The 69,946-nt window shown below is 29.9% G+C and overlaps 3 protein-coding genes and 2 pseudogenes across 7 annotated transcripts; 4 read left to right on the forward strand and 1 right to left on the reverse strand.

Moving 5' to 3' along the window:
- Window positions 1-7,267: 7,267 nt before the first annotated feature.
- Window positions 7,268-10,863, forward strand: LOC111281526 (chloroplast sensor kinase, chloroplastic-like; annotated as a pseudogene).
- An 18,041-nt stretch (window positions 10,864-28,904) lies between these two features.
- Window positions 28,905-29,846, forward strand: LOC149518717 (uncharacterized). Its single transcript, XM_089760378.1, has 3 exons — window positions 28,905-29,228; window positions 29,297-29,317; window positions 29,400-29,846. Exons 1-3 carry the CDS (start codon window positions 28,905-28,907, stop codon window positions 29,844-29,846), a joined length of 792 nt encoding a protein of 263 aa, XP_089616504.1.
- Window positions 29,847-33,006: 3,160 nt separating this feature from the next.
- LOC111282282 (uncharacterized) lies at window positions 33,007-38,845 on the forward strand. Of its 5 annotated transcripts, none has more exons than XM_022870291.2 (14): window positions 33,007-33,561; window positions 34,598-34,819; window positions 34,923-35,060; window positions 35,967-36,071; window positions 36,765-36,848; window positions 37,097-37,212; window positions 37,351-37,452; window positions 37,561-37,674; window positions 37,769-37,825; window positions 37,920-37,986; window positions 38,082-38,135; window positions 38,232-38,306; window positions 38,420-38,455; window positions 38,565-38,845. In XM_022870291.2, exons 2-14 carry the CDS (start codon window positions 34,709-34,711, stop codon window positions 38,661-38,663), a joined length of 1,158 nt encoding a protein of 385 aa, XP_022726026.2. In that variant the 5' UTR covers window positions 33,007-33,561; window positions 34,598-34,708; the 3' UTR covers window positions 38,664-38,845. The 5 variants fall into 5 exon arrangements, with proteins under 5 accessions (XP_022726026.2, XP_022726028.2, XP_022726027.2 ...); XM_022870293.2 differs by having other exon boundaries at window positions 33,047-33,561; window positions 34,656-34,819; XM_022870292.2 differs by having other exon boundaries at window positions 33,110-33,561; window positions 34,651-34,819.
- A 4,749-nt stretch (window positions 38,846-43,594) lies between these two features.
- On the forward strand, window positions 43,595-44,885 carry LOC111283000 (putative E3 ubiquitin-protein ligase XERICO; annotated as a pseudogene).
- A 3,118-nt stretch (window positions 44,886-48,003) lies between these two features.
- LOC111282529 (uncharacterized) lies at window positions 48,004-50,621 on the reverse strand. The gene is made up of 2 exons (XM_022870640.2): window positions 50,300-50,621; window positions 48,004-49,551 (listed from the first exon to the last, which is right to left on the reverse strand). Exons 1-2 carry the CDS (start codon window positions 50,378-50,380, stop codon window positions 48,457-48,459), a joined length of 1,176 nt encoding a protein of 391 aa, XP_022726375.1. The 5' UTR covers window positions 50,381-50,621; the 3' UTR covers window positions 48,004-48,456.
- Window positions 50,622-69,946: the final 19,325 nt, after the last annotated feature.

Here is a 69,946-nt window from a genome sequence, read left to right on the forward strand (position 1 = left end):
GAATCAAGTGAAAATTTATCAAGTAAGTGTTAAAATTAATCAAATAAGTCCTATAATAATTTTATAAAATATAAAATTATCAAAAGTAAAGAAATCAAAGTAAAAAAAAAAAAAAGAAAACAAAAATTGAAAGAAAAGGGAAAATATAAAAATTTTTAGACAAATTGATTTAGGAAAATTTTGAGAATTCAACAATAATCGACAAGATAATACAACAAAAAGAAAGAAAACCAACAAAAACAATTAGAAATAATTTTTTGTTGAGAAATTCATTTTTAGAGGTTTCAAGTTTAGAACTTTTATGACATTATGTTTAGTTTTGCTTTGGATGATGATACAAAATGGTGGGATCGATGATTGATTTATGGATATTGATAGCTTTTGGGATAAATTTTTTTTATGATCGTTGAATTTTCCATTCACTAATTTATAGAAATCTTATTGAAATATGAGTTCGTTAAATGAAACTTGTAAAGAGATGTAAGAGGAAAATGAAGATGAGAGAGAGGAGAAAATAAAAAAATTTAAAAAAGATGATGTTTTAATTTTTATAATAGGTTGAAATGACGTTGTTTTAGAAGATAGGTCTGTTGTAACTCGTGCTTTGACCTATCATTGACTTGGTTATGCTTGATCTATTTGTATTAAAAAGTTTTTGTGTTTTTTTTTCTTAGTTTTATTTTATTTATTTTAGGTCAAATCTTGAATTCGATAATTAATTGATGTATAAAGACTAAATTTGAACATACATTAAGATAAAAAGATTAATTCTATTATTTAACCTAAATACAAGAATGAGCCATATAATTTAAAAAAAAATTAATGTGGAAAATGCTATTATTTTTATCACGTGTAATTGATACATCAACAAAGTCAACAAATATGTAAACAAAAATGCTACGATAAAAAAGTTAAATTGCATGTCATCAAATTAAAGGAAAAAAAATTTGAACCATTAATAATTGGATTAAATTTGACAATTTATTAAAATATAAAAACTTAATTTAAAATTTTGAACACATTAAAATAAAGATACTAATTTCATCGAACTATTGTACAATTTCACCGAAAGTTAAAAGAAATTAAAGTAGTTAATTAATGGTGTGGATTATATTTCAAACAAACATATTGAGATATGGTTTCTTGTCATCCACACTCCATCTGCTTCGGTGGTTCCACTTCTACTAGGCACAAATATGATGCTTCTCTTTGCAATAACTCCTCAACTCTCACTTTCCCTGCCAAACTCAAAGAATCGAGAAAAACGACCACGGCAACCACAAAATTAATCATGTCGAGCCCCGACTTCTAGCCTCTCCGCCTCGAACAACTTGACCTCTTTCATCGAATCGTTGACCCCGATACCATTATCTCAATTTACGTCAGGCCACTAGTAGTTACGTCGGGGATCGGCTTGAGTTACGTCGAGTGACGTCATATCCGGGAGTCAAAGCTGTTGATATTGTGATTTTAGTTGGAAATTTCACTGCATGCCGCGAAAGCCACAGTTTCAAGTCAACAAGTGGAGGTTGTGGGGGAGAATAGAGCGTTGGTATTTCTGATGGTGAAACAGCTGTTCATGGTTGGGTGATTGGTGGCAAATCTGCCGGAGATTGATAAGGTACCGCGTGGGAGTGAAGGTAGGGATTCGGTTTGGGAGGAGGCTTATACATTGTCTTCCACTTCTCTAGGTTTGGATGTGAAAAAATGGTGGGAAATTTAGATAATGAATTGTTAGTGCAAACACTGAAAATATGAAATTACTGTTTCTAGTAAATCTTAAATTTAAGGAAAGGCTTTAAGGTTGTTAACAGTGTCACTTTCCTTAAAGTTTTATTTGCTTTCATCATATTGTTTAATTAGTAAGTGTACAAAAGAATTACAAGCAATAAATCTTGAGAATACAATGAAACTCAATTATTAATTGCGTTTTGCACTGACGAAATTAATTCATCGAGCATTTATTGACATATCACAAGATCACTGAATTTCTATAAAAATTTTTTATAACAAAACTTTATAAAAGAAATCTGGAGTTTGAAGAAAGAGGAAAAGTTTTGAAAGTTGTTTCTATATGTTTTTTAAGAAAACCAAAGGAGCTTTTATAAATAAGTAAGTGTCTTTTTCTCCTACATACATAACTATCTATTTTTAATAGATAAAAACTATCTGTTTTGAATAGAGAAAAATTATCTATTTTTAAACAATTAAAATTGTTTATTTTGAATAGATTTATCTATCTATTTTGTATAAACTTAATTGTCTGTTTTTATTTTTCTGTTTGTTTTAGGCAAATTTAAATCAATCAAATACTAATAAGCTTTAAATAAAATAACTTTTTACAAACTTTAAATAAAATAATATTTTATTTATTGCATTGCATGTGCCAAGTGCCAAGTGCCATTAATTAAATATTAATATATATTAATGATTTAATTAATGCAAGACCAATCAAGTTTGAAAAACCAAGCCTATGATCCATTAGCCAATTAAGTCCAACTATAGTGGACTTTGACTTCTCTTAATTTAAATGACTGTCTTATCATTTCCTTTTCCAATGTGGGATTATTTCTCATATTTTATTTTAAAATCTCTAACAATCTCCCACCATTTTCAAAATAATCCAAATTTGAAAGTAAGTTAAAGTTAACCAAAATTACATGATAGATTATGCTTTGAACTAGTTATTCTATTTGGGTAACCAAACTTGTCTCACGTAATAATTTCAACACCCAATAAATGCTTCATATCCTGTAACACATTTATGGTCATGTGTCTACATCCTTTTTTCATGAATACTATTAAAGCCAAGCTCTTAAGCTTCTAGAAACGGCCACATTTCACACTCACATAGGTAACTCTTATTAAGAGTGTTTTGCAACTATTACACTATAACATATTTATGTTATAAGTCTAGTAAAAGTATATTACTCACCATTCCTTGACCATTACGGGTACATAGCACTTTATTTAGGATGGCATTAAAGATTACTATAATGCTAGTAGTCACATACAGATGATGTACTCAAGACTTAACATTATACCAAGCGTTGAGTTAAGTTTTCATCATGGGTGACTTTACTTTATGAGCTTAAACCCCATCCTTATTGAGTTTTTTTTTATCAATTCTTTAGCAAGACTTTTGGTTAAAAGATTTGTTAATGATTACCCATCTAAAATTAATTGTCAAACATAGCTATATCTTAATTCAATAACTTTCCATTATATACTTGGCTATATACTCTTGCTAGAGTTGCTTCACTATCACATTGGATATAAATTGAAGAAATTAGCTTAGGCCATAAAGGTACTTCATGTAATAAATTCCTTAGCCATTCAACCTCTTTAGATGTTATGGCTAAAGCAATAAACTCAGCTACCATGGTGGAATCTGTTATGCATGTTTGTTTCTTGAAACCCCAAAAAATGGCACCCCCATCAAGTACAAAGATCCACCCGCTTGTAGAATTATGATATTCTATATTAATAATCCAACTAGCATTAGAATATCTTTCTAAAACTAAAAGATATCTGCTATAACACAATTCATAATTGAATGTTCTCTTCAAATACCTAAGTACTCTTTTAACTGCTTGCCAATGTAAGTTACTTGGATTACTTGTGTACCTACTTAACTTTTTAACAATAAATGCTATGTTTAGCCTTTTACAAGCTACCACATACATTAGGCAACCAATTAATCTTGCATATTGCAATTGATCGATTGTTTTTCTAGTATTAGATACTAATTTTATTTGAGAATTCATGGGTATAGATATTACAATACAATAAAAAATATAAAAAATTTTAAGTATTTTTTCAATATGATGTGATTGTGACAAGGTTATGGCACTATGATTATGGATTATTCTAATTTGAAGAATAACATCTACTACACTCATATCTTTCATTGAAAAATGATTTGATAAAAATTTCTTTGTTTCTCTAATGGATTATTCTAATTTGAAGAATAACATCTACTACACTCATATCTTTCATTGAAAAATGATTTGATAAAAATTTCTTTGTTTCTTTAACTTGATCTAAATTAGTGCAAAAAATTAGCATATCATCCACATATAAGCAAATTATGACTCCTTTGCCATTTTCAAATTTGCTATATATGCACTTATTGGATTCATTAATTCTAAAATCATTAGCAAGGATGACTTCATCAAATTTTTAATGCCATTGTTTTAGCGCTTGCTTAAGTCCATACAAGGACTTTATAAGCTTACAAACCTTATGCTTTTGACCTAGAATAATAAATTATTTTGGTTGTTCCATATATACTTTCTTTTCTAATTCACCATTTAAAATGTCATATTTACATCCATTTGATTTATAATCAAATTATAAATAGAGGCAAGTGAAATTAGAAGTCTAATTGTAGCAATTCTAGCTACTAGGGCATAAGTATCAAAGTAATTTATCCTTCACTTTTGTGTTAAGCCCTTGGCTAACAATCATGCTTTAAATTTATCTATGGTTCCATCCACCTACTTTTTTTGTTTTTTGAAAATCCATTTACAACCTACTGGATTAGAACCTGGTAGAAGATCAACCAAAATTCAAGTGTTATTTCCCATTATTGAGTCCATTTCATAATTTATTGCTTCTCTCCAAAAAATAAAATCTTGAGGCTTCATTGCCTTTTCATATGTAATAGGATTAGACTTCACATTAAAACAATAAGGAATTTTATTGTTTATGCTTTCACCAGTCCCTTCCACAAGGAACATAAAGAAATTTGGACCAAAATCTTTTGCCTTTCTAACCTTTTTGTTCCAATGGATTTGAAATTTCTTTTCCACTTGTAAGATGAATTGTTTGTAGTGGTTATAGTTATCTCGAAATAAATTTAAATATGTTTTTACAAAAAATTACATCTCTTGATTTAATAATAGTGTTAACTGAAATTAAATCATTTGGTTCAATAAAAAATTACATCTCTTGATTTAATAATAGTCTTAACTGAAATTGAATCATTTGGTTCAATAACCATGAACCTATATGCTTTACTATTCTATGCATATCTTATAAATATGCATTCTATTTCTCTTTCAACCAACTTTTTCTTTTTGGGTTCTGAAATTTTAACTACAACTATACATCCCCAAACCTTTAAATAATAAAGATTTTCTTTTTTTTCTTTCTTTTATTGCTCATATGGGGTTATTTTTGTTTCTTTGTTAAGAATTCTATTTAGTATATGATAAGCTGTTAATAAAACTTTAACCTAAAATCCTTGTCCAAGATCAAAATATATTAACATTGCGTTTACCATTTTTATTGAAACATGTTCTTCCTTTTAACTACATCATTTTATTATGTTGTATAAGGAGCTATAACTTGGTAAATTATTTCAGTAGATTCAAAGTAACTTGGATTATAATATTTTATACCTTTATATGATCTTAAGCACTTGATAAAAGATTCACTCTGAAGTTCAACTTTAGATTTATATATTTTAAACTAATAAAGCATTTTATTTTTGGAATATAACAAATAAACATAATAATATCTAGTACAATCTTCTGTAAATATGATAAAATATTTCTTTCTAGATAATGTAAAAGTGTTATGCATATCACAAACATCCCTATGAATTAATTCAAATAACTTTGTATTTCTTTTTAACCTTAAGAAAAGAATTTTTGGTAATCTTAGTCAATATGCATGTGTTTCATTTATTAATGTCTTGAATAAATTCAAGAATTAATAGAAGTTTACTCATATCATGCAATTTTTTGTAATTTAAATGACCTAATCTATAATGCCATAAATATAAAAATTCAACCATGTAAGCAGAAATAACATTTTTATTCTTATTAATAATATTGAGTTTAAGCATGCCCTACCTAATCTATAATGCCATAAATATAAAAATTCAACCATGTAAGCAGAAATAATATTTTTATTCTTATTAATAATATTTGAGTTTAAGCATGCCCTCATACATATACCTTTCTCAACAAAAATTTCTTTTTTAGATAGAATAAACTTATCTATCTTAAATACCAGTTTGAAACCAAACTTGTTTAATAGACTTTCAGACACTAAGTTCTTCATAACTTTTGGTACATAATAAACATTATTCAAAACTAGAATTTTTTCAAAAGTAAATTCAAGGTCAACAGTTCTTTTGCATTTGATTGTTACTGTAAAAAAATTTTTCATGTAGAAGACACTATCATATTTACTTGGTATGAATGTTGTGAACATGTTTTTGTCCTTACACATATGTTTTGTTGCCTCAAAATCAACCCACCAAGATTTATCATGTTCAAGTATATTGATCTTGGAAATCATAGCAATAAATTTTTAAGGTATCAACTTTTGAGGAATCATTTTTCTTCTATAGCAATCGGCATTCTTTCTTGAAATGTTCTAACTTACCACAATGGCAACGTGAGGTTTTTTGTCCTTTTTGGTTCTTCTTGAATTTATGCCTATTAGTAATCTACTTGAGCTTGAACTTTTTTTTGGCAGGTTTTATGCTATATCCTCCCTCTACAACATGAATTTTGACATCACCAAAACTAAAATTTTGTTCTTACTTTTTGTATTCCCCTTTAATTCGAAGATGATTAGCCAAAGCTTCAAAAATAATTTCTTCTTTTTTATGTTTCAGACTTCTTTTAAAGTTCTTCCATGATGGACGAAGTTTGTCTATTATAAAGGACGTAATAATTGTTTCATCCATACTCATATTATACTATTTAAATTGATAAGCATTTTTTTAATTTCATGTAATTTTTCAATTACAGAATATCTATCAACCATATGATAATTATTGAAAGACTAACAAGAAATTTCTTGTTGCATTCTTAATCACATACTTGGTCTTTGATTTGTCTCATAACTCTTTTGCAATTGCTTTGTTTTGGTATGTATCAAACAAGCTGTCAGATAGACCATTCAGGAGATAGACTTTATACATATAATCTACATTATCCCATTTCTGCCTTTTTCTTATTGTAGTAACAGATTCTTTTATTTCATTTTCTTTTATCCTGAGAGTAGTTAAAATATATTCAAAATTTAAGGTTGAAAGTAGGAAATGCATTTTCTTCTACCATTGTCGAAAATTACCACTATTAAAATGATCTAATTTGACATAACTAGAAGCCAATTCCCTGAGCATTACTTCAGTAGCCATTGTTGAACCAAATAAAACCTTAAGATTGTTAGTGCAAACACTGAAAATCTAGAATTATTGCTTCTAGTAAATCTGAAATTTTGATGAAAGGCTTCAAGGTGTGTAATGGTGTTGCTTTCCTTAAAGTTTTATTTGCTTTTATCGTATTATTTAATTAGTAGGTATACAAAAGGGTTGCAAGCAATAAAGCTTGAGGGTATAATGAAGCCTAGTGATTGACTACGTTTTACACTAACAAATTTAGTCCACAGAGCATTCATCGGTGTATCATAAGATCACTGAACTTTTATAAAGGTTTTTTATAATAAAACTTTATAAAAGAAATCTGAAGTTTGAAGAAAGAGGGGGAGTTTCAAAAGTTGTTTTTATTTGTTTTTTCAAAAAATCAGATGAGCTTTTATAAATAGATAAGTGTCTCTTTCTTCTATAGATATAATTGTCTATTTTGAATAAATAAAAATTATCTATTTTTGAATAATTAAAACTGTTTATTTTGAATAAACTTATCTATCTATTTTATACAGACTTAACTATTTTTTTATTATTTTTCTATCTGTTTTGGATAGACTTTAATCAATTAGACACTTATAAGTTTTAAATACAATACATTTTTATAAACTTTAAATAGAATAATATTTTATTTACTACACATGCCAAAGTGCCAAGTGCCAAATGCCATTAATTAAATATTAATATATATTAATTATTTAATTAATGTAAGATCAATCAAGCATGAAAAATCAAACCCATGGTCCGTTAGCCATTTAAGTCCAACTATAATAGACTTTTACTCTTCTTAATTTAAATGATTGTCTTATTATTTCCTTTTCTAATGTGAGATTATTTCTTATATTTTTTTTGAAAATCTTTAACATGAATCATTGAGGAAAAATGACATCTTCACTGCTGACAAGAGATTGAATGCCATCAAAATATCTTGCACTTTAGCTATGGCTTATGTCATGGATCAAGTAAATTAGTTACATTTGCCTCTATCTTTTATCCTACTAAGTGATATGAATGCTCCATTGCTATATCAAGCATTAGAAAAGAAGAAAGAAGGTTTATTTTTAGTTTGTTCTACGTCATGGATCAAGTATTCAAGTTAAAGTATCAATTTTTATGATGCAAACTTTATTTTTGTTAAATCTATTGTGTTTCAAGTGTAGCAAAAAGGCGAGTAGCATAATAAGGGAAAAACTTACATAAAGTTTTATAAATGAAGTTCGTGAAGTTCTTTATTAGAAATGAGTAAATAAAAATAAAAATCAAAAATCAAAACTTATAGATTGAAAGATCTTATCACATAGATCAAACGTGCAAATTTTGAAAAAATTCAAAATTTTTTTAAATATATTTATTAAATAGACTTTTTAGTAAAAATATTGATAGGATTTTTATCGTTAAATAAGTATCGGTCAAATTTGAATTATAAACAATTTTTTTAACAATTTTTTTACATAATATTGATCTTCACATTTAATTCTACTAATTTATTGGTTCGAATTTTTTATTAAAATTTTTATTTACTCATTTATAATAAAGAATTTCACAAATTATACCTATGAAATTTTATGTAAGTTTTGTCCAAATCCTTAACCCAAATAACCTAGTTTAGTGGGGATTTGAATTCCATCACACCTTCAGCATGGTGTAGTTGAGCTTACCGCTTCACTAGTTGAATCCAAATACCAACTCTAGTGAGGTCCATTTAGTATAAATTTCTCTATAAAACTGTTATTTTCAATTGCAATTACAATAACTTTTATTATTATTTTCAATTTCACCGAAATCAATTTCACTTCCTATCTAAATGAATCCTTAGTCTTCTTTACCTGATAGTTGGCACTTGTCTTAAATGTTCAACCATAACTTCAATTTTATTTTGTTCTGTCTGAAATGGATTCTCTAATTTTATTCGTTTCAATTTACACAGAAGATTGCCATTTTCCGTATTTCTTCTGCAGAAAGAAATGTTACTGTAGCAATCATCATAGCAAAATAATGTCAGAATGGGTGCTCGCTCTTGTTGAGCAGGTCAGATGTGTTGCTTGCTGTAGAACATTTTGCTTTTGTTTTTATTTTTGTAAAGTTATTATGATTTCCCTTTAACTTTAAAATTTCTCACAGATTCGTGGTGCTCTTTCCAGTATACGAACTTTAAGTAAAATGCTATTGACTCACGTCAAAAAAAGTGAGGTTAGTCCTTAAACCCACGAGAAAACATTAGTCCTACCTTTTCAGTTTTAAGGGTTTCATTCTGCTAACTTTCCACTGTTATATTTAATTATGGAAAGCGTATTCTTGCAGATTTCTCATGACATTGTTGAAGACATATTGGTGCAAGGTGATCGTATGAGGGACACTCTTCAAGAACTCCAAGATACTGTTTACTTGACAAACGTAATTTGCTCTCAGAAGTGTATAGTTATGCACATAAAGACTGTCATTCCTTTTTTTTTTTTTTTTTATAATAGAGAATGTTTAGTTTGATTTGATACAATTCTTCTGTTTCAAGTATTTCTGTTCTCATTTAGTTTCATTCTTGGTATTAAAAGTTTCCTTTCTAGTCATCTTCACAGTCATAAACGTGGAACTACTCAGACTGCTCATGTATTTGAAATTTCCTAGCTTTAATGAGATTGTTTCTTTAATTATTTTCTTATGTTAACGTAATATAAGTATTATTTTATGACTTTCCTATCTGACTTTTTTTAGGCTAATATAGTGCGCTACAATGAAGAAACTTTGGAAAGGATGCAAAATTCAACCCATTCCCACCCTGAGTCACTAAGATATCAATTATCAGATGATTTATCCAGGGATAGGTCGACCAATAGGTTGGAAACCTCTGGTGTACTACTATCTCTAAGTACAACAGAAAAGGATTTAGAGATTCCAATCTCACCTCTAGCTCTTGCCACTCTTCAAGAACATGGGATCAGGTATGCAACATCCTTCCAGACTCTAATTGAGTTCCATCACCTCATAAAAAGAAAAGTGGAAAAGTGTTCAATTATATCTTTTTTTTCTTTTGGCCAAAGTTCCATAATATCAATCATGTTCCAATTGTAGACACCTCATTTACTGTTGGAATTTGGTTCCAAAACCCACGTAGAAAAATGAATGTTTGTGACACTAATTATTAGAGAGTATATAGCCTGAACTAGTACTGTGAGCCGAGGTTGTAGTCTGAAGCTGAATGTAGGCTAAACTGTTTATGTTTGGTCTAAATAGCCTCAGGAGTAATCCGAATAAATCACTTTGTTGTATTTCTGTCTTTTTCGTTTCAGTTTTACCTTTCATACCTTTATTCTGAATTCTCCCTTTTCAGGTGTTGGATACTGTGCTGCATGATTTAAAAGCAAAATGCAATCAAGCCCCAACCCCTTCTTGGACATGCAATATATTTCTACCGATGATTTTATCTAGTGGTATTATTGTAACTTTGATTATGCTTTTCCTTTTCTGTCAGTAAGACCTTGCAATGTTTCTGATGTGCTGACTGATTTAGTTGATGCTGTGAGACGTCTTGCTTATAAGCAGCAACGCATTATGGAATTAAGCGAACTTTCGCTGTCTTTGCAAGTGGCTATAGAAGGACCTACTTTGCCCCAGGCTCTGAGCAATTTGATAGAGGGTGCATTATTACGTACCCATGTTGGGGGAAGGTAGAAATTATTTCTACTAGTGCACCATGACAACCAGATATGCACTATATACTATTGATGGCAATTCTTTTCACTCTGTGCTAGCCTTTGTTTTCTTGTTCAAATTAGGGAGTATGGAATGCCTTTAATACAGATATTTGTTTGGGAATGCTAAGTGTCATCCCAGTTACAGTTCTCCGAGTGATGCAAAGTTCGTAAAATATTAGGCAATGGTAGACACAATAAGCCTTTCTATATTACACAATAAGCCTTTCTATATTATCTTAATGTGAGAAGCAGGGTTCTTACACAGTATGCCAGTTGATGTTCAGATTAATAAATTAAGGGGAAGGTTTTGTCCACAGTAGGGAAACTAAAAGCTTGAAACAGAAATAAATAAAATAAATAGGTTTTATGATCTTAAGCATCATATGGGGTCCTTTCTGAGATTTCTAGTTGCTAGTTAGGTTCGTAACTTGATCATCTACCATTATGCCTTGCAGATCTTAAAGAAATTAAGAGAAGATGCTATTCACTTGTAGATAGGCTTGAAGTGTGGGATGTTCATCCCACTGAACTTCTCGTAGTTTTTGCAAGAGATCTCTTATTCTCTGCTTTGAGTGGTTTGCAAATCACTCCTCCAAGATTTTCCATATTTCTTTGGGTGAAGAAAGTCCAACAATAAAAGGACGAACTTCAGATGATAATGTTGCTGTGATAATACTTTTGATAAGCTTATCTTCTTGCTATTTAGAGAAAGCAGGATTTAATTAATCTTTGTCATTAAAGATGTGATGGTGGCTGCAGGAACCTTTGAGTCATCAAGCATATGTTCTGCCATAGAAATTCCTTCTATCAGAGGAAGAACTTGGCTTTGCCAAGTTACATAATTCTTAGCAATCAATTTTCAGTGACTATAGCAGAAATTTGTGCTATGATTTGAATGGTAAGAAAAGTAAAGAAGATGCCATTGAGAGCTAAAAAAACACAAAGGAGTTCTCCTAAAGCTGTGATACCATAAAAAGGTTTAAAACACTTCTATGGATTTACACTCTCTCAATCTTATTGAGAGTGTTCTAGTAGCATATATTTATAATAATAATATATGTACAATAAGAAAAGAATAAATGATAAATAATACAGCCAAGATTATGGCTACTGATTACCCAATATATCAGTCAATACTACCGAAGTTATTGCACAGGATCCGTGATCGGATATAAATCCTTATTACTGGGCTTACTGTAGCACGCGAAATATAACTCTCATGTATTTCACGTGCTACAGTAAGCCCAGACATAATTAACTCTGTTGTTCTAGTCATATCACCCCGGAGCACCTATGCTGCTCTTGGAGCAGGTGGAACTCGTGTGGAACTCTGGCTTCCATCTTTTGCTGCATTATCTAACATAAACAACCTTACTCGAGGCAAAACAAGAAAATGGGATGCTATGTTCTTGATTGAACTCCTTTATGGTATGTCACAATGATGAGTAGGCTTATTTTGGAAGTCCCTGCTCCCATCAACACTTTTTTATTAGTATCACAAATTTGAGGGGAAATTTTATAGTTGTTGTGTTCCAGTGTAGGATATACATGAGGAAGTAATGAAAATTGTAAATATTAAGCATTTTGGCCTCTTCGAAGTCCCATAGAAAAATGAAATAAATTTCATTAATTTTATTGCAAATTATTATTTTGACAACAAATTAATGATTCCATGGCAATTAACGGCAGTTATTTCCGAAGTTGATATGCCTAAATAATTAGCTTTTGCTCAGCTGGATCAAAGCTCCCTGCATGCATGTATGTTGGCGAGCATAACAGATGAGGCAGACTACAATAATATTCAAACAACCCAAGGAAGTTGTCGAAATAGGCAGCAGATCCTGGAACATGCCACATTTCTCCAAAGATTTTGCTACGTACGTATATGAATCATAAAGAAAAAAATGTTTACTGACCTACGAAAACATCAATTTCTGTAAAAAAAAAAATGATGAAACAAAGTGGATGTTGACATGCTTGCATATTTCTTGCCAACAAAATATAATAAAATCCTAAAACAATGAAACAGAAATGAAGAAGGAAGATGGAAATTTTGCATAAATTAAATTTAAATAGATCCCAGAAAACCACGTTAAAACGCGTCTCATAATTATATGTTTCACTAAGTTATAAGCCATTGGACCATAGATCATAGAAGCTATTGCATGATTGCAACCAAGTCCCAGCCCTTCCATTTCTCCTTCACCTACAAGCTCAAGCCTCGAGTCAACCGCAGGTACCCTACCGACTGAGTTTTTATCTAATGAATTCGATTTCGTGAGAGTTATTATAAAATTTTGATGCAGATTTAATCATAATCATTATAAAATCTTGTTATAATCATGACGTAGGTTAATTATCATTATAAAATCTTATCTTATAATGAATATATAGATTTATTTTAAATATTTTAATTAATAAATCACATCAATATTTCATGATAATTTTCAAAATTTTTTTTTTTTTGCCAATAACCAAGAAAGGGTTAAGCAAACCATTCTTAAAATCAGGTCATATGACGTTAGGTTATTGAGTCATTGTGTTGCCACTTGTCCTACTTCTATGTTATTGGAGGATCATGACATAATGAAGAAAAAAATCAACTTTTGACAAAGTCAATTAATGTTTTTGCCAGTAAGAAAAATAATAACTTCACCAAACAAATTTGAAATTACTAGTAATTAATTACAGATTATCCAATCAAAACGCCAATTATAAAAAAAAAAAAAAAACAAAAGCAAAGAATGCATTCAAATTAATTGATCGTGGTCAGTGGAATGGAAGAATTCAATTAATTAATTACGTATTTTTATATCTTTATTTATAGTGAGATGAACATGGGAAAATGCTTCAAACTTGTAATAAATAAACAAATAAAAAAATTCCTTATTTATGATGGCCAATTTTAAGTTTTCTCTACTCTAACATTTGTATATAGAATAATAAATCCCCATGAACCGTCTCAATTATATTTTCCTTGAATGTTTTATAGTCAACTCAATATCACTGAATTATAATAATGCATGATTTCACAGGATTTTGAATTCAGACTTTAATAATAATTCAAAAACAGAAGAAAATATAGTCAACTCACTAAATTTGGTGCAAAAGTTAGACCCAAATCATTTGTTCGAGGGAAGAAATATATAGAGTAAAAATTCTCTCAATTTCCAAACTCAATCTTAACTAAAGCCAAAACTACGTTTAAAATAAATAGTTAATCTTCATGGCTGAAATGTAGTTAATTTATTCAAATTCAAGGCAATTAAATTCAATAAGGAGGGATCAACTTACATTAATGTAAAAATTTTTAATGTTACATATTTTTTTAATTTTTAATTTTAATAGATTCAAGATATTAAAATGATAAATAAAAAAATAATTTAATCTCATCCTTAAATTTATTGAATCATTAATTAAAAAATATGTAAAACTAAAAAATTTTAAATTAGTGTAAATGAATCCCTCTTCAAACTCACAATTATTAGGAAATTGAGCTGGAACTTGATAAAAAAAAATCTATCCTTCTTTATATATATACATATAACAAAAAAAAAAACCTATAAGTAAATTTAATTCTAAAAAACTCTTTTAGTTAGGATATTAAGGTTCACGCTATTTGAGTTGGGATCCATTTTTTTTTCTTTGTTTGAGAGTTGGATCTAGTTAAACATAATCAAAATGCCATTTTAATAAAGATTCTCTAAATTCAAGAAAAAATATTATATTAATTAATAGTTGTTAAAATCGTATGATACTTGATACGTATAATGTATTATACAATTTAATTACTATGAAGATAATATGCATTTATATGAAAAATCAATTTTATATTGAACCTTGTGACATCTTTATCAATACACAAGTGATTTGATGCATGATATAATACATATGATATAGTTTGATACACTTGTGTTAAAGTTGGATTAGGTTAAATTAAAATCTAATGAAGCTCAAATAGCTAAAAATGTAATTTTAATAGTTTTTTAACAAAAAAAATCTTATAAACATATTATCTACAGGTTTTAAACTTAAAAAATATGAAAATTTTATATTTTTAATTAGTAAATTAACATAAAAATACATGAAAATTTTTATTTAAAATACATACTATTAATGAGTTTATTAAAACTTTAAAAATAATATATTTTCTACTTAATTATACCTCATAATTATTTACTCCTATTAATATGTATAATATTTTTATTTTTTTATTTATTTTACATGTATATATTTTATTTATAATTAATTTTAAAATTATTTATTTCATACGATACTTGATTTGAAAAATAAGATTTGCTGCACGAAAGTTATATCATTTAACAATTATGCTTCGTACTTGGAACTGCTGTGGGCTTGGTAACCAACAGGCAGCTCATGATCTCTTGGAGTTAATAAGGAGAGAAGATCCCCATGTAGTGTTCGTCTATAAAACAGAACTGCACGAAAATAAATTGGACAAAATTAGAAAAACGTGTGGAAGGGTGCCTGTTTTGGTGTAAGCTCAGAAGGAAGGAATGGGGGCTTTACGATACTGTGGAAAGAAGACGTAACACTAAGACTTTTCAGCTTTTCAAAACATGACATAGACATGGAATATGTTAGGGATAGAGATGGAGATAAACACGTGTTACTAGGATCTGTGGGGAGGCGGATTAAAGTAGAAAGGAAGTAACATGGAATATACTACGTAAGTTGTCACAACGGTCAAATAAGCCTTGGTTGTGTTTCGGTGATTTCAATGAATTAATGCGGGGCAATAAGAAAAGTGGGATAAGCTTCGACTGGAGCACCAGATGGAAGCTTTCAAAAGAGCGGTTGATGAAAGTGGTTTAATGGAGTTGGGATATATAGGAAAGTGGTATACATGGGAGAGAGGTAGAACTACAACAACAATCATACGTGAAAGGCTTGTCAGAGCCCTTGCGAATGAAAAATGGTGCATGGACTTTCCTTTGACGTTGGTAAAACACCTAACGATGTCTGTGCCTGCTGTCCTTTAATGGCAGATACCGAAGGGTACAACATGGCCAAAACAAAAAGACGCAAAAAAGGGGAGGGCTTTTTTAAGGTTATGTGCATAAAAGATGAAGAATGTGAGAATAATCAATGAGAATTGGGGTTGGGCACACGTGCAGCCAATAACTACAAAGTTTAGTGAAGTGATAAGGGAATTAGTTGGATGGCACAAAAATGAACATGGGAGATGCAAAATCAAAATTGAAGAAATCCAAAAGGAGTTGAGAAATTATTAGGTGGGCCTTATAATAGATGATGATACTGAGCAGGAAAAGGCAACAAAGGTGAAGTTGAATCTTTTGTTGGAGCAGGAGGAAATATTTTGGATGCAAATACTGAGCGTAGACGTCACATTTTGTCCAAGATTTTTAAAAATTGAAACAGACCTTTGATTGTAAAATAGATCCGATTGTGAAGCTTTGAATCCAATAGAAAAATTTTTAATTTTAAGTTTAATTTAATTTTTCAGTTTAATGTTAGTTTTTGTTTTTTTTTTTTTTAGTCAAAAAAGTAAAAAAAAAAAAGTCAAAGTCTGATTAAAAAAAGAAATCAAAAAAATGGAAAAAAAAAAAGGAAATTTTGTTAAAAAGGAAAGCCACAGAATTTGATTTTGGGAATCATGCAAAATCAAATCCCAAAATTAATTCACAACAAAATTAAGCCAAATCAAATCACATTCAATAAAGATTGGGTTGATTTATTTTTCAGATTTAAAGGGATTAAATCTCTATAAAAAACCATAAGTAGAAACCATTTAGGGGGAAAGATTGAGTTTTGACTTTGGTAGTTTCTGGAATTATGAATTTCTAGATATTTTATTTTCAAGGTTTTTAGGGATCAATTTCGACTTTTTTTTTCTTGGTTTTTTGGAAGTCAGGAAGCTTTCTAGGAAGTTTGGGTTTTCTAGACCTATTTTTAAGTTGCTTGGGGTTTTGATTTGATTTTAGACTTGGCTTTTTAATTGATTCAGGGTAGTGATTTGAATTTTTAGGGAAATTCTAATTTTTTTGGGGCTTAGATTGAATATCTGGGTTTTTTTTAAAGAGATTTTTTTGGGTTTTTTTAAAAAAACTAGTTTTTTCTGGGTTGAGTATGAAGATTTCATTGAATTTTTGAAGTTTTTTATGGGGCTCACGGTAGCTAAAGGGTTTTTACGATGATCGCTTTTGTGGTTCATTTGATTTTTTGAAAACATTTGAACATTCTGATTATCGGTTGAATTTTTTGACATTGGAATCTAAGAATTAAGGTTGCCAGTTGAATTTGTAGTTTGAATAAATAGAAAGAGGTCAGATGAAAACTTTTTAAAGAAAGAGAGGGACTGAGGCAATTTGAGAAATGAACACAAAATTGGCCTTTTACATATGACTAATACGATGTCGTTTTGGAATAGCTAGAATCTGATTGACCCATGTGAACCCAGGTGCTGCTCCGCACTCCGACCCAACCCACAGTGCATTTTTTTCTTTTTTTTTGTTGATTTTATACTTTGATTTTTTAAAAAAAGTTTCTTATTTTATTTTTTTGTTTTGTTTTTTATATATATTATTTTTATTTTTATATTTTAATATATATTATGGTTGTTTGAATTAATGTGGTGAGAAAAGAAAAAGAAAAAAATAGTTTATTTTTGCATGAATTTACTTATTTTAGCATGAATTTAATATATTTGCATTTTTTTATATCTAATTGCATGTTTTCATATTTATTGTGATATCTATTAAATATATTTTGTATAATTGCATGATTATATTTAATCACATGATAATTAATATTATTGCATGATAGTTTATTATTATTACCTGATATATTATATTATTATTGCATGGTATTATTTGCATGATGATTTTTGTTTTATTTTAATTGATTTTTTTCTTTCAAATTAAAAAAAAGGTTTTTTAAAAAAAATGTTTTCAATCCTACCAAACTATTTGATAATTTAAATCTTGAATTAAGTCTTACCAAACTAATGAAAGATTTTTTAATTTTCTTGAAATAAATAAATTTTTAATCCTACCAAAATATTGAAAGATAATCTTTGACAAAAAATCTTACCAGTATAACACTCAAGCTCAAATCAAACAAATGGGGCAAGAAAATACAAGTTACATTGAGAAGTTAGATAACGCTCAAGAAGAAATCAAAAGGGAGTTAAGGAAAATCCTTAAAGCATCGAATAAGCTGAGCAAGGGAAAGACTATAAAAGAAAATGCTATACCTAAAGACTATACGTTTTAGGATATTGTTGGTCTTTTGTATCCTTCTAGTTATGGCCCACATTAGGTCCAATCCACTCAAAACACTTTATTACAACCATTCACATTCCCTGTAAGGTATACTTACATAAGAATGCCATCTGCATCAACTTAGGGGTAATTTCAAAGTTTTACTAATCTTATTTTCACTAAAAAGGCAGTGGAGCCAGTCTCGATCCCCAACTTAGATGACCTTAAAGAAAATAAGAAGCTAAAATTGAAGGCAATTGAAAGTATAGAGGACTTAAAGTCTGAATATAAGATGAACCTGCTAGATAAGAGACTAGGAGTCATTAAAGGTATAGATTTTTATGGCTCCATAGATGCAGTTAGACTCTTCTTAGTCTCAGATGTTGTAATCCCACCAAAGTTCAAGATCTTTGAGTTTGAGAAATATAATTGTACTAAGTGTCTGATCACACATGTCACTATATATTGTTGAAAAATGGATGCCTACATTAGTAATGAAAAGCATGGAGAAGAAAGTAACAGAGTCCTTTAAAAAATATGCCTAACGATGAAGGGATATGACTGCTTAAGTTCAACTTCTTCTAACTAAGAAGAAAATAATTGTCTTATTCGTAAGCATCTTGACAGGGAGAATGCCTAAAAAGAAAAAAGTCGAAGCTCAAGCTATGAGTTTTAAGAGGTAATAATTCAAAAGTTGTGTTCTATATCTACCATATGTTCATCCTGTTTACTACCTTGCAATTAATAATATTACACAACTCTCTTACCAGCCTCATTACCTAATCATGAATAACATCTACCCAAGCCCTTATCAGCCAACCTTTCAAGCATCTGCATATGGGCCTAGTCCTCTCACTACACCAGTTTCAAGGCTTAACAATCAAACGTGGTTTGAAAAGATTTAGAATAACCAAGAGACAGCTCGCATTGATCATATCCCCATAACCTATACTGAGGTATTTTTAAAATTAGTCAAGAATGACCTGGTATCCCCAATTTTTTTAAAAGCACTAAAGCTACCCTATCTCAAATGGAACAATGTTAATGTCACATGTTATTACCATAATGGGAACGTGGGTCACTTTGTAAAAACCAGCCATGTTTTCAAATATAAGATGTAAAGTTTGATTCGAGCAGATTCAGTGAGCTTCAACTAATCAATGGAACTAAATGTACACAAAGGTTATTTGTCTAATCACTTGGGGCATAATTTTGGGAAAGATACAAAAAAGTTGAATGAAATTGCTTGTCTTTTTAAGATTTCTTTCGAATAATGGACTTCTTTTACTATATTAAGATTTCATTTTATTTTTCATTGTTTTAATAAAAATGATAGATACGATGCATTTTTATGACATTTCTTCTTTTGTATGAATCACCATTATATGCTTTTACCTTTTCGCATCTTTTTTCTATACCCATTTTTTGATTCCAAATAATAAATGTTCAGACAGTCATGATAATAATTCAAAATTCAATTTTGAAAGCAATAGTCATGTTGATATGATTGATAAGCTGAGATTATTAATTTATAGGGATTGCTAGATAAAATAAAACAAATCTGGCCAAAAAAATTTTGCTCATTAAAGGATGAAACTGATGCAAATGTGATTTTTATTTTTGTTCAATAAATGTTTTTAATTGAGAGTATTTGTATTTGAGATGAGAAATAACCATATTTCTTTTACCTTTACATAAAAAGAATAAAATTAACCTTTGCTACCCCATTTAAGCTTGTTAAAATTTTCTTTCAAGAAACTTTAACTAAGGATCACCCCTACATTGGGTGCAAAGTTTGAGAAGCTTGAAAAGTGAAGATCCTTAGTGATTTTAGTGCAAAAGCCCTTTGGTGCTTAAATCTTTCTTGAAAAATAATGAAAAATGAAAAAAAAAAAAGAGAAAAAAAAAGAGAATGAATAAAAAGAAAAAATTGAAGGGGCAAAATATCATAATACTCTACATAGAAAGAAATGATATTTGGTATGATTACCATTCAAATACAATTTGGGCCTATTTTATTAGCTTGTTTCATAACCCCTCAGCCTAGCCTACGTTACGTCCTTTAAAAATCTATTTTGATTGAATGTGAATAATCAAATTGAAGAATCATGAATTTAAATAAGGCAAATTTACCATTAAATTGTTTGAGATTTTGATCAAAGTATTGCTAATGAATCAAAGAAAAAAGAAATTAGAAGAAAATATGAGAAAAAGATATGAAAAAAATGAAAAAATGAAAAAAGCAAAAAGTAAAATAACAAAGAAAAAAAAGAAAAAAGAAAGACTCAAACTGAAAACCTCAAAAGACGATTTAAGTAAAGATGAAGACATAGAAATACAGCTTCATTTGAGGATCTCAGGGATATGGATAACGTTTAGCTCAAAGATTAAGAATATCAATTAAATATGCTTTTGAGAAAGAATTCTGAGTTGGAGTTCAAAATTATCTAAGTTAGAGCTAAAAAATCATTATGAATTTTTAAATTTTTTACAAATCTTGGAGTTTTAAAATCATTCAATTCTTGCCATGAAGCTTTACAAATCTTTGAAATTTTGTGAACCCTTGAATTTTCAAATTGTGAATATTTGGAGTTTAAGTTTTTGATTTTTATAGAAACTGAATAAAATGGATATCTTTTATCTTTGTGCAATTCTTGTTTTACAGAAAATATGCAAAGATGGCCAATTGTAGATATCCCATTTTGTTTGAGATTTTTTTGGAATTAAAAATGGGCCTTCGATTGTAAATGGGCCCAATTTTAAAGCATTAGGCCTAATAAATTTTTTTTTTAATTTTATATTTAATTCATTTTTTGGTTTAATGTTAGCTTTTGTTTTTTTATGTCAAAAAAGTAAAAAAAAAAAAAGTCAAAGTCTTAATAAAAAAAGGGGGGAAATTAGAAAATTGGAAAAAAAATTTGTTAAAAAGGAAAGCCACATAATTTGATTTTGGGAATCATGCAAAATCAAATCCCAAAAATAATTCACAATAAAATTAAGCCAAATCAAATCACATTCAATACAGATTGGGTTGATTTATTTTCTAGATTTAAAGGGATTAAATTTTTATAAAGAACCATACGCAGAAACCATTTAAGGGGGAAAAATTGAATGTTGACTTTGGTAGTTTCTGGAATTGTGAATTTCTAGATTTTTTATTTTCAGGGTTGTCTGGCATCAGTTTTGATTATTTTTGCTTTTTTGGAAGTCAAGAAGCTTTCTAGGAGCTTTGGGTTTTCTAGACCTTTTTTTAAGTTGCTCTAGGTTTTGATTTGGTTTTAGATTTGGCTTTTTAATTGATTCAAGCTTGTTATTTGAATTTATAAGAAAATTCTTATTTTTCCTGGCTTAGATTAGGTATTTGGGTTTTTTTTAAGGAGATTTTTTTGGGTTTTTTGACAAAAAACTGGCTTTTTCTAGGTTGGGTATGAAGATTTCGTTGAATTTTTAAAGTTTTCAATGAGGCTCACAATGGTCGGAGGGTTCTTATAGTGGCTGCTTTTTAGGTTCATCTGATTTTCTAAAAAAATTTGAACATTAAAATTGTCGATTGAATTTTCCAAAGCTAAAATCTAAAAATTTAGGCTGCTAATTGAATTTCTCGTTTGAATAGTTAAAGAGAGGCTAGAGGAAAATTTTTTTAAAGAGAGAAAAGGGATAAGGCAATCTAAGAAAAGAACAAAAAATTTGCCTTTTATATAAGACAATACAGCGTTATTTTGGAATAGCTAGGATCCGGTTGACCTGTGCTCTGACCCGATCTATAGACCAGGTTTTTCTTTTTTTTAGTTGATTTTCTCCTTTGATTTTTGTAAATTTCTTTTTTTATTTTTTGTTTTTTTTATATACTATTTTTATCTTTATATTTTAATATTTATTATGGTTGTTTGAATTAATGTAGTGAGAAAAGAAAAAGAAAAGAATAGTTTATTTTTGCATGATTTTACTTATTTTAGCATGAATTTAATATATTTGCATTTTTTTATATCTAATTGCATATTTTCATATTTTTTGTGTGATCCATTAAATATATTCTGTATAATTGCATGATTATATTTAATTGCATAATAATTAATATTATTACATGATAGTTTATTATTATTACATGATATGTACTATTATTATTGCATGGTATTATTTGCATGATGAATGCTGTTTTATTTTAATTAATTTTTTTCTTTCAAATTAAAAAAAAATATTTTTCAATCCTATCAAACTATTAGAGGTTTTAAATATTAAATTAAATCTTACCAAATTATTGGAGGATTTAATGAATTTTCTTAAAAAAATAAAATTTCAATCCTACCAAAATATTGAAGGATATTTTTTAAAAGAAAATCTTACCAACATATTGAAAGATATTTTATGAAAATAAATTAATTTCACAAATAAAAGTTTTTTAAATGAATTAGACGATAGAATCTCTTCAGAGTGGGACACCAGTCTCCATGAATATTCTTGAGATGAGAAATGATATTAAATTACTATCAAACTATTAGAGTAATTTTAAGATCAATTTTCAATAATTAAATTATTTGATAAATTATTAAAATATTTTACAGTTTGGATAAATTGAAATCAAACTAATATCATCCTTTAGATGTGTGCTGTAAGGGAGTTATAAACTTTCTTACATGGGTTACTCTCAAACCTAAAATTTGATTTTGAAAACTAGAATCTACCTTTTAAAAATACCCAAATCAAGTTTAGGACTCTTTTAAAATAGGATAGATTTAGTTAGGTGGCCAATCACACCTAAACATAAAAATTGGTGGTGACTTTTTTAATCCATATCTAGCGATAAGTTAACAGATCTATACATGATGATAGTGAGAACAAGCTGGTTGACGAAGGTTGCAAACACCATTTTTTTATTATCATTATTATTATTATTATTTCTTTCTTTTTTCTTCTTCTTCTTTCCTTATCCGGTTCAGTTTGACAAGATCTAGTGCATTAAATGCACCATCACCAAAGACCAAAATGCCAGTCGCCACTACCATCAACAGTCATTTGACACACTGTCTAACTTGGCAGCGTGGATTTTGGGTTGAAAATATAGAATTTGAACCCCAAAAAATCTAAGATTTGAATACCAAAATGCTCTATAAATAGAGCTTGTTACCTGTACGAAAAGGGAAGAGGGATCGAAAAAAAAATTGCTAAAAAAATTTTTAGAAAAAAAAAAACTTTTTGTCAAAAAAGATACCTTGCAAAAAAATCCAGAAACACAGTCCCCAAGGTAGGGGAACCCAATGCCAGTACAAAAAAAAAAACAAAAAAAAAACAACACAAACACCAAAAAAAAAATTTTGGCCAAAACTTTCAGGCCAGATCTGTGTCGTTTGTGATACTTTCAGGTGAAACGAAGGCTGGATCTGTGTTTAAGGGATTGAAGAGAACATTTTAGGTGATTTTGCTTTTTTCGATCATTGATGATGACGGTCGACGATCGATGGTTGCAGTGATGGTGGTGATGATGGCAACCGATTGGCCACCTGCATTTTGGTTGAAGAAAAAAAGGTTTTTTTTTTTGTGAGAGAAGAGAGAATGGTTAAAATTTTTTTTTTTTGGGCTTTTACATAAATTGCCAATAGCCAAAATGACGTAATTTCAATAAACGCTTAAAACAACATCGTTTTGAGCCCTGAAAATCTGCGCGTCAACTTGTGACCCAACCCAGGGTTCGCGCACCTGACCTGGAGACCCGCTTCTCCTTCACCTTCTGATCGATCCAAATGAATTGACCTAGATCGAACTAAACTGTCCCGAACCACTAAACCAACTGCCCTAACCAGACTGAACCGTGATGCCGGACAAAACCACTCGTTGACCGGTCCAGTTTAGGTTAAAAAAAAAAATTTTTAATTTTTTTAAAGATTTATTATATATTATTTTTGTTATTTTAATTATTATTCTTAATATTTATGCATGTTAAAATGTTTACATTTACCTGAATAAATTTTTGTTATTTTATAAAAATAAATAATAAAATATATAATAAAAGTTTTTGATAATTTTGAATAAACTTTATAAAATAATTGGTAAAAAAATTTAATTAAATAAAAATAATACAAAAATAATAAAAATGTAAGAAAAGGAAAATTTTATCCGACGATGAGATTCAAAGGTACTCCGAGTAGTGATACCTACGAAATCTCTAGGTGAGAAGATTTTCTTTTAATATTACCAATGTATTGGAGTATTTGTAAAAGGATTTTCAATACAATAAAAAATTTCTTTTTATAAAGATAAAAAAATTAAAAATTTATTATTAAAAAATAGTAATATAAATAAGGAAAAAGAAAATTTTATCCAATGATGAGATTCTAAAAGTATTTCGAATAGTGATGCTTTACAAAATCCCTAGGTGAGAAAATTTTTTAAAAATATTATCAGTATATTAGAATATTTATAGAAAAACTTCAATATAATAAAAAAAATTTTTTCAAAAATTTAAATTAAAAATTTAAATTAATAAAATAATTAATAAAATTTCTAAACAAGAGAATAAAATATGTGCATCAATATGGTAACATTCTACATTGCATGCACGACATAGCTTTTTTACAAAAAGTAAATTTGAGCCTCCAATGATGAGATTCTAAGGTATTCTAAGAAACGATGCCTAAAAAATCTCTAAGTGAGAAAAAGTTTTTTTAATGTTATCAACGTACTAGAACATTTTAACAATTATTTTGATAAAAGGGTTCTAATTAATTTTTCTTGAATAAAATTTGAGCACTAAAAAATATATTAAAAAAATAATTTCTAATAAATGAAAAATCAAAGAAATTATTTAGAAAATTATTTTTCAAACACCGAAAATAAGACTGTTTTTATTGAAATCAATGGATAACACATAGTTAATTGGTACCGTTTTAAACAGGCATTGTGGGGGTGCTAATCCTTCTTCACACGTAATCGTCTCTCAAACCCAAACTATTACGTAGACCTTAAAATTATCCTTTTAATAAATTTTAATTAATTTTAAGATTTCATTAAAAGGATATGTTTTAATAGGTAGCCAATCGCACCTAGTCAAAAAAAAGATTGGTGGCGACTCCATTATTTTTTATTTTGTTTTCAAATTCGTTGGGCGAACACAAAACCGTTACGATAGCTTGGCAACTCCACTAGAGAAGCTATTTGTTTTCGAGAGTTAGGCCAAAATTAACTACGTGTTACCCTCAAATTTTGATTTAAACAGTCTTAATTGATTTCTTAGATTTTTATTTTTCACTTTTAACAAAAAAAAAGTCAAGAAAAAAAAACAAATCAAAGGCAAAAAGAAAAAAATTTCCCTCACATTTCTTTTACTATGCCTCTTATGCTGTATTTTTCTCTATATTTTACTCTTAATAAATTAAGATATACTTGTACACACAATGACACAATGCATCTTATGCATGAGCTTTATACCTAGGCTCTATCCCTTATAGGAAAAAGTAGAGTACATATGCCATCGTGAGGTGATAACCTTCGCAATGGCAAGCGAAATACTTTCATTCAAATTGAATCATTTTCATTCGTAGCCTGTAATGGGTGAAGATCGAGGTCCCTCACTAGTCCAGGGTGGATGACAGTGGGAAACAATTTAGGAACCTTTAGACATGTGTCAATCCAAACCCAGCATGTAATAAGCCTAGAAAACTAGCCTTAGGTAGAGCCCCATCCACCTTCTTATAAGAAATACCTAAGAATAAAAGTTATGTGTAATACAAAACTAAACTAAACTAAAAAAATCTCAAAACTAAAAAAAATTTTTTTTTCTCAAACCACATCCTCACACTAACTCAATTTTGTTTTGTTTTTTTTTTTTGCATTAATCATATCATATAGTTCTGTATCAATATATTTGCTCTATGACATATTTCTCCCAAGAAGTTTTCATGGATCCCATAGAACTACAGATTTGCTCATCCTCAGTTAGTGTCCTATGTGAGCCGTATAATGAAGTACACGTTTGGTAAAAAAAAGTCTAACAATAGAGTGAAGATTGTTTGCCTATCGATTATGTGTCTAGTTACCTGATAAAGTGCATTTAGATATCACACAGAATGATTTAGAAGACTTAACCACTATCTGGTGTCAGTTAAATGAAAAAAAAAAGCTTTTGTAAGAAGTACGGACAGATTGCATCTCTCATTTCAGTAATAATTGATAAATAATTTATCAAAGTAGCTATATAGTTTTAGGATCCATCCTATAGATGCTTCACTTTTAATTAGGAAGATTTGATGCCAACTAACGAAGAGTATTCGATTTTGCTTGGAATAAAACTATAATGTCCAGATAAAATGTTTACTCGAAAGTCAAAATCAAGTTATTGTAAAAAGTTGGCCAAGCTTATGGGGGTTAAAATGGAAACCATTGATTCATTCGCAAAGCCTAAAGGTGAACATCTCAACATCCGTTGGGACTTTATTCGAAACTTCATTTAGGGCATTTAAATGATGATCAAGGTATGGTTATATTTGCTTTAGCATTGTATGGCATGGTAATCTTTTCGAAGATTTTGAGTTACATTGAGATAACTGTGATAGACTTTTTTAAGCAAATTAAAACCCAAGCAATTAATCCCACTCTAGCAGTCTTATAGTTTTGATAATACGATCTTTTTTTACTTAAATTTAATTTCCTAAAATTTAATTTTTAAAAATATTTGTTGTGAAATTAACATTATTATTATTGTTTCTATATTCTATAAATTCTCCAACCCTTTGGTGGAATTTATAGAAAATCATTATTTAGAAAATATTTCAAAAAAATTGACCATTCATAAAATTTTTGAAATCTCATCATAAGATATTTTATTAATAAAATAAAAATATTTTAGGAACATCCCGACTCTTAGGTGAGTTCTTAAAATTTATTAAACAAAATTTAAAATTATCCCGACTCTTCAACGAAATCCTAAAAGTTTTAAACAAGTTTTAAGATCATCCCAACTTTCTAACGAGATCCTAAATAATTTTTTTTATAATTAAAAGAATTAATTAATTAATTTTTATTATGGTTATTTAAAATTTTGTATTATTTATTATTTAATTATTTTTATTAAAAAATTTAGATTATCTTGACTCACCAATGAAATCTAAATATTAATCTCTTGCTTGGATTGAAGAAAATCGAATTCTTTCAATTTTATTTTCTATATTTTTAAAAAATTTATTCAAAATATCAATTTTTTTATTTTTTATTATTGTTTTACATTGTTTAAATCAACCTTGTTCTAGTAAAAATAATTTTAAATTATCACAACTCTATGGTAAAATCTAAAAAAATTATTTTTACTTGCAATAATTAAAGAAAACTAAACTCTTTTAGCTTTTCCTAAAAATTACATTTAAAAATATTCATTTAAATAATTTATCATTTTTTATTTTATTTATCATTTTTCTTATTTTATTATTTTTTAGCAAAAATTATTTTTAAATTATCCCAACATTTTGGTAAATTTTAAATAATATTTTTGCTTGTAATAAAATTTTATTTTCTTTAAATAGTTATTATTATTAAATTTTTTTGCATATTATATTTTTTAGGTCTTTATTTTATTTATTTATTTCTAAAGAGTTATTGCTAGTAATAATATAAAATAACAATAATAACAATAACAATAATATCATAAAAAAATCATAAAAATCAACAAAAATAAAATTAAAATCAAAATAGAAAATAAAAAGAAAAAGAAAAGGGAAAACCTATGAAATGGTCGGGTTGGTGGCAGATCAGAGCGCGGATCCTGCACGGGTCGAGTGCAGGTCAAAAAGTTAAAAGGTTTATTTCAATTTTTTTTAAAATTTTTTTTTCTTTCTCCCGCTACCCTAGAGCTTCTCTGTCTAAACCCAAACCCTTTTCACTGGTAGCCGAAGTTATCCAATTTTTGGTCGGTTTTCACTATGCATTGATGGCCGAAAACTTAACTAGCACTAAAAAATTCAAAATTTCTCAGATTTTGGCGATAAACCCAAATTTCAGTTGTCAAAAACTTAATGGTTGCTGAAAAATTCAAACTTTTTTTAATTTTTGGAGACCAAAAATTTTTTTTTTTAAATTTTCAAAAAATTCCAAAGTAATCCCTTTTGTTTTCTAAACACTTTTTGAAACCCAAATTTTTCAAAAAGAATCCCAAACCTCCTAGATCTAAAATTTTATTCTCAAAATTTTTTTTTAAAAATTTTTTATTTGTTGCTGGTTTCTCAAAGACTACTGTGATTGCTTTTTTTTTTTTTTTTTTTTTTGCAGAACCCTAGTTTTTTTTCTTTTTTGTTCTTTCCTTTTTCTTTGGTAGAAATTAGCTTTATTTATAGAGCTTCCGGGTGAAAAATTTGGAGGCCTACCTGGTGACTTTTGGTTACCGAATTTCATGCTACTAAATTAGGCAGTGTCAGGAAGAAAATATCATTCTGGCAGCTTGATTTCAACTATCAGAGTTGAAACCAACATTTTTTTTTGACTTTTTTTTCTTTTTTAGATTAATAACAATAATAATAATAATAATAATAATAATAATAATAAACAAAATTACATCGGTTAAAATGGGTGTCTACAGCTCAAGAAAAAGATAAAGGGTGGAGCAACCGATTCCTGTCAAAGAGAGTTAAGGAAGTATTTATAAAGGTTGTTTTACAGGTAGTGCCCTCGTATGCAATGAATGATTTTGCTTTGCCAAAGTCCTTGTGCAAAGAAATTGCTAGCATATAGAGCTCATCTTGGTGGAGTAGTGGAAAGAAGGAGAAAGGAGTATATTGGTTCAAATGGAGCTAGATGTGTACGACAAAGAGTGCAGGTAGAATGGGGTTTCACCATATGGAAGCTTTCAATAAGGCACTTCTAAGCAAAGAAGGATGGAGATTGTTGAAAATAACGTCATCAATGACATACAGAGTCTTGAAAGGGATATATTTCACAAATGGGGACTTTTTGGAAGCAAAGCTGGGAAATAACCCATCCCTGATGTGGCATAGCATTTTGGGTGCTCTAGACCTGTTCAAACGTATTATTTGGTGGAGAGTGGGCACAGGTGAAGGAATAAGAACATGGAAGGACAAATGGGTGGAAGTCAAGGATGAGATAAAACCCATACGAATCGGAAAGGACTTGGATGAGAACATGCTTGTGAGTGCTCTGATCGATAGCGAAACCAAAAAATTGGAACAAAGACTTGGTGTATAGCTTGTTCACAGCGGAGGAGGCTGATGCCATCTGTGCTACCCTAATAGGATCACTAAATCAGCCTGATACATTGATATGACACCACAATAATAATAATGGAGTATACACGGTTAGAAGTGGATACAGACTCCTAATGGAAGACATGATGGCATGGAGGATGAGCAGTTCATAAATGGATGGGATGGGGCCCAATGCAAGAGACTGTGGAACAAAAATATACCAAATAAAGTGAAGGTCTATAGATGGAGAATGATCCACGAGATCCTACCAGTGAAATCAAAGCTAATGACAAGAAAGGCAATTAGAGAAGAAAGCTATCCAAGATGTGATGAACCGAGAGAGTCAATTATTTATGCTCTACATGGCTGTCCTGTAGCAAAAGAGGTTTTGCAACTCGCAGGGTTTGCATGGGAAAGAGGGGATGATAGTATCAACAACGCCTCAAGCTGGACAAAAACAGTGGGTGAGAAACTGGATGCAGAAACATTTGGCCGATTCATTACAACAATATGGGCTATATGGAATAGTAGAAATGAAGAAATGTATGGAGGAACCAAATGAGGCTCACAACAAACCTCTGGATTTGCAGTGTCATTTTTAGAAGAGTGAAAAGCAGCACAAGTGAAAAAAGGAACTCATGCAATAATGGATTTGAGGGCTGGAAGGCACCACCAGGTATGCAGGTAGAAGTGAATTTTGATGGGGCTTTCAACAAAAACATGCGAGTAGGAGGAGTGCGGTTCATAATAAGAGATCACGAAGGAGAAGTGCTAGGGGCTCTTGCTGTAAGAGTACATGATGTACAGAAAGCATGTATGGTAGAAAGCTGGGCAGCAGTCAAAGCTTTGGAGCTGGCTAGGGATATAGTGTTCTGAAAAATTATACTAAAGGGTGACGCACTGGAAATCATTAAAAAGATCGAAACTGCATGCATGGATCTTTCCCCTTGTAGCATAATCTTTGATGAAGCCCGAACGCTTGCAGGAAAAATACAGAGCTGCACGTTTAGGCACACAAGACGTGAGGGGAACGTGGCAGTGCACCAATTGGTAAAACATGGGGAACAAGTTGAGAGTGATTAAATCTGGGTAGAGGAGTGTCCCAGTTTCTTGACTGATATTGTTGAAAGGACTGTAATGGTTTTTCAATTTTAATATAATGAATGCTCTTTAAAACAAAAAAAACAAAAAACAATTATGCTTCGTTGTAGTAATGGAAAATATCAATTAAAAATAAAGAGAAACTTCATATGAAAGGGAAAGATACCTAATCTAAACGCACCTCTCTTCACTTTCATTAGGCTAAGGAAAAAAAAAAAAAAAAAGGAAATAGGACAACTGAATTACTTATGGTAATTTTAGTTTTTTTGGCGGCCAATCCCAAATTATGCCTGCTTAAATTTTGGCGGCCACTTGGAGCAAAACATGGGGATTTAGGCCGTTGGAGTTGAACGAGTCAGGGGACTTAGGCTCCGGCCTTTTTATTCAAGGATATGGCTAATGTAATGGCTAGCTAATTCAAAGGTGGAGAATTTGGTCATTGTCTTCTTCTCTTCTTTGATTGGACGCTGAATTGAACTTTCCTTGTTTTATAAAAGTAAATTGACAAAGAACACGCAAGGATTTTCTCGAGGAGAAAATTATAACTATAATTTTCATACAAAATTTAATAGATTTTATATAATTTTAAATTATGATGATTAATTATATTATAATAATTATAAGTGATATGTTCTCAATATTATTGCTGAAACTAGTTTTTGCGTTCAAAAATTACTTTTAACCCAATCTCAATATTAAAAAATAAAAAATACGATTATTTTTGGATTAAAAATCCGGTTTATAAACTCAGCCAAAGAATTAAGTGCTTTTATTATAAGAAAGTATATTTGAAATAAAAAATTATTATATTATTCTTATGTTTTTAATATTTTATATAATTTTTAAATATTTCAATTACTCACAATATTTTTTTATAATAATATCAAATATTTAAAATTTTTAATCACAATTTTTTAATATACTTATAAATGTAATTTTTTTTCATCTATAATAGCAGTGCTTTAAAAAAGAAAAAAGGAAGTCGTTAAAATTGAAAAGACTCAAAGTCCTTGGAGTTATCATTTTATAAAAAAACAAAGCAAAGAAAGCTACACTTAAAAAGATGTATAACTTTCTGTGGCCAAAAATGTTTCCTTTGTCTCTAGCTCCTAAACAACGACCAAACGCCTTTGATTCGGATCACAGCATATTTCCGTTCCTAAGTTTTTTTTTTTTAGTATTTTTAATAATTTTAAATATGATATGATAAAAAAATTTAAAAATAATATAACTTAAAATATTAATATAAATTAAATATAAACCAAGTAAAATTTAATAAATATTTTTTGTATTTGATTTATTAACACAAATTATAATATAATAATTATTTATATTTAATACATATTTAGCATAAAAAAAATTCAATATCAATAAACAAATTGTCAAATTTATTTTTTAACACCCAAAAATTAAAAAAAGGAAAGGCGAAACAAAATTAATGTTTTTAAGATGACTACCTTTTACTTATGAACTTACCAATTATCCATTGAAAAATAAATAAATTTAATAATTTGTGTATGATGTCGTGTTTATTTTGTATAAAATATTTAAATTATTATGTTATAATTTGTATTAATACGTTAAATATAAAATATAATTTTTTATTTTTATCAATTTTAGTTATGATTTTTTAAAAAATTTTAAATTGTATTATTTTTATATTTTTTGTATCATTTTCATATATTATATTATCGTATCTTGTTTAAAATTATTAAATCTAAAAAAATATATTTTATGATTTTTTAAAACTGAAATTAACATTCCTGTTGCAGTTAAAAAAATTCGATTAAAAGGAAGTGTGTTTGGAAAGTATCGTGAAAATTTATTGTATAAAACTATAGTTTAAAATATTAGAGTATTTGTAATTGTTGTGAAAAATTATTGTATGAGAATAAAATAATTAAAATAGACATGATGTGAAGAAATAATGAATAAGTCATTTTTAATGTTATTTGAGTAAATTAATATTAAGATGTATGAAAGCGTGAAGTATTTTAAAATTTAATCTTGATAAAAATAAATTTACTTCAGCATAAAAATTTATTTCCAAAAATGAGTAGTTATACATATATTATTTATCAATAAATAATTGATTTAATTGATTATGGTTTATTTTTTTCGATTAAAAAATTTTAGATTCGAATCTTATTGTTGATCACTTATTGAAATTATTTCGAATATATGACTTGCAGTTATTTATCATAAGTCATTAGGTACTATATATCTTATTTTTATACAAAAAATTAAATAATTTATCTATTTTTATATTTTCTTTAAAAAGAATACATACATTATACAAATATAACTTGTTTAGCGTTGCGGTGGCTGTCAGAAGAAGCAGTTTGGCAACCAACCGCTATGTGAAAGAAGCCCATGAGTTATTACTACTTCGGCAAATATTCCTTAAAATGACTACATAATTAAATCCAGGGAGAATAACGGCTTGAGGCAGTTAAAAAAATGGGACCTCTTTATAATATATGTTAGTTCCCTTTGGCACCAAAAACAGACAGTTAAAAATTTGGCTAGCGGGAAATCTAGATGAGGCACCTGGGCCGGTGGGGTCAAAGTTCAAGCGTATGCTTCAATGACAAATCAAATCACATCCTCCGCACACACGCGATTTCGGCACAAATCCGCCTGCCAATTCACCCAAAAAATATTTTTTTTGCTTATTACTTCCTTTGAGAACTCTATATAGACACCATCTGCATTTTTTTCATTAGAGGAAAAGACGAACCAAAATTCTAATTTCTATCTGAAAAGTGAAAACAAACCTCAAATATTTTTGTATCCTTCCTTTTTGCGATTTTTTCACCCAGCTTTTATAAATCACACGATCTCAGTGTTTCTTTATCCTGAAAAAAAAAAAAAAAAAAAGAGAAAAATTTTAAAAATGGAGAGATTTTTTTTTTATTTTTTCCCGGGAAATTGAAATTCATCATTCAGTTTGAAGTCTTTTTTCTTCCACGTTTTGTATAATTTTGTTTTTTCCATTTAGAAGGGCGATCACGAAGTTAGTTATCTCAGAGAAAACATAAACTCGTGTCCTCAGATTTTCAGTTAAAGAGGCGGAGGTGATTTTCTCCTGATTTAGATTTTTAGAGCTTTTTTAAATATACTCTCAGTTTCCACCAGATCTTAATCAGTTGTTTCACAACCATCTTTGCAATCAGGTAAGTAAATGTTTATAGTTTCCTTTTCGTTTTATTTAAATTTATAGTTTTCCGCTTGGTTCCCGAGAAAATACTCTTCTCACTTGCAACCGATAACGGTATTCAGTTTGTTTAAACTAAATTTGAATATTTGAATCGTTATTTTAGTATTTCAGCTTTTTGCTGGAATTTGCTTTCTTTATTTTCTTTTTCTCCAGGCATGAGATTCTCGTGATTGTTTGAAGTTTCTTGTAATTAAAATTATCAAAAAGTTAAAAAGATTATAGGAATAAGAGCAGATTTTAAGATAACTTTTAGGTCAGGTTTATGTTTTTGGTCGTTTTGTTCTTTATGCTTCAACCTAAGGAAGCGCGGTTGTTGCTCTGAGTTAGAAATTCTCGGTATTGCAGCTCTTTTTTATTTTTTGAATTCAACAATTTTAGGATTTTAGGTTCTTTGTTAAAAAGAAAAAAGAAAGCAAATTTTCACTTGATTATAGAGTTATTCAATTTAGGATTTGGAATTTGTCTAGTTTTTGTGTTTGCCCAGCGAACCGTCATCTTCTGTCAAAGGGTAGCACGTGGTTGCTTGCTTTGTGGAGTTATTAGTTGAGGGTTATGTGGAGTAGTTTCTTAGGTGGTACTTTGTAGCTTCTTATGGGGATTCTTGCGTATTTTTACTATATACTTATAGAAAGTATAGAAGGGTCTCATTAGCTTGTGTTTTGTTGGCTGCTTTCTGTATGAACTGGTTAATTTGATTGAACTATAATATCAGCTTAGAGTTAAGTGCTGCAAATTTTTTGTTTGAATCTCCGTTCTAATTAGTGTCCGTCTTTGTTAGTTTATTTTATCTGTAATTGTTGTTTTGCTTCAAATTTAATGCAATATTTTGGTCACATCAGATCTTTATGCTAAGGGTCTCTGTTTATGGAGAATTGGCAACTGAATGCCTGCAAAATAATGCTCAAAAGCTCTTGCAATCTGAATTTGCCCATAGTTTTGTTATGAATATATGGTCAGACGAATTTATATAGAATGGGGATCTTTATATGCAGGTTCACAACTTATGATGGCCTCTAATTAGAAGGAGTTATGTGTTTATGTGTAGAAAAGGTTACTGAGATGTGGAGGTAACTCAACTTTTATTCCATCTTGGTGACTGCAGTATGGTTAGTAGAAAGACGAATGAGAGCATGAGACTTATTGTTGCAACATTTGTTGGAGTAGTTTTTGGCTTCTTCATTGGAGTATCTTTCCCAACTTTCTCATTAACAAAGGTAGACAAGTGTTTCACCTTTAATTTTATATTCGTCATTATCCATCTATTCAATCTTTTTCGTCCACATAACGGAATTTTTATGTTATTTCTGAATTTGGCAGCTTAATCTATCATCCAGCACTCTTACTACCACTGATTTCAAATATACCAAGCACACAAAGTTAAGCCCTTCAAGCTCAACTCATGTGCAGCATCCAATTGGTAATAATGGAATCTCTGCCAATGTCACATTGAAGAAGGTATACCTCCTTTTCTAACCTCAGCATTTCTACAATATGCTGAGATAGAGATTTTGCATGCATCATTGCAACCAATTCTCTTAATTCTTAATTGAATTAAAGCTTAATGTGAGTAAATCAAACTTGTGGAAAAATGTTCTGAAAAAAACCTATAGTTTTCCACAGCAGTTGTCAGGCTTTTTGTCTGATTTTTACTCTGTAAAATTCAATAGTGTGACTAGTCTTTTCTTGTGTTACCTGTTTTCCAAAATTTTGTTTTTTGAGGGGGGAGAGTGGAATTCAGTGGATAGTTTTCTTCACGTGCTTTTATTTTTCTGCACTCCCACTTTATTTATTCATTTCTTGCTGTTTCTCTTGCATTATAGGCTTTAGGTATTTGTTGAAGAGGGGGTGGGAGGTTTTCCTTGGGAAAACAAGGAAATAGTGTGATGACTGTGGTCCGCATGCCATTCAAGCTCCTGAATTCAGGGGTATTTTCTATATTTCATTTTCTGCAATCTGTTTCTTGTAGAATATGATTAAACTCAATAGTTCTCATGGTAAATCATAATTGGTTCCCTTGGTTTACCCATAGAACCGAATAAAACACCTAGTTATATAAAAAAAAATGTCATCTATTGCTCACTCTTAGCCTAGCATGTATCATACGTCAATGCATATGTGCCTACATCATCCGTATATGCACGCATTTATACCTATGTGTGAGTTGTGTATTATGTGGTAGTATGGTAGACGTTTCTTTATGCCATTACTGGCATATCTGAATGCACTATTTGAATCCATCTTTTACTATCACCATGTTCCTAAATGATTGTGACTTTTGTGTTTGATGATTTTGTAGGACTTGAATAATATGTTGCTACTCTAATATGCCATGTTTTCGTGCTTCATTTATGACTGATGCAGATTTGGGTCTCATCAAATCCTCGAGGCGCAGAAAGACTACCACCAGGAATTGTTAGAGCTGAGTCCGACTTATACTTACGCAGATTGTGGGGCAAACCTAGTGAGGTGTGTTTTCTTGGACCCTTAATGCGTACAACATATTTTGAGCCCGGAATTTCTTTCAACTTTCTAATGCATGCATGAATATGATTAGCTCTTTATGTTAAGATAATTTACTCTGGTTTCAATCAAATAAATTTTATAAATGAAAAATCACTTTTGCTATTGTTGGAAACATCTCTTTCTACAAAGCTTCTTGTTCTTCTTGTTCCAGGGCATATGCTAAATTATAACTGAAACAAACAATTATATGTAGAAGTGTTAAATTTGTGACACGTTGATGTTGATGCTAGGGATAAAGGGAAGGAAGGGGGTTGGAGGGGGAATAGTAGTAATGTATATTGGTATCTTGACCGACTTAACTTGGTAATTCTAGCCTGGAAAGAAGGAAAAAGGAATTTGAACTACCATCAAAGAAGCAAGGATCTTGTGCTTTGGGGTGAAATAATATCAGCATCTTTGGTTCCTTCAGCATAAAACCTTTTCAAGATGCCTAAAACATTGCAGGATCTCAGAAAGGCAGATAAAAATGTCTGAGAGGTTGTTTGCATTTGTTAATTTCCACAAATGTGATAAAAAAAAACATTATTACTTGTACCAGTCCATAGATTTAACAAAGAACTATATCAGATAATAATAAAACATATTGCAAGTTTTTCTTTTACCCTATTTGTGTTTGGACAATATTGACATCTGCAGGACTTGACAAGCACGCCAAAGTATCTTGTCACATTTACTGTTGGTTATGATCAACGAAAGAACATTGATGCTGCAGTTAAAAAGGTACCATGCTCTTTCTCTTTATATATATATATATATATATATATATATTTATGTGTGTGTTGTGTGCATGAATGCATGCCTCTGTGTGTGTGTGTGTGTATGTGTGTGAAAGTGCATCCTTGTGTGCATCTTCAAAGAGGCATTTCTAGAAGGTGGGCAGGATGCTGAGGTTGGGATGGAGTTTTCTGATGCTCATGTGTTTGTGCGGAGCACATTTCAAGTTGTGACCAAAAACATGCTTCCAACAGTTTTCAGGGAATTTTACTATCCTTCTCTTTCATTATGATGGTCGAACAACTGAATGGGACGAGTTTGAGTGGTCAAAGCAGGCAATACATGTGAGTGTTCGGAGGCAGACTAAATGGTTAGTAGTTGTATTTAGAATATAGATTTACAAATTCAAAGCCTACTTTTGCTAGCAGGATTGAATTCACTGACTAGTTATTATTTGTGTTGCTTCAAAATTTTAAAGATTTAACTCATAAAGTTTTTATTTACCTAGGTGGTATGCCAAGCGGTTTTTGCACCCTGACATTGTGGCACCCTATGACTACATATTTATCTGGGATGAGGACTTGGGGGTTGAGCATTTCAAGGCAGAAAAGTGAGTGTTGGACATTGTAGGACTTCTTAATAAGTACTTTGTTCATGTTTAACCCATTTCCTTTAAAAAGAAATTACAAAAAAATGTTTTATTTATTTCATTTTTCAGATACATTAAATTGGTGAGGAAGCATGGACTGGAGATTTCACAGCCTGGTCTGGAACCAAATAAAACGTTAACCTGGCAAATGACAAGGAGAAGACGTGATCTCGAAGTTCACAAGTAAGAACAGTGGGGCAACTATACCAGGAATCATTGAATTCAGATTAATTCATTGAATGATAAATTATTTGTACATTTTCAAATTTTGGTTCAGAGAAACAGAGGAGAAACCAGGCCGGTGTAATCATCCACATCTTCCTCCTTGTGCAGCGTATGTATATCTTTGAACATTATTGTTTGTTACTGTGCCTTAATTCTCCATTGGTTCGGTAAATATTAGTTTTCTTTTTCTTTCATAAATGTAGGTTTGTTGAGATAATGGCTCCTGTGTTCTCACGAGATGCATGGCGGTGTGTATGGCATATGATTCAGGTATTGAGGGTCTACTTGTTCATTTTAACATTCCTGCAATTTCCAGTGGTTTTCTCGGCTTACTCATTTTATTGTTTTTCTTGGACAATTTGCAGAATGACTTGGTCCATGGCTGGGGTCTTGATTTTGCCCTCAGAAAATGTGTTGAGGTTAGCATCCCGTTGCTCCCAGTCTTTCCCTCATCTTTTTCTGTCTTTTTTATGCTAAAACTGTTTACTAAGTACGGATATATCTCTTGAAAACAGCCCGCCCATGAGAGGATCGGCGTTATAGATTCTCAGTGGATTGTTCATCAATCTGTTCCGTCTCTTAGGAACCAGGCAATGAGAACTTTTCTCTTCCTTCCAATTCCTTTGTTTTTTCTTATTATTTTCAATTTGTACAATTCTTGATATGGTTGAATGAAGCACTTATAATAATTTGCTTTTGGTAGGGAGAGGCACAAGACGGGAAGACAGCATGGCAAGGGGTATGCACTATGTTCAAACTTTACTTCCTTTTCCCCACTCTCTCTCTTTCACTTTTCCGTTTTTTTTTTTTTTTTAGTACTATTAACTATATATTTTACTTTTATGCAGGTAAGGGAGAGATGTAAAAAGGAATGGATTATATTTCAAAAGCGGTTGTCAAGGGCGGAAAGAGCATACTTCAAGCAGGTAAATTCAACATCCCATTAAGAGAACAGCAAATACTAGTAAGCTTGACCGTATACATTCATTTCTAGTACACTTAGAATTTTGTTTTCTTATTCACATAAAATTTGTAGAACCCATCATTATATTTGTAACCATTGTTAATAATCACAACTTTTTGGTCCTCAAATGACAATAATACTTAATTCCATGGCCTACATTTGCAAGGCTGGTTTTGTCTCTGGTCTTTCATATCAAGATCAAGCATGGAAATTTTTGTTTGGAAAACGAGAAAGAGTCCGAAAATATAACGATCGGAATAGTTTGAAAAACACAATTTTTATTAAAGATTACATAATTTAGAGTCTTTTGTCTGCAGAATTTCGATCATTTAGCATAAGCATTTTTGTTTTCACTATAGAAAAGTATAGCTGTCATTGTATTTTGCCGTGTTTCTTGAGAATGCTGTCCGTTTACAATGCTGCTCCAAAGAAACGGACACTTCCATGATGCAGGGCGTGTACATGAAGATAAGATGTGTGGATATGAATAAGTATCACCTCACAATCAAATGGCTGTGTGATGTTTAAATGGGACCATTGGTTTGTTTTGTAGCACAAACTTTTTTAACAAAGTGCCAAATTCCATTCTTATTTCCATTGATGATTGAACTACTCACAGAATTCCTGGGACCTTTTCCCCGCCCCGCCGATCCTAAAATGATTTACCCAATGTTTCTGCTGGGTGAAAATAACGTAAAAAAAACTTGGATGCTTTTGAACTAAATTTAGTAATTGTAATTATGACATAAAAATTATATAAAAAATATGAAAATAAAATAATTTAAAATTTTAAAAAAATTATATATAAATTTGATAAAAATTACAAAAAATATATTTTCTGTTTGATATATAATTCTCATATTTTATATTTATTTGAAATAAAATAAACACGACATATATATATAAATTACTAAATTTATTATTTATTGGAAAGGCAAAAAAAAAATTTTTTTTAAATTAAATTGACTAGTTGTCCAGCAAAATAATGGAAATTTTTATTTATTTTTTTAGTTTCTTTCTCAATTTTTTTTGTCACCCAAACTTCAGCATTATTTTTTTGTATAATACGAAACTTGTTAAAATGATATTATGAAGTATAAGTCAATTGATCAGAGATTCAACGCTAAAAATTCTTATTCAATGGTAGCTTCATCAAAATGATTATAAAGTGAAGTGGGTGATATAAAGTCGCTATAATTTAAACTTTTGTAAGAGTTTCACTGCTGATTTACCAAATTCTATTCAAAGTCTAAAAAAAATCAATGAGAAAATTAATGGAAAGTAATTTTGGCTAAATTTTTATGTGTCTTGCAATACCAGGAATTAAATACCTAGAGGGCGGAAGAATCTGGTGGTAGTTGCTGTTTTCTATTTTCCTCCATGGATATTTAAATCGGCTTCTATATGCTGACACCTTTTGGTTTTTGTCCTTGTTCTGGGTATTCTAATTTAATATGATTCCTAAGTTCGCTCAAAATAACGAGAAAATGAAAAAAATTTGATATTACATAATTAATATTTGATGTATTTTCATTATTTACTTGGCAATTGAGTTTTCTTCTTGTATTTTTTCATTTGCTTTTCTTTTTCAGAAAAATTTTCATCTGAACAACCCTACACTGTAGACATAAACGCTCTTTAACTTGGAACAGCCCCTACAAGACAATTACCTCATTCATCATATACTTGAAAAAAATTAAAAAAAAAAAGACAAACACAAGAATTACCATTAACCATAAAATCCAAAAATCATTATAAAAATCAAAATCTTCAGATTCTAGTAGTCAAAATCTTACAGTGTCCAAGCAATGGAAAATGATAACCAATAGCAAAAATATGCCTCATATCAACGGAAACATTTTCAAGAATCAAACATCACTTACTATTATCTATGTTTAATAATTTCACACAGAACACTATCAAACTACATAAGAACCACCTAAATCAAATACTTGAAAATTTCATTAAACAATTAGCAATCAAACGAAACAAACAAAAATGTGAATTATCGGTTAAAGAATCTAATCCAACCAACATATTCTTCTCCAAATAAGGTTATAGGTTAAGGGTAGTATTGTGGCATGGATTGTCGATCATTTAATGGGTGGCAGAGGAAAGAACTTGAAGAAGGAAATACTATTTCTTTTTTAGGTAAGGGGAAAGAACAGAGATAAAGGTTTTTCTGGAGTTCTGTTTGAAAGAATGAATTTTTAATATTGAGGATTTCTGGAAGAGATTTGTGTTTATTACAGAGAATGTTGGTGGCAACAATGATACATTCATGTTGGCATTAGTTACTGATGGTTTGACGCTTTCGTCGATGTCTATCGCCGGCAACATTTTCTACGACAAGAGTAGAAAAATAGGACATATTATAAAAAAGAAATGAAATTGGATTACAACATTGTATTGTGTAGGCCACGTAGATAAATAGACAATGATAAGTTTACATATAGAATGAAGTAGCTCATTTGATGAAATAAGTTTAAAAGTACTCTAATTTAAGAATAAAGAATTTCATTACTCCTAATGGGGGAAAAAACTTGTTTTTAAGTGTTATATATTATCAATCAATTTTATAGTGATATCTTATTAATAGATAAAATTAAAAATAATCAAGTATTTTAAAATAGATTATTTTTAGTAATCAATTAAACTTAAATAAATTTATTAATATTTATTTTTAAAGATTTAATTATTTTTAATTTTACACATTAATAAAATATTATCTGACAATATATAATATTTATATATTTTAAATATTAACTTTAATATATATATATATAGAAGAAGATAACGTTTGCTATTAAACAAACATATTAAACTGAAAAAGAAGATTATGATAATGTTAATTTTAAAGATAAAAATTTTTTGTATCTTATTTAAAAATGGTTCTAGTTATCGTTATTTTTAACTTCTAATTTAATTATGTATTTGAAAAATAATAATACTCAAAAAGGAAAAAAAAATGGAAAATCAAAAGAGATTTGGGTTACAGGAAGGGCACCACAGGTTTGATCCAATGGAATGGATCATGAAAGGTCTCACATCAAATGGGGCCTATTGAACAAACGTATCGTAAGAGTCTTATCATATTTGCCGACAAAAGCTGCTCATCCAAAAATAAAAATTTAAATTTAAAACATGCTTCAAAATGGACAATCTCGATTGAGGAGTTGACGTACGCGGCAGCCAGAATCGTGGAGTGAAAAGTCGTCCCACTTAAAGGTGTAAATGATATATTAGTACTTATAAATTATTCGAATTCGATTAGAAAAAAATTCGAATTCGGTTCGATTATTGTCGAGTCGAGCTCGAGCTCAAGTAACTCGATTTATCGATCGAACCGAATTCAAGTATTATTATATCTAACTCGAGTAACTCGCGAGCCTAATCAAACTTTTATATTTAAATATATTTTTATTATTTTAATTAATAAAATATTTCGAGTTCGAATTCGAGTTCGAGCATGAATAATCGAATTTCTATCGAGTATATAAATCGAGCTTATTTTTATATATTAATCGAGCTTAATCGAGCGAGCTCGAATAACTCGAATTCGATTACGAATCGAACTCGAGTTTGAAAAATAAAACTCGATCGAGCTCGAACCGAGTATCGAGCTTCGAATTATGAGTCGAGCTCGAACTCAAGCTTCTCACTACTCGACTCGTTTACAGCCTTAGCCCAACCCTTGCCACAAACTTACAGGACACGTGGCTTCTCCATTTTACCCTTCACATTCTTGTAAAAATTCCAGCGCAACCAGTTTTAGCGGTATTTTTTTTTTTTTTTGAGTTGCATATAAATGGATGGTGAAATATTTTTAATGAGATCAGAAATAGTAATAATGATAAAATTATTTATTGTAACTATAAAATTAAATTTAATACTAATAAGATTTGTAATGAAATATAACTATAATAATAGTACTGGTGAAATAAAGTATAATAAAAAAATATTTTTTAAGTTATTTTATAAAATTTATATAAAAAAAATTTTAGATTATTTGATATTATGAAATAAATAATGAAAAACTATCAAAAATTTTTTTTGTTAAATAATAATTTTATTAGTAGATAATAAAAAATAATTATAATAATTATAATAATAAATTTAAAATATTTTTTAAAAAATTTATATACTTACTTAAATTGATTATAATATAAAAGATAATTATATTTTTATATTAAAAGAATAATTATTTTTTAATAAAAGATAATAATAATCGCACCATTCCTTATTTTCCAAATGCTCTGTCCAATGCAATTGCAAATATATATATATATATATATATATTAATCTCACTGTATCGAGACTAAGTTTTAATCATTGAAAACGCAAAATCACTCTCAAACATAGGCATGTCATCGGGTCGGGTTCAGATCGGATTTTGTTCGCCTTGAATTCGATCTGATTTTATGTTTTAGTACATTTGAATTTGATTTTATCCGATTTTTTTATACGTAAATTTGATCCGATTCGATATTATGTAAATAATATCCGATTCGATTCGACTCGAAATTAATAAAATATTATTTTTTAAAATATAAAATATTATTTTTTAAATATAAATATTTAAAAATATCATTATATAAATATATATAATTAATTAATTAATTAATTAAAAAATAATTTTTTATATAATATCAGATCGAATTTTAGGCATATCCAAATTCGATTTGACTTCGATTATTCTCTAATTATATTCGACCTGAAAATCGAAATTTAAAAAAAAAACTTAATCCCATAAGATCGGGTTGAGCGAAACCGTCGGACGGGGTTGATTGCCGTCCCTACTCAAACATCACCCATCTTTCACAAGCACTACACGTGTCGCACCTGAACCTATTGAGCCCACCCCTGGTTAAGATTCGTGAACCAGGGTTACACACTGGTGGTTAGCATGAGCCCATGTACATGTATCACCCCCACCCAAGCCCAACTTGGTTTTTATGTTTGGTGAAACACAAGCTTTGTTAATGTTTATGTGAAAGCAGATTGCTGTTGCTGCTTGCTTTCTAATTTGTTTTTGTCTTTCCCAGCTGGAAATTAACTCTTTCCTGTTAGCCCATCCATTATTTAAATTCTTTCCTGAATTTTATAAGAGAAAGTGGTTTAGTTAGAATTTTTAGTTTTTGTTTTGGTGGGGTTGTAGGGAAAAAAGCAAAGACGGGACTGTCGAACTTCCTTACTTCAGCTGAAGGGGTACTTCCAGTGTTAGTAATGAATACAGTTCTGTCAGTGGCTTTGTTGAAAGAGATGGTGAGATCTTTACTCCAAGTGGTGGGTGCCACTGGGATTGGCAGCTCTTCTCAAATTTATATATTGAGGACTCAGATGGGTACCTGGAAGAGATTAAAAATACAAGGGAGAGAAGGATATAACCCAGTTCAAGTCTTTGCGCCACAGCAGGTACTCATCATCATTTGAGGCTTCAGCTTTTGCTAGTTCAGCTGGTGCAAGTGGCGCTTGTTGCAGCAGTAGCAGCAGTGGCAGTGGGGGTGGGAGTGGATGGGCTAACAATGTGGAGTGTTGTGTGTGTTTATGTGGGTTTGAAGCAGATGAGGAGGTCAGTGAATTGTCTTGTAGGCATTTCTTCCACAAAGGTTGCTTAGAGAAATGGTTTGACAACAAGCATAGTGCGTGCCCTCTCTGTCGATCTATTCACTAGAATGGGAGGGGCGTAATTTAGATCTTTAGATCAGAGGAATACTTGGTTTTTTCTCAATATCTCATGTACTCCTTTCTTTTTCTCCCTTCTTGGTTCATTTTTGAGCAAAAACACAAGCTAGGGAAAGGATTGTAGTATAATAGTCTTTGTCTTGCTCTCTTCTGTGTGTTACTGTTTGTACATGTACCACAAATGGTATAAGAATAATAAAAGAATGAAGGGATTGAAGAATTTTTGAACTCCTTTGTGCCTTTTGATTATTGCTACTTCTGTTTCCAAGTTTAGGCCCTGGGCAAAATTTTTCGAGTGTCCCTCAGTATCGGTGTAGTGACTTTACAAATTTCAGACAACAATATGAATGTTTTAGTAGTCGTATATAATATCAGATGAGCATTTCTTTCTTGCCAAAAAAAAATGCTGCTATCATGGAGGCTTTTCTAGTTGTTCATGGTCCGTATTTCTACAAAGTTTTCGAAGAAATTCAGGTTAGGGGTGAAGAATTTTTGGTAACGTATGTACTTTTAAGGCTGCTACGACCAGGCAACTCTTCTAGTTACTAACAGCGTTAGACTTAGACACCCAATATTGTGGTTTCTAATTTTGTCGCCATATATTGACAAGGAAAGTTACAATTAATTGGCACTTAAATAAACAAGATGTTACTTGCTGCTGCAAAATTGAGTGGTCATGCTTTCCCTAACGTAAATTTTTGAGATGAAATGTCCATTTCCCAAATTAATAGACTTGACTTGAATTCTGATCTGAAAGATTGGATGGAATTTAGGCTATATTGTATTCTAAAGAAAACAGATACTAAAAGGCAAAAGAAAAAAAAACTGTAAATGTTTATATCTGCTGTACTATTACTGTCCACTTTGATTTTTGAAAAAGCGTTAAGAGTAGCCTGGAAAAGTTATGGAACTTGCCCAAAGATCTGGCCTGGAACCCTGAATTACTGTGCTCATACCTCATTGCTTCATGCTTCATGGTTGTAGGAGCTAGTTGAGTCCTGTTAAAACTTTCATATTCAGAGCTTGCAATCAGGTTGGGGTACTTACCTCCAGTTGAGGCCACAGGACCAACATTGATGACATAGACACCGTTGAAACGTCCATATTTCTCTGGACTGGCAACGAAATGTTACTTTCGGTGAGCCAGGCATTTTTGTGCATATTTTGGGCATGCCAGACTTCATAATACATAGCATGGTTTCCATGAAACATCATGTGATGTGTGGAGAGTTAAGGAGATTCCATGAAGCAATTAAACACGGTTGGCATCCCCAGAAGATGACCCTGATATCCATTTGCCACCTTTTCTGGTCCATGGAATAGCTTTGCTGGCCAAATCCATAGCCTAGTTGTAAATTGTCTAGCATGGTTTCTTGATATTGAGAATAGATGTGTAATATTGAGCTTGTATATTTCTCTATATATAGACATTTGCTTGGGCGGATAAGATAGCATCTCATACCCATATTTCACCAATGTTGGATTCTATACTTTACTGACCAAATTCAGCAGAGTACTGGGCTATGAAATAGATATCAAAAGTTCGGATTGGTTATTCATTAATAAAGGCCTATAAAAACAAAGCCAGAATATGTTTCACCTGTTATCAAGGTTCTGTTCTCACCAACAAAGTTAAAATGGATTACAGAATAATTTTCCAGACTCTTAAGACCTGAAAGTACCCAGGTAATTTCATTCAAGCTTCTGACATGGTAAGAAACAAGGCCTGATGCTCCAATACTGTTTTCAACATATCAATTTGTGGTTTTGAACCTTACTAAGCATTGACAAACTAACCCTCGAAATTGGCATGTGTAAGCATGCTCATTTTAGTAATGTAGTTTTGATTTTTGAACTCATCATATGCTTGGATTAATGGCTATTCCAGAAATGATTGGGTTTATCCACACTAATATAATCCTTCATATTAAAAAAGTATAGAATAATTTCACTAATTTATTCATTTTCAACTATCAGCAAGTGCATCAGCCCTCACAGTTTGGCTAGACAGTTTAGCACGGTATGGTTGGAGGCAAATGCCCATCCTAGGGTATTTGCATCATCTTTTCCAGATGCGACAAGTAATGCTATAAATGGAGCATTCCAGCCAACTTTAGTGCCACGATCATTTTCTTCCAAGTAGTCATTTAGATTAGGAAAACATGGTAAGGATGAGAACATCAGTGATGCCACTTTCCTTACATCATGGTGCCTTTTGTCATCTGGTACTTAATTTTGCTCAAGGATAATAAAAAAAATCTTTATGTCTTAGCGATCGTGAAGACTTGTGACTTGTTTTTAGCTTCCAAAGTTTCAAGACCTTCAAATAAAAAAATAAAAAGATAATCTCATGAATAATCCCTGAATAATCCTTAAATTATAATTATATTTGAAAAACTATTTGTCAATCACATATTATCATTTGGCGTTAATAATATTAGATTAAGTGTTATATTAATTAATAAATTTATAATTTAAGTATCACATTAGAGAATTTTGAAATTCATGTATCATATTAAACTTTTTACTTTAATTTAAAAATCATTAATGATATTAATAAAAAAAACAAAAGAAGTTTTGACAACAGTTCCCTGACAGTGTTACGAGCAGGATTCCATACATAAAGCAGTAGTAAATTACAGAAATTGCTATGCCAGACACGAATATATTTATATGAACAAGATCAATCCATTGCATTTGAGTTGGATATCAGCGAAGAATGACATGGAAATAAGCTACAAACACTGGAAACCAGGGGCGTTGATGCAGACCACACATATTGAATGGACTATTCTTTGGAATTGCAATATTCAGCCGAACCTATGTGAAAGCCAAGTGATATCTCAGTGTTGAAGAGTATACCCTGTAGAGGTACTTCTCGAGTCGGGATTTTAACCTTAATTCCGCCAATAAGATTATTGGATGATTGGGTTTTACTCATCTTATGGCTTAAATCCCTTGGAATATTATCTGGAAAAACCGATTGTCATACATGTACTATTAAACAAATTTTGAGGACTGCCACACATAACAAACTTCCAATAAAATATCTCCTTTGTCGTTGGAATACCATCACATGCTTGCTATGACATTTGTGTTGACTTTGAGGAATCAGTCCCGGAATCTTTTGGCCTGTAGCATTAGGCGACTCCTTTTCTAGTTCCAATTGTTGGGATACGTGGATTCTACACTCTATTTTCAATTATATGGTTAATGAAAGGTGTTCTTGAATCTTGATCCTCTTATTTTTCTATCTTATTCCATTATTCAGCAAGTTTCTGAATTTTTAGAAATGGAGATGCAATTGCTGACCATCATCCTCTTGGTCCCCTTTTTACTGATTGTGGATCATCGATGCTAGTTTCTTTCAAACCAAGCTCCCTCACTGGAGAGACCAATTATAGAGCAGCTGATTTAACATAGTCAATTAAGGAAGACCAGAAGCTGCTGATTTTGTTGTTCCTGTTGTTGGGTGTTTTTTTTTTTTTTTAATGTTACTTCATTGTCATCGGATACTTTGCTTTATGACGAAATGGGAATTATATTTCCTATTTTTTATTTATCTTGGAGAATTGTTAGAAAAGATACTTGATGAAAACCTAATGAAATAAGCATGTCATCAACAATCTGAAAACCAATGAAGGAGAACAAATTAAGGAATTCAATAAAACATGTATGAATAAATTGTCTCAAAACAAAACCTCCCAACATAGGGAAAATCACAGTAACCTCGTACTAATGTATTAGAGAATCTAAAATCACAGGAACCTCAAACTAATGTATTAGAGAATCCAAGTAATACACATGCACCCGCAACTGCAAAGCTGTTTCCGATACAGGAAGATCTTTGCTCAGTGAATGAAATATCTTCCACCAAGCAAAACTCAAATAAAAAAAAAGTTATATACAAACCTAGAATTTCCAAGCATTTATCCAACTCTTCAATCATTTTCCCAACGAACTGCCGAATAAAAGACAAGGCTGTGCAGTGACACACCCCAGTCAATATTTGTTCGGTTGAATCCTCAGCGGGGAGTTACACCAGTAGCACATGTGACTAGCCTTTACGGATACTGAAGTTATTAGAAGAATCACCCACTTTCTCTTAAACAATTTCCAGGTAAAAGAAATTTATATTTATCTGCGTTCTCTAGAAGATAAGATGGAAGATGAACTGCTGAGAAGGAATGAGGAATAGGTCCCATTTTCCCGATTATTTCCTTGAATGTGTACTCCTCTGGAAGCATGTCAAATAAATCAGCACCCTTGCAAATTACTCGCTGAACTCTTTTTGGGTTCAAATAATGAGAGAACCTCACTCTATCATTATGGCTGTAAGCTTTCATCTTAAATATGAACTCGCTGATATGGCGGAAGCAAAAACTGCAGTGCCACCCTGCATCTGCCAAAAGCTCATCTGTCTGGCGATAATGTGCATACCTTGTTCTACCCGTCTGATACCTATGGACTGATGCCCTCCAGCTGTTATTATCCACAAGAAACTCAAAAGAATAAAGATAATTCTTCAGCTGAAGATGAAGAACTTGAGGTATGTTGTCACACCACCTGAGCAGGTTGATAGTGTGTCTGCTTGGTATCTCATCAACATCTGACATTATCAACAAGTCATCATCAGAAATTCCTGCTATTTTGAGAAGCTGGTCTAATGCTACACGCTGCAGAGCCTCCTCAACAAATGGGTTTTCTCCTTTCTTAAACCTTCCTCCAATTGTCCCATAAGTCAATCGGGGCTCAACAAATTTGAATTGATCTCGATGGCTAGCAAAAACCATAGGCTTTGGAATACCCGTAAATGTTGAATTAGATTCAAGAAGAACAAATTGCGTAATGTAAGGGTACAATTCTTTCCACCGTACAGTAAGAATATCCACCTCATTACTAAACAAGACTGCATCATAAACCCGTCTTGGAAATTCACGAATTCCCCAACCATGAAGTTTGCAAAGCGTCTCCATTGACACATTCTCATGATAATAATGTGGGATATCATGGAAAGGTTTGGGTGGCGATTCCCATAGTGGCCGCAGAAAGTATGAAATCTTCTGCCCATGAACATATATACCGAATATGCATGTCGGAACCAGTACAAATAGAAAAATATAAGTTTTCAAATCAATGCCACGCAGTATGCAGCGGATTCTTGACATGCTCAGCCGGCTTGATTCCTGTAGCAAGGAGAAAATACTATATTAATACTCATTAGGATATACGAAGCAAATTAATATTTCAAAACAAGGGCACTCCAGAAACAACAAAGAATATTATAAATCCAGCAGGGAAAGTAATCATCCCTACCCCACTAAGCATCATAATTTAGAAGTAGAAATTTAGAAAAGCACTGGAATATATGCAGCTCATATGCGAATGGTAATGCCCTTTAAGATTCTTAGAAAAGTATGATAGAAGCTACAAATTAAAACAGCATTTTCCTAAAAAGTAGCTTCTTTTCAATAGTATCAACCCAATATCTTTCCAGTCAGTTTCTTCCAGGTGTTAAAAGCAAGTCAAAAGGTTAGTAAATCAAGTTCCCAAATTACTTAACTAGCTTTTTACGCCCTCGGTATCCAATTTTAAGGTTTTTGGTTAATGGTAACTAAATTGTGTTAGATTCTTTATAATCCAAAAGAATTCAACAAAATAGTTTCATCTAAACAATTTCAGATTGATAACAGATCAAAAGGCATACTCTCAATCCCCAAATCAAAAGCAAAGACATTTGTTCAAAATTTAATCCAAACCCAAAAAACAATGAGATTAACAGGCAATACCAAACAGCTAATTGTAGATAAAAAATTGACCAAGATCCAAAAATTTTCAATCCCATTAACTTCCCTCTCATTCCCTCGAAAGATTAACACCCAAAAATTGAAACATAATAAAAAAAAAAAAGAATAGATCAAAATAGTAAAGTACCTGGCCACAAACATCTCCACAGATGTCATCAGTTTTTTTAGAACAATAATGCTCTCCTCCTTCATTCGTCATACACCACATTTTTTTAGAAAAAAAAAGTTCCAACAGAATAAAAGAAAACCCAACAAAGAGAAATCTTTTAGCTAAGTGCTGAGAAACCCAGATAGATCAGCTTCCAGAAAACCTCTCTCAATCACTGTCTCCCTCTTTCCTCCTCTAACGGTTATCAACAATCTCTTTCTCCCTTTAAAATGGAAAACCCAGAAGGCCCAAAACAGCGAGACTCTTCTCCTTAAAAGCAATTAACGGAAATATCGAGCTTAAATAGTTAGTTTAATACCAAAAAAAATAATAAAATAAAAAAGATAAGAGAAAAATAAATAAAAATAAAAATAAAATAAATAAAGAGCTGGTGCCTCCCTGTCAATGGGTGGCAGTTGTAAAGATTAATAAGTAATGGCCATTAGAAGACTTTTTTTTTTTTGTTGTTTTTTATGAGTGAGCCGTTTCTCTTGTCTTCTACCCCACCTTTTCTCTACGTTTACCATGCTACCCTTGGGCTTCTTGTTCGTCGCGAAGTACGGATGAAAACGAGTTAAATTATTTGTGATCTGTTCTGATTTAATTAAAAAAACTTGAATTCGATTTATCGTTAAGTTGAATTTGAATTTGAGTTATTTGAATAATAAGTTGAATTATATTTAAGTAATTTAAAATTAAATTTGAGAAATTCATGAATTTAGTTAATTTTTTAATTTTTAATATACATAAATAAATAATAAAATATAATATTTAATATTAATATTTATAATTTTATTAGATCTAATCAAATTTATTAATTAAATTTTAATAATTTAATTAAATTATAAATCGAGTTTAAATATAAAAAAAAATTTAATTAAATTTAAATTTAAATTTCAAAATTTTAAATTCAACCTAACTTGAACGTGACAATGAATCAATTTTACCGGGGATAAATGTAGGGTGACGAGGGTAATTTAGTTTAAAGGATGAGGATAGTTTAGGGATATGAAATTAAACGGGTTATTTGGCCGGGTCGGCCACGCGTTGGAATTGACTGGCTCATAAAGACAAAGCCTCTTCCCTTCTCCGTTTTCATGTTCGTGCGTCTGTCACGGTCCGTGCGTAAGTCTTAAGCCAAGTGGGTCTTCAGCTCCCGACCCATGACACGTGTGTCGTGCGTCATTGGTTTTGCTTGACAAATTTTACTAATTCCAGGTTTTTTTCTGGTTTTGGTCACTGACACGTGGCTCTCACATGTTGTTTTGAGCAGTTTAACGCCCCATTTTCGGCCTTTTGGACTTGTTCCCGTGGGCTTTGGGTCAGACCGAAGACCTAAAAAACATTGAAAACTTTTGTTAATGAATTAATTTGTAGTGTGGGTCCTACCATGAGGGTGATTTGATTTCCGCGCCCTCCCTTCAATTAAGGACCCACCCCCGCGTGCGATGCACGTGGTTTTAATCATTGAAAATTTATGAGATTCTCTGTCCTCACCCATATTATTACGTTCACCCATATTATTCTCTAATTATTACTATTATTGTTATTATTCACTGTATAAATTTTTATAATTAGTTATACAGTCTGTAATAAAGCAATCAAATTTGCATGTTAATGACAATTGGTAATTTGTAATACAATAAATAAAAGTAATCTATAATACAATATGTATAGTTGTTCAAGTCTTCATTTGTAAAACTATTTGTTTAAATCAAAATAAAATTAATATAAAATATATTGTAATTTAAAGATAAAAAAATTATAAATATTAAATTTTGTTAAAATAAGTTTGAACCTTATCCAACATAATAATAAAGGCTTATAAAATTCCAATTTACTTTCTTCCTCTCTTTTCTTTTTTAAATTTATTTACTTTCCTTTTTGAGTAAAATGATTGTTATCTCTTTTTTTCATATTTTCTTCCTGAAACATAAATGATTATTAGACCAAGTATTGCGTATGTCATGAATTTGTGTTCCATGGATAACTGTTTGGTGCTTAGTCAAAATTTATTCTCTCTTTCTTTTCCGAAGTAGAGAAAAATATATATATATATATATATATATATGAGAAGTGGAAATTATTAACCTCTTGTCACCCTGACATGCTTGGATTTTATTCCCATGGCAAAGCTGAGTTCATGACTTTCCAACGCGACTATGTTTAAAAAAAAGAGAGTGAAATGAGAAGGATAAATTTCCCGTAAAACAATAAGTGTTGAAAGTTAAGATTCACTTAAACAAGTGGGTGGAAGGAAGAAGGAAGACTCCAAATGGCAGGGTCAACTCGAAAGTCACAACGTGAAACACCAACCACTATCAAGTCAACAAACTCGTTAAATTTCAGGCCTTGGCCAGTGGTACCTCCCATGACTTAGCTGTTGCCTTGCAAGTTGCGATCATCTTATCGAGTCTTGAAATAAAGAGCACCATCAAAGAAGGCAGGAAAAAGGCGAACAAACAAATAAATAAATAACCAGTCTCCCACTACTTTTTATGAACCATTCAAGCTAACAAAGACTGCTTCTGAGTTTAAGAAGGAAATCAGATTAGGTCAATAACCTTTTTGAAGTTAGGCTACAGAGAGAATGGAGAAAGTTTCTTTTTCTTATTTTCTTAGTAGGCTTCCTAAAATCAACGATCTTGAGAAAAAAAAAATGATCACGCGGCAAATAATTTTACTCAATGATTATATTTCATTAAAAAATTCTTGAATCTACCATTAATGATTTCCACTAACATTAATTTTTTTTCATATTTAAAATTATTAAAAATTCAATGCTAAATTAATAAACAAGTAATAATATAATTTTCTTATCATTACCCAATTTCGTGCAAGATGTTGCCAAATAAACCAACAAATTTACTGATACGTCACGGTATTATTTTTTGGTTTTGTAAATGTAAGATAAAAATTAGATCGACCACGGTGATACCAACGAGACTAAGCACGAGTCAACTAAAATGTTTGTTTATTGGGTCGATTTTACTTTGCCTTTCCTTCAACATCATTCACCAGGATCCTCCACGTGTTGGCAAGTCCTCTGGACACGGTAGGATTCAGCAATTTAAGCTATGGATTGGTGACCAAGCGTGAATTAAGCGATAAATTGAATATAATATAAATTATTTATCTTACTTTAAATTTTAATTTAATTAAAAATATTCATGTTATTATAGAACGAATTAACTTAATTTAATTTGAATTAATTTAAAAAATTAAAAACCTAGCAATGATTTAAAACTAAAAATGATTAAATATAATTAAAATTCCAATTGAAATAATAAATCAATTAAAATTCATTATTTTTTAATCTTTCATAATAATTTAAAATTTTTTATTTAAATTTTTTTAATCATCTTTTATGTCTTTTGGTATTATTGTTTAATATTAGTTAATTAGCTTATAAAATACTTCTAAAGTAAAATTATAGCTAGAGAAATTAAGCATACTATATATGGCTATTGCGATATATATATATTACTTTTACGTATGTCAGTCAACTCTATCAAAAAAGATCGAACATAAGAAACCAGAAAATGTTAAGTTTCCAAGTAATTATTCCTTCGCAAAACCTTGTACTCTCCTAATTCTGTTTGTTTTCTTGCTTTGTCCATTTGCTTTCATTTCATATCATAACATTACCCTTGTTTACACCAAAATCAGCCTGATGGAAGCTGAATTATTCCTACTCCATCCAGCTTTTCAAATCTCCTAAATGACAATCCGTTTTTTCTTAATTATCAAATTAGAATTTGTCGTGTTATACATGAAAGTGGACTGAATTGACAAATAAATAAACTTGAATAAGACGTTTATTAATGTTATTTTGGAGTAATCAAGACACCATGAAACAACATTGAAATTATGTTAGAGACAACCAATCTTTTTCTTTTTAAGTCATAAGCTTCTTCGCTTTTCTTAACTTTTTTTGTTTGGCTATTGTCACATTTCTGTGAGCTCTTAGCACAGCCAAGATTTCTCGGAAACCCCGGCTTAAAAACAATGTTCAACGTGTCATGATGTGACAATTTTGAAATAATAAAAAATAATATGAAAAAAGTCTAAAAATAATACAATTTAAAATTTTAACAAAAATTATATATAAATTTAATAAAATAAAAAAATTATATTTCATATTTGATGTATCAACATGAGTCGTGATATATTAATTTTTATATTTATATATATTTAACATAAAACATACATGATATAAATATATGAATTGATAAATCTGCCATATTTGGTTATTATATAATAAATTGATGATCAGGGGGAGGGAGGTAGGGGCTTAGACGTGCGTAAGGTGATTGGGGGTGTGGAAGAACTCAAAGACAAAACGGCCAAATGGCTCTATTGCTAAGCTTTTGAAGAACATGTCACGTGCTTTTAGATTCTAAACAGCCTTTCTAATTAGCATCTTTCTAAAGAGGAAGATCAGTTAATGGAGAAGCAAGTCTTGGAGCTTAGGCTACAATGCAAAAAGGGAAAAAAAGATGGGGAAAGGGGTTTTTCCACCAGCTGGATTTGCGAACAACTGATCTAAGAAGCTTAACCAGAGGCAATAACCAAGGGACCGACTTAAAATGAACTTAATTGGCTTAAGCTGTAATTCAACCTAATCACATGCTCTAGGATAAATCTTAAGTGAGCGTTAGTTCAGTTAGCATTAATATTGGATAGATTTATAAAATTACTGATTCTAAAGAATTTAAACGTGTAATATTTTTTTAGGTGAATTAAATAGAAAGTGATTGAAGAATTAAAAGGATAAATCAAAATTAAAAAATATATATTTAATGCTAATGCCATATATAGTAGCTATACTGGTTAAAACAACTTTAAATTTCAAAGGTGTTACATGATTAATGATTGTGTTCATTTGAAATAAATGTGAAACATTATTCCAAATGTACTACTAGAACATTGAGTACAAAGGGCAACAAAGGCAGGATGGTCTTATGTAAAAGAATTTATCAAGAAATGGAGATGCAATAAAATCAATAATGGCAATAAATTGACAAACCAACAAGTAGAAAAATGAAATAATGGCAGAATATGTTGATAGTTTAGAATGTGACACATCTCATATTGAATAAAAAGATTTAATTATTGATGAATAAAATTAATTTTTGTATTAATTTTACTTATATTTTAAATAATTATGTTTAAAGATAAATAATTATCATATAATAAATTATCATAACTATTTAAATAGAAATAGAGTATTATTTATAAATGTTATGATTATATAGAAAGTAATAACCATTTAAATAGAAGTTTATATCTGTTCATTCATTATAAATAAATCTTTCAGTATAATCATTTTCACTACCTCTAATTAGAGAGTTTGAGATTTTATTGTATCCTAAAGGCATAATTACCTTTAAAAAAAAAAATTTCATGCCTCAAAGCGAAAATTTTTTTTTTATTATTTCTTTTCTCTTATTTATTTTTTCTAACAATTTAAAAGTAATTATAATAAATTTATATTTCACACAAGAAAGATACAAGGAAAAGATATTGGCATGATTTGGATATCAATATTAGAGGAGGCTTAAGGTGTCAAAGGATTAATGTTTTCATAGACCAAAATGTTAATTTTCATAAAGATCTTCATTAATGGTATGTATTTTATTTTTGCATAATTACTGGTAAAAAGATTGACCGAAAGAGATAAACAAGTTAACAATTAATTTCATTAGTGTGTAAAGTGAAAATACAATATGCAAAATATCGATTATATCGTATAAGTTTATGCATATATTAAAATTGGCTCTACAATTGGGTTTAATAAATTGTATTATCTCTATTTAAAAAATTGATGATTATAAAGGCTGGGATGAGAACTAGCCTAAAAACATAAAAGAGAAAGATATGAATTGATATACGATCAAAAGAATTATCATTTATTATCAACTAATGAATCAAATTGGGTTCTAATGGAATGGCTGATTGTTTAATTGTCATGTATCGGTTATATATAGATCAGGCAAATTGTCCCATGATTTTTATGAAAATATTCAAAAATTGAAAAAAGAATTTACCCCAAAAAATTATATGTAAGTGAAACATATATGCAAAAAATTAGATTTGACTGCAAGATTAGTTTTATTTTTAAATTATGGCACCAAAATTGAAATAATAAATTGAGTCAAGTGATTTGTATGATTTTATTTTTGTTGGTCATTTATAAATCAAAAGTTGATATATATATATATAGTTAAATTTATTATTGGTTCAAATTTTGACTAGTATTTAATTTTCATGAAAATTACTTAAAATTAAATTGATGTATGTGAATAATTATTATTAAGATATAGTATTTCATGGATTAATTGGTAGATAATAAACTAAATAATTGTTATTATCAAAAACATGGGCAATGTGACATGTATTTTACCTATTAGGTGTATTACACTAGAAGTGATTTTATAAAATAAAATTTTATTGTGAACAATCACAAAGTAAAAATCATAAATAATCATCAAAAAATTAATCAATGATTACACAAAAGTATTATTGTGTTTCACATATGAAATATTGATTAAAAGAAAAGGCATGTCATTAAAAATATTGAAACATTTGTCAGTTACTTGCATTTTGAAATATGCACATCAATGTTTAATTAGCTATGTTTATAAATTAGAAAAGAACATGCAAATTCAATGTTCCAAAGGCACCAATACATGCATGTATTTAATTTCATTTTGTGATGGCATGGAGAACATTAGTACTATTTGCCAAATATTACAAAAATGGATTGAATGAGATGGAATTTTCTTTCTTACACATAAAAAGATATGGACTATGAAAATAGAATGTCATCATCTAATTAATACATTATTGGTTAAAGACAATGAAGATATTTTTGCTTCATACCTAAAAAAATGATCTTTTTCAAGCTATTAAAATGAAAAATGAATAAGTTTCTAAGGTTTTCAATAGTTTTATGACAATGGTAAAGATGTGGCTAGTTATATACCATATTAACATATGAGCTTAGATAATAATATTAGTTTGTGAAAGCCGTAAGCCTTAGAGTTAGCCAATCAATGATTTAACCAATGCAAATTTGTCGCGAGTTTTTTGCATAAAATATTAGTAGAACTCATATTATAATTATTGTTTATGCTATTTTATAAAAATGATTCTTTGGATTCATGTTTCATGACTTGCATTGATATGATAATTTAGATATTAACATATTATAACAAAATAATTATGAAAGTATTTGAAATTGGACTTAAATATACTATGGACTCTCATTGTACATAGGCATACTGGTCCTATAAGTAAAGTTTAAATTTATTATATATCCAAAAATATTATGACCAATTAAAAGTGGTAAATAACAATGATATATAGGTCGTAAAATGGTAGAGAAATAAAGTTCTCATAAAATTTTGAAATCAAGTTTAGAAGTTTCAATAATCATAACCTTGGAATTGGCTATTGGCCAATTAACATATGCATTGGAAATTCATGATAACGTTTAAGATAGTTGATTTTCATTAAAAGCCATCATTATAAATGAGATAACTTCAATAGCGAAATCTACATTTGTAGGTATGATATGGATTATTATGATTGGCTTAAAATAGTCATAAGCCAAAATTGATGTTACAATCTTAATCACATTGTGGTAATTTTTTATTATATATATGGTTTAATTTATAGATTGTACAAATGATTTATCATCTATGATTTTATATAGTGAAATTTTCAAAGTATTTTTACTTTAGAAGTCATAAGTGATTTAAAAATCTTATGAATATGAAAACTTTTATAATAGCAAAAAGAATGCTATTTGATCCATTTGGGATATGGAAATGGTTTTGTTCATGGTAATAAAAAATTATTAATAGTGTCTATGATGATATAGATTCATATAAGTATTTATAAATTGACATAAAAGTTTTAAAAGGAGGCTATAAAAACATGATTATAGTTAAAATCTGCTTATTGATGTAAACTCTTATATTAAATTAAAATATAAAAGTTTTGAAATTTTTATAAAAATATTAAGATATTTGCTAGTTATCTTTCACTAAGCGTAGATTTGGATGCCTCCTGCTTAAAAATAAAAACACCAAATAGTAAAAAGATACATGAAATGGTAATTTGATTAAGTATATATAATATCTTGAACAATTAAATGAGACATTCTTTAATAAAAGAATGCATACTTGCACATGATGGGGGTAATAAGAATCAAAATAAATAAAAATTATCACCATAGTGTTGTAAGATTTAAGTATAGTTTTATGAGCAAATTATACAAGCTAATAAGTTTAGACACTTATAAAAGTAAAATCATAAAAAAGATCTTTAAAAATCTTAAAAGGACTAAAATTGTTTGGTTTATTCATTGAGTTTATCCAATTGTACTAGAAGTATAATTGTATTAAAAATATATAAAAGTATGAAAATAAAATGACTGAAATTAATGAATATAGAGTTGTGACCACAACTAAAATCAACTATTTCTTAAAACAATAAGAATAAGGCAACAATGTCTGAAACATATAAATCATCTGTAAAATAAAAAGTTTGAATATATTAGCTTGAAGTGATCATATTAAAAATTCAATTTCAAGAGGGGATAATTACCACAAAAACAATTGAATTTCAAGATATTTTGTTAGTAATACTACAAGTAAAATGGATTTAAAACCTTATTATTTGACACTAATAATAGGAACCCAACTTTGAATTAGTAATCTCTAATTACAAAGTTTAATGGATAAAAATAAGTTATTGTTATATGTCTGTTAAGCACTAGTAAAATTCATTCAAATTCTAGAAACTAGTGTGATTTATTGAGTGGGGATGATGAGTTTTTATACTCTTAATGAAATTTTAAATGTCTAAAGTAATGAAGACATAATAAAAACTCTACTTATATAAACATAGAAATCGTGTCGCTTCAACAAGAAGAATTGGAGTCTCTCTTGTAAATGTTTATGAATAGGATAAGCACATAACTATAATAGTGCTAAAAGCAGTTATAAACTTCTAATAAAAAAAAATAAATAAGTATTATATATATTATATCTTTAATTCTAACACTAAGAGTTAATGTTTAATCTGTGGATACCATCAACTTCATTAGAATTTTAAGATATACGCACTAATTGAAGGTTTAAATCAAGAGATACCTTATTGTATTCATAATATTTGTTTGTGTGAAATGTTAAAGATTAAGCACTAACATTCCAAACTAGTGAAGGATTGTTGGTAGTTTAAAATGTAATGCATCTTACATTGGATAGAAAGAATTAATTATTGATGAATAAAATTAATTTTTATATTAAATTTATTCATATTTTAAATAATTATATTTGAACAAAAATAATTATCATATGATAAATGATCATAACTATTTGACTATAAATAGAGTATTATTCATTAAGGTCATTATTATACAAAATGTCATAACCATTTGAATAGAAGCTTATGTATGTTCATTCATTATAAATAAATTTTTCAATATAATTATTTTCACTACTTCTGATTGGAGAATTTAAAGTTTTGTTGTATCCAAATTTCTTTTCTATTATTTCTCATCTCTTATTTTTTTTTTTTTAACAAAATATGATAAGTTCCATCTTGTTAAAAGCAAGTGGCTTTTCCCAAGAAAATTAAAGACACTAAGACATAGCTATAATAATGTTGTTGACATAATCGAGCAAACATTTCCTTCTTGTTTTTTTGCTTTGACATAATCGATCGAGCAAACCTATATCAGCTGTGGCTTGGCGGATATACTGCAAGAACTTGCAATGCAGCTTAACCAAGAAAATATGTACTACTAGACCTAGAGATTCTTGCAACTCATTGTTAGGGCTACGGATCAAATGGCAAAAGTTTCCAACATGCTAAATTTCTCTAAATAAAACAACAAAAAAGAATGAACTCAAAAGGTGGGCTCTGATATAACATAAAGACTAAAGTAACAAGGAAAAGGTCATTCTAGCTTAGCTTTCATGGGCCTCAAGGAAAAACCTCGTCAGAGACTCGGAGTTTCCGAAGGCCAACCTAATCCACCAACGCAGCTTTCTTATGATTTACTAAATACCAGTTTATATTAGTCTATATATGAACAAGGAAATCTTATGCTTCCTACTTCTTGCAACAAGGATCCTGTTTTCCTAATAGTAATGTTAAAGTGAAATTTCATTATAACAAAAGGATACAGAGAAGAACAACATACAAATTTTTAATGGGAGGCAACCTCAACCTTTTTCAAACATCTCTTGTCTCCCACAATTTTCTCTAGTTGGATCAAAATTTTTTTGGCCCGTATACGTATCAGGTGGCTACCACGTTTTGGTTGTGAAGGGACCACTAAGCCCAAGAATTCAGTCTTGAAGATTCCAAAATTCAAGACCAAAACTAAGTTTGATATGATGAAATGAAAGTAGGAATGAACTATAATCACAAGTTGTAATCTCAATGGAAAATTTGTCTGATGGTAATTCAGATAATTCCATACAACATGGAGATCACCAATAATAATAAATATTAGTTCATTCTCAACCCTCCCACAGTTTTCTATTTTTGAATAAGTTTTGGGCCATGTTTGTTTCGGCACTGCCACCAATTTTTCTCTTTTGATGGCCCATTTAAGTGACAACAGTCCAAGTCTTTCATCATTACAATTCAAGCAATCAAAGCCCAAACATATGTGTACCGTTGTTTAGATTGAGTGAAGCTTTTCACCTTTTTTTTTAAAATATTTAAATAATATATATGTATATATATATATGTGTGTATATATATATATATATATATATACACATATAAAATATTTTTATAATTTTTGAAAAGTTTTTTTTACATAATCCATCATACTATTTCATTGGAATAATAATATCTTATTATTAACCTAAAACAATCTTTAAAATATATATTTAATATTTATATTTATTTTTTAAAAACTGAAAACACCTAATGATTAATGAGTTTATTTATTGTTAAAAATCCAATCATAAGCAATAAATAAATTACAAATTTTGCTGTCTAACTAGAGAATTCTTTTTGCATGATTACCCTTAATTGTAGTAGAATTTCTTCACATTAAAAAAAGGTTGGACAGCTCCATATCTTTGTATAGATGTGTAACATTATTGCTTTTATGATATTGTCGAAATGTTGGTGTATTATTGGATTTCAACAAATGGCATAGCCAGATAACATTCTTCCTTTTTCTTCGAAAACACCATCACATTTTGATATAAATGTAGCAGGAGAGTCGGTCCGTGGATTCTCTCACATGTAGCAAGCGAATTTAAAGTGGATGCCAATTGCCATGGCATGACGTTATCAGAGACAAAAGGAGTTTGTGTACTTGGCAAGGATGCACTATTTCGTAGAATGGTTTTGTCAATGTTCCCTCACTGACTGGCCATGTTGGCTCTTCTTTTGGGCTTTCTCTGATACAAACTCTTATAGCTTTTAGAAACTCAGAAAGAATTTTGAGTGACAATCTTCACGTGTAATGTGGGTGTTGTATAGGCAAATCATAAAAAGGCAGAGACCCAATTCTGTGCTGTTGTTGTTTGGGCTTTATCTTCGTCTTGTTTGCTCTTTCTACATATGCAAACAATTTAACATTGTATGCTAATGAAGCTGGCAATGTCGCCTACTTCTTTGGGCATGAGCATTTGGAGGCCAACTATAATCCTTCAAACAAATTTCTGAACTATGCTGAACAGAAGCATTTCGCCAGTTTAACAGGTGGAGGACACTTATTGCAAAAGAAAACCTCGTACTAAGTGGTCCAATAAGATGCAACTGCCACTCCCTCGGTGGCTTACCCACCTAATTATCACTACTACTGCTCATTGATGCAACTTGAGCCACAAGGTCCACCGTCAATGATGGGATCAGATAAGATAAAACCACAAACCTAAACCCAAAAAACCTTAACAATGAAAGATAAGAGGGAATATTCATTGCCATAGCCTGGATTTTGGATTAACATCCCAAATCCTATCAAATTCTGCTACTCCTTTCTTTCCTGCTTTTTTTCTTTATTCGTTTTGACCAAAGTCCTTTTTTTTTCTTTGGTGCTTATCACAATATGGATTGGATCGAACCTAATCATTACCATTTTCCCCCTTTTGTGCTTGTGGGTTAATGCTTAGGTTTGCCACTGAATTAAAAGTCTTAAACCCATTGGGATTAGAGTTTAGATTGTCTTGAACAAGTGTGAGGAAGTGTCTCAATTTTTTGAATTGTTGTAATGATAATTGATTTTTTTTTTCTCTGCAATCAATTATAAGTTTTATATTGTCAAATTTTAAAATAATAAACATATTTTCTACAAAAAGAGGTCTCATAACCAAATTTTCTTTAAAAAACTTAAAAAAATGTCATTTCAAATTCCCTCGTGTGTTTGCTCGTCTGGTTTATATTATACTATTTATTTTCTATCCACTTTACCCAAAAAAAGTAGCTGTGTTACTGAAATTTTATCAGAATCCTCCTTTGTAAAGAAAAAAAAAAGTCTAAGATATAGATATGGACCAAGCATCTATCGGAAATGTGCCGTTTTTATCGCAACTTCTAGACCCCTTTCACCCAATTTGCACACCCTTTTGATCTTTGCTTTTCTATTTACAATTAGAACCACAAATCAAGGATGTTGCTTATGAATAATGCAATGATTGAAAACTATATAAAGAAAAAAGCCCTCAATTTCAAATATCAAACACAAACCCAAACCTAAAGTCGAATGACACGTATTTGTTGATCATATCATTTGATTTGATCTTATTTGACCGACCGCAAGAACAGAGTAAAGGTCACTGCTTTTTGCTCGACTCAACATTTATTCCAGACCTTTATTAAAGTTGAAATTAACTCACACCAGCAAATTAAAAGATGGGTCAATATCAGTTTACTGTGGTTGTATTAAGAACTGTAAACACCAAGGATACAACAAAAAAAAAATGGGACTTTCTGTTCTGTCAGGCAGCCATCAAAACCAAAATTGATTTAGTTTCTTTTTTAACAGTGAGTTAGTTGAAGAAGGAAAATTTCATTTGCCTGTGTTTGGAATTTAGTAGTTATGAAATCGCTGGCAGCCTCCTTGCTTTAGCTTTTTCGCTACCAACTTTTCAAGTCTGTGTAAAACTTTAGACTTTCAAAGATGATGAGGTAGTAATTGGGCATTCAAATTATTGGTACCAGAAACAAAGGCAACAAAGCGATTGTTTTGCTGCTTCAGCCTCTCAGTCAAGGATCAAAATTTTCAATTGACATACAGGAGGAAATGGCAATTCTTAGCTGGATGAACCATCTTTCTGCTATCCAAACAGCAAAAAGCTTGAATTTTAAGCCCACCAAACAGTGAAAAGGTATAATAGTGTGTTATACCAAAGACCTTGATCAAAATGGGAGCATATTGATGATTGGATTAGTACTAATCATCCAGACACATACCTAAAAAAAATCTGTATATTACTTTTTTTTTTCTTTTGGGGGTCTTTCACAGGAAATAGTAAAGTAAAGCTGAAATCTATTTGTCGTGCTATACCCATCTAGACTTTGCCATGCGTTGCACGCGAATCTTTGACAAACACAGGAAGCAGCCGGTGGGTTACTCGGGGGAAAAGAGTACCTAAACGCATCATTTAACAACTGCAACTGTGATTTTCAAGCTTTAAAACGCTTTTGTTATTGACTAATTCTCCTACTCTGTTCATAATCCACCTACTGTTGGACATTAAATAGTGACAGTACTCTTAAGATGGCTATCGTATATTTTGACTAAACATAAGACATGTACTGTTCAAGGGCATCATTTTGTTTTAGCATATTGATAATGATCATGACACAATGACGGATGCTTGAAGAAGAAGTGGACATTTGAATGTCACTGAGATTGAAAATAAAAAAAAAATGTAAATATTAATATTTAAATTTAAATTTATTAAATATTATTTTTATGAGTAATTATAAGAATAAATAAATTAAATTTCGAATTCTATTATCTCTATATTGCAATTTGAGATAATAAGCTCTCTTATTACAGCCAAATTCTATGATTTTTCTAAGCTACACGAGTAACTCGACTAACTTAATCATTAGATAGACTAGGTCAGAGCTGCCTTTGGCCCTCCTAGCCAACTTTACTTAATACCAGGCCCCAAGTAATTATCTAATATCTGCCTTTAATAATTAATAGCATTTAGACCAGTTTCTTCTATCAACAAACTTTAATCATGTGTAGTTTTCAAGTAGTCTTAGAAGCATTCAGCTGATGAATACAGCCTCCAACATATTAACCGAATCTTATTTCGTTTTCAAATCAGACTTAGTAATGATGATATTTGTTAAAACTGATTGATGATTTTGGTTTGATACAATGTTTCACTCGATATATATATCAATCAACAATTGGTAACAACAAATCTTATGTTCCTTTAACATACAAAAACCTGTTAATAATATCTCATGTTCGCACTGGAAATCCGATATTAATAAACCAATTAAATGGTGTTGGACCAATTCATGGCTGGACGTCGTTTAGCTGCGTGTAACTTGTGTTAGAGCTAGGACTTATGTTCCCTTTATAATTTTGGTTTTTTTGGCCAATGTTTGGATTCATTAGAAACACAGAAACCCCACATCGGAAAAGCTGAAAGTGACTTTTGTTCCATGTAGGGCCAGGGCTGGTGGCACTGGGTGGAAAGGAGTGGAGAGGTCCCCTGTAACTCTGCAGGTTACAATTCATAAGTCTCGAACATAACAAGATACCAACTGGCCAAGCCGGCATCAAAATCTGGCCTCAGTCGTTGGGTTCTGCGTGTTCGTTTTTCTAAAACGAACAAAATTCCAAGCCCTAAACTGGGATTATATAAAACAAACAGACAGCGATAACACGAGTATGTAGCATTTGCTCACTAGATTATTACCAAAACCAGACAATTGCTTAAAGGTTATCACTACCCATTTCCTTCCAAGCATATCTATGATGACTAGACTTAAAAATTAATTTTGTGTGTCGGGTGCAACCCTAACCAAACCGGCCAAATCGTTGCGTCGTTTCAATGTTTCAGGGCCCTCTTGAGCCCTCTGTGCTTAATTTGTGTGTTGGGAAGTAAATATCAAACTCAATAGCAGTTTGTCTGCAATTGGTCTTGTTTTATGATTTTGTATTATTAATAATTTTATAATAGTTTTCAATAAATAAAAAACCTGTAAACCAATGTGACTTTATTACATGATGCTGTCTCTTTTTGGTAGAATGAACTCATTTGAAAATTTCAAGCATGAAAATGAACAGAGAAAAAGTTGGATACAGTGTATATTCTGCTCTGATTTTCTTTTTGAATGACAAATCTTTATTATTGCTTTGATTTTTCATGAAATCTTCAGGTTCCATGATTTCCCAAAGCAAATCCCTGAAAGAACAAACGGACCAGTGATGCATATGGGGGGGGGGGGGGGGGGGGGGGCGGTTCTCTGTTTTATTTCATATAATTCAGATTTTCAACAAGAATTTAATGAGGATCGAAATTTTCTTATGCAACTTCTCTGGTCTTGTTAAGATGTGAGAAGCCAAGGCTAAGAGCTCCAAAATTCAAGCCCTAGGGTCCAAACTGTAAAGTGCTTCCAACTGAGAGTGGGGGTACAAGGGTCCCACCCGATGGCCCCCAACATGGTCCTACTAAAGGACGGTTGTCGGTTGGCCACCCCGTTGGGTAGCACACCATTACAACATTTGTGGATCGCCCTTTTTCTGACGTAGAGTTGGCATCAATTTATGCCCACAAAGACTTTACCTGTATCCCTCAGTGATAAAAGCGAATATGTTTGTCTTTTTATTATTGGAATTCGAATTTGTTTAAAAGAAATTTTTATAAATTATTAAATTTGATATTAATAAATCTATTTAAATTAATAAAAATATATTGAACGAATTATAAAAGCCTTTTGTCACTAAAAGTAAAAGAAAAAACTTCACCTATATCTAACGCCATTGAATTTTGATAAATTATCCGTAGCTTCTTAATTTTATTTGATTTAAACAAAAATTCAATCTAATTATCTTAAATTAAAAAAATGTACTAATTAAATTAAAACGAGTCAAAATCTATAGATATGAATTATTTTATTATTTTTATTTCAATTAAATTTTTTATTACTAAATTTATTTAATAAAAATAAGTTTTTTTAAAAAAATTCCCAAAAAGCAAAAGCTTAAAAAACAAAGAAAATGAAAAAAAGAAATGAAGCATTAGAGGGGACGACAGACCTTAAATACATTTTCAATCTGATCTCAATTAAAACAATTTCAATCTAATTTAGATTTAAAAAAATGCATTTATATTAGATCATATCAATCAAAATCAATCATATATGAATTATTTTATTATTTTTATTTTTATTAATTTTTTTACAAAAATTTATTTAATAAAAATAAAAAAATAATTTATTAACAAACAACAAATAAATTTAATAAAAAATAAAATAAAACAACCAAAAATTTTAAAAAATGGAGGCAGAGAGAGATGCCACGTCGACACCAATCTCTTTTCCCGTTCTCTGCAACTTTCAAGTATTAAATTCAATTGGAGTGAGGCTCTAGCCTACAGAATATCACTGAAGAGTTTAAAGCTTTTCTTTTTCACTCCATGCGTTCATGCATGCTTATGTGTGTGTAAAAAATTTTATATTATTAAAAAATTTAAATAAAATATTTTATATATGTGTGAATAATTTAAAAACCTAATAGTTTAAGTTTTTGGATTCAAATGTTGTTCAATATATATATATCGATTCTTTTGTGCGCTTCAATGAACTATAAGTGTGATTTATCTCTTCAATAAATAATATCAAAGTCAAGATTACGACGAATGCGAGTCCCAGTGGTATTATTTGGAGGGAATTGTTGACAAATCGAAGGTTGATTGCTTTTATCAATTTTATGTGCTCAAAAATTGATATTAAAAAATTTAACTTAAATGCAACAAGTATATAATAATATGTAGAAGCAGAATGAATCAATCTGGAATGTAAGCTTCACATGTATGTGCTTGAACATCAATATTAAAAGGTTCAACTTAGATGCAATAAATCCATAATAATATGTAAAAACGAAACATCCAAATGAACGATATTTTAAGTCAACTTGAAGTAAGTTTCATTTGTGAGTGAAAAATTTACATTATTAAAAATTTGAATGAGATATTTTATATATAAATGAATAATACAAAAATCTAATAACTTAAACTTTTAAGTTCAAATGGTATTTAATATATATGTATAAACTTTTTGATGTACTCTCATATATTTTAAATGTGATTTATCTCCTTAACAATATATATATATATATATATATATATATATATATATAGAGAGAGAGAGAGAGAGAGTCTCGTGAAACATCTTAAGCGAAATCAGGTGATCATGAAAAGCATTTTCTTTCTGTTTATTTGGTTGAAAAGTAACCTCAAGCTTGTGGAATGAGTGCTCAACGCTTTGACAGCTTCTGGATTCTGCTTGCAACTTCTAGCTGTTTTTGCTTTCTCTCCTCTTGTATTTAAATAAATTAATAACACACATAATTAATTAATCTGGAAAAGCACTTATTCACCCATTCGAGCTGTGAAAATTCTATAACCAGAGCTTAAAATATGTACCTATATTTTGATGAAGGATAAACAGTACATATTTTTGTATGGAACTTTGGATTGCTCATCATTCTCATGTTTACTCCTTCAATCAACTTGAGCCCACATTTCTGTCAAACTCAGCCATAAAAAAATGATTTGAAATAAAATAAAAAAAAGACTGCAAAGCTATTAAAAGTCATAGCCTGCAAGAATCCAATGCAAAGACAAGTTTGAAGCTGACCTTCAAGTGCCAATTTAACACATTTCATTAATGAAAACCCTTTACTAAAACACTTTACCTTACCTCATACTAACATCACTCCATCTTAAAGTACTGTTTCCTTCATTCAGACCAATAATCTGCTGAATTTCATGATCATTGGGTCATTCCGCTTAAATTCGAGAAAAGGGTTGTTGATGACATTCTAGTGAAAACACAAGGGCAGTTTCAGACTTTTAGCTGCTGCCCCAGTTATGAAATCTGAACTGCCAAGGCCAAAGCCGTAGGTGAGGATGGTTAAAGCAAAACATGATTGCGATACACATATCCTATCCCTTCTTTTAGCTATCCCTTTACCTTCTTTTCTGTATTCTTTTGCTCTTTTATTATTTATTAAAGCAGACTATAAATTACAGAATACAGAAACTTTTTGCAATATTTTATTACATTTTATGCTGATATTCCTTTTTTTTTCTAAAAAAAATTCTAATTAGTGGCAATTGAGAGGCGTACGACATTGCGTATAAAATAGAGTTTGATTAAAATAACGCTTGGGAGTACGGGTGAAAAAAAAGAATGTAGCAATGATGAGAGAGACAAGTGGGCGCAAGCGGAGCTCGTGGGTGCTGCTGCTGGCTTTCTCATTGCCACGCTGGCAATGGCATGGCATGGACACTCACAAGACTCGTAGTAAATGCCCTTGAAGCCTCAAGGCTTGAAACCATATATTCTTTTCGATGTTACAAAAGGGTTAAAACTTAAAAATACATATTCAGACCCAAAACTTAGCTTTTTTAGGAAGGTCAAGGTTTACACCTGGCAGCTCAATCTTCTTTCAAAATTTATTTTATTTTTTTAAATAAATTTTGTAAAAAAACAATCAATTGTACTCAAAATAATAAAACAACTTATCTCTAATAAATTTTTATTGGCTCCAATCTAATAAAAGTTTTTTTTTTTTTAATTCTAGATCAGGTCATAGTTTATTTTGATTTTTTTAAATTGAGATATGATTGAAAATAGATTTAAAATATTTTGTCATATCTTGAATATATATATATATAATATTTTTATTATTTATTCAATATTATATTTATATATTGTATTAATAAAATTATTATTTAATATTTTAGTTTAATAAATCCAGATGAGATCCTATTTGATTTCATTTTGTTTGTCTTTTTTTTAGTTTTAATTTTTTTAATTAGATAAATTTTATAAAACAAAAAAAATAGAGATGAGGATAACAAAACAACTTGTATTTTATAGGTTTCATTCACTTTGATTCAATAAATGCAATTTTTTTTAAATTAAGGATCTGGTCAATTTTTTTTTTTTTTTGAAAAAGACTCAAGTAAAAATGGATTTAAGATATTTCGTCTCATCCTAGGTATATATATAAAAATATTTTTTAATATTTATTTATTTTTATATTTATATATGTATTATATTAATAAAATTATTATTTAATAAATTTTAATAAAAACTATATTTATACATAATTAATATGTTTTTTATATTAAAAAATAATATATTCATAAATATTATACTAAATTAAAAATTTTGAATTAATTTTTTATCAATTTAAATCAAATACAAGTGTACGTAAATGTGATAATATGAGATTAGGTATTAATTAATAACAACTCAATGTCTGATCAAAGTTGAAGTTGAATTAAATTATTAAAAAATAAATCAGAGTCAAACCATTTCTCATTAATTTGGCTCATTTTTCTTTTTTTCTTAGGTCATTTCTTTTTTTTTTTTAATTTT

Source organism: Durio zibethinus, chromosome 5 (genome assembly GCF_047325235.1).
Source record: "Durio zibethinus cultivar Kanyao isolate XHJ-2024 chromosome 5, ASM4732523v1, whole genome shotgun sequence".
NCBI lineage: Eukaryota > Viridiplantae > Streptophyta > Magnoliopsida > Malvales > Malvaceae > Durio > Durio zibethinus.

Excerpts from the sequence above, each read along its gene's own strand:
- LOC149518717 (XM_089760378.1), top strand. The coding sequence starts at position 28,905 with ATGGGGTTTCACCATATGGAAGCTTTCAATAAGGCACTTCTAAGCAAA. Across the intron at positions 29,229-29,296 it reads ACTTGGATGAGAACATGCTT|CGGAGGAGGCTGATGCCATC; the intron begins GTGAGTGCTCTG and ends GCTTGTTCACAG. Across the intron at positions 29,318-29,399 it reads GGAGGAGGCTGATGCCATCT|AAGTGGATACAGACTCCTAA; the intron begins GTGCTACCCTAA and ends ATACACGGTTAG.
- LOC111282282 (XM_022870291.2), top strand. The coding sequence starts at position 34,709 with ATGGTTAGTAGAAAGACGAATGAGAGCATGAGACTTATTGTTGCAACA. Across the intron at positions 34,820-34,922 it reads CAACTTTCTCATTAACAAAG|CTTAATCTATCATCCAGCAC; the intron begins GTAGACAAGTGT and ends TGAATTTGGCAG. Across the intron at positions 37,987-38,081 it reads GTGTATGGCATATGATTCAG|AATGACTTGGTCCATGGCTG; the intron begins GTATTGAGGGTC and ends GACAATTTGCAG.
- LOC111282529 (XM_022870640.2), bottom strand. The coding sequence starts at position 50,380 with ATGTGGTGTATGACGAATGAAGGAGGAGAGCATTATTGTTCTAAAAAA. Across the intron at positions 49,552-50,299 it reads GTGGAGATGTTTGTGGCCAG|GAATCAAGCCGGCTGAGCAT; the intron begins GTACTTTACTAT and ends TCCTTGCTACAG.